At 43.9% G+C, this 72089-nt stretch overlaps 2 protein-coding genes and 1 long non-coding RNA gene across 5 annotated transcripts; 2 read left to right on the forward strand and 1 right to left on the reverse strand.

Moving 5' to 3' along the window:
• Positions 1 to 6916: 6916 nt before the first annotated feature.
• On the reverse strand, positions 6917 to 8117 carry Zfrp8 (Zinc finger protein RP-8). Its single transcript, XM_037427656.2, has one exon. It carries the CDS (start codon positions 8085 to 8087, stop codon positions 7038 to 7040), a length of 1050 nt encoding a protein of 349 aa, XP_037283553.2. The 5' UTR covers positions 8088 to 8117; the 3' UTR covers positions 6917 to 7037.
• Positions 8118 to 8195: 78 nt separating this feature from the next.
• Positions 8196 to 58196, forward strand: LOC119176395 (uncharacterized). 3 transcript variants are annotated; one of them, XR_012886958.1, is made up of 7 exons: positions 8196 to 8362; positions 11846 to 11965; positions 38118 to 38174; positions 52913 to 53035; positions 53128 to 53275; positions 54576 to 54649; positions 55713 to 58196. It is a non-coding gene; the product is annotated as an uncharacterized LOC119176395 (long non-coding RNA). The 3 variants fall into 3 exon arrangements; XR_012886956.1 differs by lacking the exon at positions 38118 to 38174 and having other exon boundaries at positions 8197 to 8362; positions 52916 to 53035; XR_012886957.1 differs by lacking the exons at positions 8196 to 8362; positions 38118 to 38174 and adding an exon at positions 8376 to 8660 and having other exon boundaries at positions 52916 to 53035.
• A 7753-nt stretch (positions 58197 to 65949) lies between these two features.
• LOC119176398 (E3 ubiquitin-protein ligase TRIM71) lies at positions 65950 to 70133 on the forward strand. Its single transcript, XM_037427659.2, has 2 exons — positions 65950 to 66073; positions 66179 to 70133. The coding sequence occupies exon 2, from the start codon at positions 66341 to 66343 to the stop codon at positions 68600 to 68602; it is 2262 nt and encodes a 753-aa protein (XP_037283556.1). The 5' UTR covers positions 65950 to 66073; positions 66179 to 66340; the 3' UTR covers positions 68603 to 70133.
• The last annotated feature ends 1956 nt before the right edge of the window (positions 70134 to 72089 follow it).

The raw sequence follows: 72089 nt of genomic DNA on the forward strand, positions 1-72089 counted from the left end.
TTTATGCCAATGCTTCTGGTAACCAGTCACCCATGCCTAAAATTCAACCTGGAGACATGGTATTGGTACAAAAGAAGCTGGACTCAAAAGGTCCATTCGCGAAGGGTGCATTTATCTGGTCTTGAAATCAGCAAGACAACAAGGAATTCTCACGTCCATATATTATCAAGGACCAAGAAGCAAAGCTGAAGAGGCATTGGTTGAGAACATACTACAATACCATGTATAAAGCAATGAAAATAGACGCCCGGGAGGATGTAGAGATACTGGCTGAAGAGCCGACAAAGGAAAAAAAAAGAAGAATACTGCAAGGGCTGAAAACTGTGAAGATTAAATAGTGAACGTCCATGGCCTGTGTAGAAACTTTATTTATCACGTATTCTCAAGCATTGTTAACTTTAATATGCTTTGTTGTAGGGGGAAGCCTCTTACGCTATGGGTCGTATGTCCCATGACATCGTAGTCGCCAGCTGCATTGCATGTCAATAAAAACTGTGTCACTGCATATCCACGGAGTGAATGATGATGAGTGGGGCGAAACGTCTGTCAGTACTTCCGTGCTTCCATGCGTCTATCCATCCTTATGTCCATCCATCCACTTCACCCCACTCGTCATCATTCTTCTCAAGGATATGCTGTGATTTTTTTGCTTGGAGTTTACATTGCACGCACCTCATTTGAAGATTTAACATGTGTGCATGAAGCAGGGAGAGAGGTGCACCTGTGCAACCTGCGCTGACTTAAGGGGTAGCTAAGGTTATGAGGCGAGCTCCGCAAATTCATCGAAGAAGCAAAGTGCACTTTAAAGTCATGAAAATATTCCCCGTAAAAAGCAGCTGGTGTACCCTCTACACTATCATAACGTCTCGTGCCTCATTAGGAGCCAAGGATGATGACCAGCTGCATAGTTAGGTACTAGCAACTTGTTTAGAGAGTTTCACTGAGCATTTCATAAGACAAGTACACACAACCTCCATTTTACCTTCACCCCTTCTGTCGAAATGTTCAATGACAAGAGTTTGATGTATCCTGACACTCATGTGCCTAGATGCTTTAGTGTGCGAAATGCGCATACAGTCATTCCATACCCTTACTTTGTTTGACATTAGTAGTAGAATACACAGGTGACATTCAATGTTTAATGGTTTGTTGGGGAGTCTGACTCAAAAAATTTGATACTCAAAATCCTAAAAACATTTGATCGTAAATGAGGTGCTGTACATCTGCACCATGGAACTTTACCATGCCACAGGTTTGTGCAGCGACTTTCTTCATGTCGAGTGAAGTGTGTCATGTTATTGAATTATGAACACCCGGAACTAAGAAAGAGACGAGCAGGAGGAACGCCCGATGTAACCAGCATTTAGATGTTACAGCTGAGCCAGATTAGACCAGATAGCATGACAGTGTAATTAGCATCAGCTGAACCACCGGAATCGCCTTACGAGCACTGTACATACCGTAACAGTAGCATAAGAGAGACAAATAAGCCCAAAATCCAGGAAGCTATTTTGGTCACCACTTTAAAGAGAGGTCATGATTAGCTGTGATAAACTTTTGTAGAAAGACAAACCCAGTCGTCGAGCATGCTCTTGTGCAGAGTATGTTGTAGTTATTAATAGACACTGCATTTAAGGTGAGCCTAGTAAAAGGGAATGCACTGGAGAAAATTAATCAAGAGTGGCACAGGACAAAAAAGAACATTTGGTACATTCGCCAGAGATACGGCGCGTTGCTTTTGTTGTGTACATATTTTGGACCTACACGCATGTCATGCCTTATTAAATTATACTTCAGAGTGATTTAGTACATAAGGGTGTGTGCCCAGGACCACACAGTAAGGAACATAGCCAACATCCGAGAGCACTTTATCAAGTTAATAAAATATAAAACTCTATACATGAAGTAACACAAGAGCATAAGACATATTATTCGAGGGTCGCAGGTTCAGTCCCTGCCGGTGGCAAGTTGTCTTTTCGACCATTTTTCTTCACATATACAATTACTTCTATTAACATCACCTATACTTTTTTTGGTATCACTAGCTGTCTGTTACATCTCATTAATTTTATGTCTAGCAAAGAAAGGAGCTCCTAAATTTGCGATTCTTTTTCTTTAAAGAAAGTAGGCAGTTACATGTACTGGTTAGATGAAATGTCTCGACAAATGCAACTATTGTCTCATGTCGGTCTATGTCAGTGTTGTGAGAGCCTGTTCACATACCAAATCTTTTGTGTCAAAGCATTGCCTGGCTCACGGACAATGTCACAATGAATCCAGCAATGGCATAGTATGGCTTCGAGTCAAAGCAGTGGCAGTAAGCGCCTCTGTAGCTGCAGAAGTCACAGAGTAGCTTGATCAACAATGCTGATCGCTGACAGAAAGCCCGCTACAGCAGCAGCCACTCAGAAATGGCAGATTACACAGCAGGAACTTCACCCAATGCCTGGTCCCTTGGTATGGTGGACCACTTTGCCTGTTTCCTGAACCCTCTACACAGCAAGAGTACATGCCCTCAATGCTAAACTATTGTGTTCATGTTGCTTGGCTCTGTGGATTGAATATTTAACAACTGACTAGCCTCGCACACCGAGCAGCACCTAATACTTGTACATGCTTTGCACCACCAAAGCCTTTGTTCTTCCTTTTTTGTCATTTCTCGATGCTAAATTTTTTTTTTGCTCTTCGGCCTATATCAAAACACCAAGTGTCGTTACACAATGTACAATACTTTGGAAATATGGAAAGTATAAGATATATATAGGCTACCTAGAGTCTATTTAAAACCTTTGTGCTCTCCTGAAAGCAGTTTTGTATGGCTATTTCTGGTGCACGTGAGAAAAGCCCAGAGGCATTCCCAGTTGTGTTTCATTGAAGTTGTCACCCTCGTAATGCTGAGAAACCTGGAAAAAACAAACGTGAGTTCATGCCCTGCTATATAAAAAAATAAAAAATGGGCACGTAGTCATGTTCGCACAGCGCAACTTGAACTAGGACAGAGGAGGGGACACAACAAAGGTGCTGTGTCGTACCAGCACCTCTTCTATTTTTTCAATGCCCACCTTATCCAGCCATTCACCACCCTCTTCTCTGGTCCTTTTCTATTCTCTCCCTTCAGCTAGCCTTCACACCTGCTCTGTGCTCATGTGGGGGAGTACTCTAATGAGGTGGTGCCTCACTATGCAAGTTAATAGTGGAGGTAATTTTTTGTTCAGTTGTGTTTACATTCGTGAGGTGACGTCATGCATCCCTCAAGATTATTTCTTGTATTTTTTTCAATGCCAGTGCAAACGCTCGCTTCTCTATAGAAACTGATGATCTGCCTTAGTTTAAGGAGTAGTTGCAGTGCAATGCAATGTATGACTGCTTGCATCAAATGTGCATATGAGTGTATTCCAGTGGAGATGCATTAGAAGTGCTGTCCCTATCCTACATTGTGTGTCTGTCAGAAGAAATGCCACTACCACCTCACAGCGCTTGTGTGGCCCATCTTAAAGCCAGCGTATGCAGCAGCGTCACAGAGATGCATACCCATTGGTAGCCCACATAACACCACAAATAAATACGCGCCATATAAAAATACCGCGTCAAAAGGCTAGTGTGCCAGCCAGCATAGTGATCATGAAGGATGCAAGACACCATGCCACATATAGAAACAACACTAAAAATAAAATTACCTCCTCTAGCTATCGTAGTAAGGCATCATATAAAGGACTCTCTCCCCCAAAAATGCAAAGTAGGCACAAAGGCTAGCCAATAGGGAAGAGTATAAAAGGATGTGAAGAGGGAGTTGTGAACGGCTGGATCTGAACATCTGGCTGGCATTGCAAAAAAATAGGGGAAGTACTGCCTTCCTAATCACTACGTTGGCTGTCATACTGGTTCTCTAATAGACATGGTGTTCCGAGATGGCACATCTGTTCATGGCCATGTTTGTGGCACTATGCGGGTTGCCAACAGGAACCTACATGAAAGTTTTAGGCTTGAAATATTGATAGCCATTTTTTTCATTAAACTGTTGTGAAGACATTGCAGATACACATTGTGTCTACCCATTTCAAATTCAGGCTGTCATTTAACAGTTACATTGCCACACTATGAGAACTTTGTAATCTTTTAAAGCTTTTGCAAGATATATCTAGCAGGGCAGGAAAAGGGACAAACACTGAGCTTTGTGTGAAATGAAACCATTGCATTCAAAAATGTACTTCCATTTCACTTCAACAAGTACATACCCTTAGAGATGCTTACTTTTCTGAAGACATTATCATGTTTGGCCGAGTGTTCAAAGATCTTGCAGCAATTGTGAAAGAATGTTAAGTCATTATGCATACATTTTGAGCCAGTCACTCAACTTTTTTTATACAAAAGCAGTGCATGACTACATGTACAAAGTAAAGATTTGTTAATTACTCCAATGTTACAGCTCACTAGAGAAGGCACAAAGCAACATCCTACGAACTGTTTCTTTGCAAAGCAACATTGAAAACCATGGAATAATGTGTGAATTTGACACATTTATGTACTGTCAACAGCAAAAGCTTGCAGGATATGCAGCACGTGGTGAAGCGGCGGAAAACTGCATTGCTGCGCTGCCTACCATGACGTGCACCATGGTGTTGAGCTTATCAGCCACGGCTTCTGATTAGATCTGGCAGCCGCACGTTGTCTAAGCGCACTGTTGCTAATCACTAAGGCCGCATATGGTAGCCTCAACACCACACTGTGGCACAATAGGCGGCGCAGCAATGCAGTTTTCCGCCACTCCACCACGCGCTGCACATCCCGCAAACTATTGCTCTTGACAGTACATTCCTTCATAATTTTTCAGTTGAAAGAACATGCATTCTCAGATGCATGTGTTGTCCTCCAACCTACTGAGAAGCTTGTAAATAAAAAACTGCTCTGAAACGTAAGGGGGAAAAATAATAATGTCAGTGATCAGTAGGCTCATGTCCAGTGTTGTTTTCACTGAAGCAGAGAAGTGTATTACTATGCCAGTACACATTGCACGAAATAATGCAGCAAGACTAGACAAACAATAATATGGAAAAAAATTTTGTCTTAACTGCCCAAAAGAAAGCACTTCTTATGATGTGATTAGAAATTACTGCGCAAAAGGAACACAATTCGTGCTTTGCTCAGAAATCAGTAACCCTGTGCAACCACTACAATTATCATGCTACAGAATCGTCTTGATCATTGGAAAGCCTTCATATTCATTGTTCTGCCTTTTTTGAGATTTCAAGTGTTTTGATCCCATATATATTTGCATAAAACTACACAACAACTTTTAATAGCCAATTCTCAAATCTAATAGGAATCAAAAAACAGTAACAATTCAATTTGAAATTTTGATTATGCACATGCCTCTAGTAATCTGCGTCAAACATACATTCTACTTTCTCTCAATACTATATATGCACTTTGAAACAACAAATGAGGTTGAGTATATATGAGTAAATGGGACATTGCATAACCATCTAACATAGCCTTATGAACTAGTTATAAAAGTCAGGTAGTGACCAAACTATCTGTATTGTTACTGTCATTCAACACACAGCCAATTATAAAATATCACCTGCAAATCACACCATAGTTCCGTTGATATATGATGGTTGCACAGCAGCTATGATGCTTTATTGCTAACCTCGAGGACACAGTTTCAATTCCCAGCCATGGCAGATGAGTTCTGGGGGGCGAAATGCACAGTAAGCTGTGTATTTAAATTTAGGAGCATGTTAAGGAACCCCAGGTGGTGAAAATTAATCCGAACCCCCCCCCCCACCCCCCCTAGAGCATGCTTCATAATCGTATCATTGTTTCTGCAGGCATATTAAATTCAAGCTTCTTTTCTCATCTCAACTTTGAGAACTTACACACTCATGCCCCCAAAATCAAAGCCATTTAAGTTGCTCCTTGTACCAATTTTGTATGCATTTTTATAGTTGCAAGCAGCCTGGATTAGATAAAATGTAGCTGACAGGAGAAAAGTGCATTGATGAGCATCAACAGACAATCAAGCCAAGGAAAGTATGGGGACATTATTTCCAAGAATAATAATTGTTGGGGTTTAACATCCCAAAACCACCATACGATTATAAGAGATGCCGTAGTGGAGGGCTTCGGTTTCGACCACCTGGGGTTCATGAACATGCACCTATATCTAAGCACTTGGGCCTCAAGCATTTTTGCCTCCATCGAAAATGTAGCTGCCGTGGTTGGAATTTGATGCCGCCAAAGCAGCTACATTTCTGTAAATTATATTTCTATGAATTAGTTCTAACAATTACCACATAAGAAGTACCTAACGAACAAATGTGAATGCTGTGTCTACAACAAAAATGAGAATGTGACATCTCGAGAGAAAAATAGTCCTTAGAATTCCCCTTGTCTTGTTCAAAAGTATGACTCTTATCGCAGGCAACTGGTTGCAGGTGTAAGAGAAAAAAATCTGAAAGATCTAAAATGATCTAAAAGAAAATGATTCGAAAAACCATTTTTTTGTTGTGCAAAGCAAATGTCATGGTATAAATGTATGTGCTCAATGGTCACACACATATCGATGGAGTCCCCTCACACCCACATTCATGACTTTGTGGATATCCATGACAGTAATAATAATATTATCAGGGGTTTTACATCACGATGGTATTATGTCACAATGGCACACTAGGTATTAATAATATCTGGGGTTTTACATCTCAAAAATCATGATATGATTATGAAAGACGCCATAACGGTGGGCTCCAGAAATTTTGGCTACCTTGTGTTCTTTAACGTGTGTGGGCCTCTACCATTTCACCTCCACTGAAATGCGACTGCCATAGCAAGGATGGAACCTACAACTTTTGGATCAGCACGCTAGCCCGTAGCCACTGTTCCACAAAGGCAGATGTGTATCCAGAACAGGGGCTTTGCTGGGTTAGTAGCATTTCTTTTATTAAAAAGGACGAGCTAGGCTCATCATAAAACTGCGACATCCCTCCGCGTGTTTCCAGTTCACACGCACGTGTTTAATTATGCAAGGTTGAAAACTATTCCTCTGAGAAATTTTGCTTCCACAAATATTCTTCTCTGTACGGTTCGTCTTCGCAGGAGGCCTTGCACGTATAAACTAATAATGTTCCCCAGTCCAAGCTATCAACTGAAGGCTCTGTAATGCTGTTGAGCAATTGAGGCAAAACCTGAAATTCGAATTGCCTCTCTGAACCACAGGAGCAACAAGGCACGCTTTGAGGGCCACCTCTACTTGCAACCAGGAGAGGCGTACCACCCAAGCTGTAGCGTAACACTTGATCAGGGGCTTTGGCGATGGTCTTTTTGAACTTCCAGAATGCCTTGTCTTTACAGGTTGCTGCCACCTTGTCCAGGTCCACGATATCTGCCCCGTCATTCGAACTATCCGGATGACTGGTCAAATACTGGCTGTAGTCTGCGAGCCTTTCTTGGTCTGTTTTACAGCTTTCGTCGTCGCCACAAGCGTCGTCTTCCGTTTCTGTAACCAGCTCGTACTCTGGAAACAGTGGAGCTGAAGTCCTCTCGCAGCCGTCGGTGCACTGGGGGTTACAACGAACCTTGTGGCCGTCTCTCCAATCCAATATTTGATGAGACTTGGAACAGTAGTGACGGCTATGGCATTTGGAGCACGTTTTGTCGCCCAATGCGCCGCATACGGCGCAAATTTTACAGAAATCTTCTGCCGACGGACTGCACGAAGTGTCGGGGGATTCCACAGGTGGTTCACTGCTGTAAAACGGATTCTCTTTCGGCAGTTGAGACCGCAGCACTAAAAAACTGCCAGCGTCGTGCTTATTAGCACAATCGGGAGCAACACAGATGAATACGAACAAAGTTCTGTGAAAAGCAGAGTCGACATCGTCACGTGGCGCGTACACTTGCAGAAGGAAAACACACGGCTCACCGCAGTTTTTGCAGGCAATACGTTTGCCACGTGGAACATCACTTAGGTGGAGCCAAGCTGGTTTCCCACCTACTTTGCTTGGAAAGTACTTGCTTTTCAGAGCCCATGCGTCGCGTTTTTCTACAAATCCCAACTCGACAGCACACCGCGGCTCGGAAGCCATCGTAGAGATAGAGGCCGCCGTTTTTATCAAGTTTTTAAGCCATTCGGCGATCCGGCCAATTTACAGCTTTTAGCCAATGCACAAAACCATTGGTGACCATATGCGGATTGAAATTGTACGCGACGCACGCATAAACACGCACAAAAATTTTTTCAACGTTTATTAAACAACAAAAAACGTACTTGTACCAGGTTTTTATAATTTTACTAGAGCAAGGCAATTACGTCAACACTGATTCTAGCCAGAACACTGCTTCCAGTCTTTAAAAAAGCAAGGTGAGCGCTGCTTTGTTTCAGCTTAAATTTAGCAACTAAATTTCATTAGCTGAAGAACGTTTGAAGGAATAATAAGACAGGTGTTGCCAAAGAAGCTCTGTGTTGGAAGCACAGGCGGTTAGTGGATTGGCTAGGTACTCATATTGAGCGTATTTTCGGTATATTGACCACGCTGTGACCACGCCACAGAACACCTACCATGCCTCCCCGACCCAGCGTTTTAGGACGCAGGCTAATCCCGGCATCTCCCCATTTTGTGACTGATTGTTAATCTGTGTCGGACTGTATTATTAAACAAGTGCGAAATTGGTTTTCACAGACGAACTTGGTGGCTATACGGTCGAATTTTCGTGGAAATTTCATCTGTATATGAAGTCGAGGCTGTCGGAGAGACAGAAGTCGTTTCTATGCAAAAAAAAAAAATGGTTTGCATTAGTTCTGAGATTGTGTTAATGTCCAAAAATGATTTGTCTTAGTTCTAAGATTATTACCCTTACTGAACTCTACCTTAGTAAGATAGGCATACCCAATGTCAATGGATCACTTCTGATGGTGACCAAGGCTGATCCGGACCGCCTTCGTGATCAACAATTGTCGTTCTTACAACGATCTAATGGTTGCTACACGATCTAAACACGATCGTATATAGCGCTGACGTCAGTTGAATAGCAATGTAGGATTCAGACCCAGATGGCAAAAAAAAAAAAAGGCGACAGCGGCTAATACCGGTGTCACACGGTCACTCTTTATCGCAATTGGGCATGATTCAAACCAAATTTCTTGATTGTGGTTGGTTCCTTCATAATCGGCCCTGAAAGTGATCAGGATCCGGCGTCTGAAAGCATTTCTTCTTCAAAGTGCGTTTAGAAGCCAATCACTATTGTGACATTCTATCCGTATCATGCCCGGTCGCAATCAAAAGTGACCGTGTGACACCTGCAATTGGAAGACAGCCGATGTGACTATTAAATTATTTTGTTACGTGGATTATTACTTGATGTCTTTGCAGTAGTAACGAATTTGAACCCCTTACATCAGTGTGTGAAAAATCAAATGTTAATGGAGGAGAGTTGAAGTTTACTAAATTATTCTCTCAGAGTGTTGTAGCACTATTTATATGCGTAATAATGAACCATCTGGGCTGACAGCACTTAAGTAGGTCTTCTAAACCATCGCTAAATTTTTCATCCAAGCATCTTAAGGTTGTAATAAATGAAATCACCATCATGTCATCTCGAATGCCTCTTGTAATTCACAAGTTACGGCCCTATTGGTAGTAGATAGTCCTCGCACTCCTGTAACCACTGTCACTGAATGCCTAAATATTTTAATCTTTTCGTCAATGTGAAAGTGGTTGCGGAAGAATTAGTAACAGAAGCGAGTCATAGACATTCCTTATGTCCATTCTTTATCGCACAGGCTAAAGAAAGTGCGAAGTAGTTACAACTCTAACTTTGTTTCTAGCTCCCTATAACCTAGGTAAGATATGCTCTGTTGTAAATAAAAAGAATAAACAGGTAATAAAGGGGGGGGGGAAGGGAGGGCAAACAGAAGTTTCATGAAGCATGGCACCAAGCTTTTCAAATTGGATAATAACAAGCGAAAAACATGAAGCACAGACAAAAAAAATGACTGTACAGGCTGGCACTTCCAGCTGATCAAAAGCATGCGTGAAGCAGCCATGCATGACATAATACAATATCTTAATGAGTCATCACAGGCTTTAACAAGCTCATCTTCTTACCAGACAGGTGCATTGATGTGTTGTATGCCACTAACATAGAATGCTGATAAAATATCCCTTTCGGTTTTTGTATTTACTCGACACCTAAAATCCTAGTGTTGTCATGCACATATTTGCACCCGCACTGCCTGCAATGATTTGATATATGTATGAAGGCAGGCCTTGTATTTCCTGAGACAATCATTACAGCATCAGAAAAAAAAGTCGTAATCATAACGCTTTATTGTGTAGTAAAGTACATATCAGTCAAACAGGACAGTGTACTTTATTTACGACTTGTCACAACTGTTTCAGTCTCATAATAAATAAAGCAGCATTTCTTTCACTTTGGCATATGGGAAGATTATCACTAAACTTAAGTACTTTTTTTTTTTTTTGATGTGGTGGCAGGAATGTGCTTTAGTACTGTAGCTTCCACAGTGCTTTCAAGAAAAGTTGTTGCCGAGTATACTAACACAAATACCTGCAATGTCGCTTCATATTGGCGTTTTATTTTGCATGTAAAGCGACTGAAGATGTACTCACAAATTTATCAGCTTTGATACTGATGCAGTATGCTCAGAAAGCTCGAGGAATCTGTAAGATACTGCATCTGCGTAGAAGCTGATTAAGGTGTAAGGACACCTTCACTGGCTTTGCATGCGAAAGAAAGAGCTATATGAAGTGACATTCCAGTTGTCTGCACCTCTTTGTGGGTTCTGCGTGCATTTGTACATTTCCTCAATATTACGTCAGTAAACTTACAGTTTATAGCTAGCGCAAATCCTGTTTGCATGTCTCTGTCTTCTGTGTTCTGCTGCACTTGCTAAGATGCACAAATATAAAGTTGCTTTCTGCTGTGGCTGCTTCCACATAGGCATGCACACTCGGTCACAACCATAGCAGTTGCATTTTCAATAGAGGCAAAAATGATAGAGACCCGTGTGCTTAAATTTATGTGCATACTGCAAAATTCCAGGTGTCGAAATTTGTGGGGCCCTCCACAACGGCATGCTTCATTATTCTATCATGGTGTTAGCATGTAAAACCCCAGAAATTATTATTATATGTTGAGAGACTGTTTTGTTAATCGAAGATTAGTGGAGCACAAAAGGTTCTTAACCGGAGGTTCTCCTTGTTATCTTTCTTTGCATTGTTGGGAAAGTAGGTGCACACCGATTTTTCATGAATGCGAAGTTTTATACAGACACAAGAATGAAGGAAGACATCTAGTGATTGAGGCCTGACATAGCGGAAGTGCATCTGTAAGCCATCTTGCAGTTATCTTGCATAACAAAAGGAATTAACTCAACAGTTTTCTCTTGCACATACAGGCATGTGTGCCTGACCAATAGGTGGAGGTGGCATTACTGTACCTCATGTTACATAGATACGTTTTTGTGTACTTTGGTTCGCGTCATGGTACACTCAGCTGACAGTTGGTGTTTGTGTTGTACTATTCTCCTGTGTTCATGTTTGTATGCCTTACCTTCTTTCACGATGAATCCCTGTAAAACAGCTCAAGTTCCTGCTTTTTGATCGTTTTTTTTTATCACTTATAGCGAGCATGCACTGGCATCATCTACAGATGCAGCCTTATTGTTGGTCATGATTTATGTGGCCCCAGCATTTTGTGTGATAGTTTGTTTGCTGCTTGAGTGGTGCTTACTTCGACAGCAACGTGTTTATGTGTGTACATACGGCTTATATAAACTCGAAAAATTGCCGCTATAAAGAAAAAGTGCACCTGTTTCATGCAGATATTGTATGCCAACCCGCTCAAACCGAGACGAGGACGTTCAGTGAAATGTAGAAGTGCTGCCTCATGTCATTCTGCAAGACCCCATTGCAAACACAAGCGTTTCGTCCAGAAATCCAAAGTGAGTAATAATTACTTATTTTGTGGCTGTGTGTAACAGCCATGTGTCATAGTTCTAGACGGTGTGGTTATTGTTGGAATGTAGACTTACCCTGTTTTTCCTAAATCACTTTTGTTATGCAGCAAGCTGTGAAAACTTTAGGCAGATTGCTGAACTATGGTAATCTAATGCTATGACAAGAAAAGGAATCCTACTTGCGTGCGGTTGTTTTCTGGTAGTGTATTTGTGCAACTCAAGAAGCACAGCGTGCCATGCATGCGTCTAGCGGAACTAATCCTGCTGGGTTTAATGTGGTGTGGCCATGATGCACTGCTGCCACAAGAAACAAGTTTGTGCTATTTTAACCTTATATGGCACCAAACATAACTGTTGACAAGTCACGGTGCAGTCAATTTGCCAGTTTATGTGGAAACTCACTGCACTGTTCTTAGTACTGCTAGCACATTCTCCTGTCACTCATGCTTGATCACATCTGGACACTGCAAAGAAACCAGCCTGGGCTACGTTATAAGGCTTCATTCTTGTGTTTGTGTGGATGTTAAAGTAAATCATGGCACAGATCATCATAATGGTGCAACTCAACATACTCTGGCCACAGCAAGCAGATGCACTCACTACAGAGACACTGTCTAATAAGAAAGAATTCTCCCCAGCATGCATAAAACAATGCTGCATTCGTGTTGATATGTCAACTGTGAAGTATGTTCATGATGATGCATGACCAACAATATGGCACAGTGGCCCTATCATCCTGTCGCCACCTTGCATTGGAGGCTTAGTGCATACACGTTATAGTTTAGTGTTTGGAACACTTCATAAACAGTGTAAACAAGAAGACAATACATATCTTGTACAGTGGAATAGTGCCTTGGGCCTGTAGCTAGAGAAGGTGCCGTAGGGGCCTGGGCGCCCCCTGAAACGGGATGAGGGGGTATTTACCGAGAATAAATAAAGAAAATATGGGTTTGTCAAGGTCTTCAGCATGTAACCCCCTCCCCTCCACCCCCCCCCCCCCCCGAAAAAATCCTGGCTACGGGTCTGGCCTGTGTATGTGCTGTGAAGTCAGTATGTTTATCTTTAATTAATTATTTCAGTCCCAAGTTCAGTGCCATTCTTATCTTGATCGTGCTACAACAGTGGCTATAACCATCATCACTGTTGCAGTGGATTATGCACATGTTCACATTATGATTAAACTCTGAAAGATCTGTTATGGTTTGGAACAAAAGCAAAGTGATGCAAGTTGGGAAACGGAACTTATCAAAGCAATATTCTGCACAACTGATAACTACACTAGCAACAATAATGGTACTGGCAAAGTGGGAAGTGCATTGCAGTAGGTCAGCTGAGGAAGCAGTTATTGACGAGATTATGGTGAGAAGCCCTGCACTCTGTGGGACAGCACACATGTGGACAAGGACAATTCGTTGATAGTATACATTGAATGTTTAGTTGCACTTTGGGCACTTCTGCTCTATCTGCATTTGATTTATTTAACTTTTTTTATTTAATACATACTGTAGAGAGACAGCCCATGCAGGGTGTGTAGACTACATTAGGTCAGCGAAGGTATAATAATATGGTAAGCTGAATGATATAGTTCTGGGCATACAACTGAAGAAACAGTAAAACAAGCCTTCTTAAAAAAATGCAAGCGTAAAAAGTAAAATAATAAAGTGTTTACAGAGATGAGGTGTTCCAATCTTTAATGGTGCGTGGAAAAAGAGAGTATTTGAATAAATTAGTTTGGGCAAAACAAGGCGTTGGAGCATTTCGGTGATGTTGGCAAGTAGGCCTTGTCATTAGTGAACTTAGATACACTGTCGGGTCGAGTGCAATTGTCTTAGTAACAAACTATAAAAGAAAGTCAATCCGTAATTTTTTTTGACACGGTTCTATTGTTGGAACGTAATTATAGTGCATTAGTTTAGTTAGTGAATCGAACGTTGGAAACTTGTTACAAACAAACCAGATAGCCTGTCTGAATTCTCTCAAGTTTCTTTATGTTACAATGCATGTAGGGGTCCTGTGCAAGGCAGGTGTACTCGACCTTTGGTCAAATTAAATAGTAATAAGTGAGAAGTTTAACAGAGGCTGGAGCATGTTGAAATTTGTATTTAAGAAAGCACTGTTCTCAAATGGTAGGGGATGTTCTGCACATGAAGGTTTTAGGACAAGCTACTAGAAATGGTGACACCTAAATATTTGCGGTTAGTGACTTCTTTAAAGGGCCAGTGAACAGGCTCAGACTTTTTTTTTCTACCCCCCATACAAGCTCTGCAATTCATTGATTAGACAGCAGCGATCATATTTTCTGAATATTACAGCGCCGCGCACTGCGCAGAGCCTCTATTTCGAAAAACGATTCCCGCGCATCATCGCTACACGTGACCAACCCCCTTGCACCCGCAGTGACATCAACTCAGCGATCGGCGACGTGACGTAGCACGCAGCTCGCCGATTCGTCTAAATCAGGTGTGAAAAAACAGTAGTGAAGTCAACGTCAGTTCCTGTTCCCACCCAACAGCTACAAAGCTGCCCCTTGTTTCTTGGCATTGTGGTGAAAGAGCCAGCCTCGAAGTTGTCGCGTTCACGTGTACGCTCCTCGCTCAACTACAGTGCCTGTGCACACGTATGATCGTACTTCGCCCTTGACATGAGCAACACGGGTAAAAAGTGTTGCTCTGGTGTCGGCTGCAAATCGAGCGACTGGGCAGCGGAGAAGCATCGGCACTGGGTGCCTCACGATGGGGCCTTGCGCGCTGCATGGCTAAAGTGAATCGGCCATCCAGCGACATACTCCGGGGACCTGATGGTTTGTGGTCAACACTTTGTACCTGACGCTTACATGGTTGACCAGCGGCTGGTGCGGCAAACTGTAAACAATCAACCACGCTTCGCAGCAAGCAGAAGTGCGTTGCGACTGATCAAGTTCGCCGATGATATCAATCGCTGACGTGGTGTCACGTTGCCGAAGTGGGCGGGGTCATTACGATGGGCTACGCCTTCCCCTTCATTGAAGGGAGAAGAGGGGCGAGGCCACGCGAAAATTTTAAACTAGCTTAGACCGATGTTTTAACCCCTGTAACTTCCTTAATATAGCTCGTATTCATAAAATTCTTGTGGCAACATGTTTGCAAAGAAAAACTGCACATATATCTCTTAAAAATTTTTGGACCTCAGGGCTGTTTACTGGCCCTTTAAGTGCTGAAGAGCCCAGCATATAACTACATATACTATATGTTTCTTTTGGGAAGTTGGTAAAAATGCACTTTTTTGTACATTCAAGGTATCTACTATTAAGTGCACCAATGGGAAATTTGACTGAGGCTTTAGTTCAAATCACTTTGGTCACTAGCATGCTTAATTTCCTGAAGCAACATTATACATTTAAGCAACAGCTTTTACACTGCTGAGCGAAAAGTAGGTTTCTCAGTAATTACTTTTATTGATCATCCTCTTCTATGCTAATTTTGGACAGTTGCTTGATATAGAAAACAAACTTCTGTGTTATTTCTAAACATTGTTGAATGAGATCCGTTATATTGCTAGAATTGAAGTACATGCAAGTGTAAACTTGTTGAATTTAGGTGATATATATTAATGTGTGTGCAGTAGCAATAACATTATTAATGACAGTCTCACTGTCTGCCTAACCCTTTATGTTCTGAGCCAGTGCAGTTAGATCAGAATAGTGTGTGCCATTTATTTTCAAAATGTGAGTCACCAAAGGTACGAATTTTATGATAGTGAGAAATTGAGTGAAAGGTGTGTTGAACAGAGAGAGAGAGAGAGAGAGAGAGAGAAAACTTTATTTGCGCATAACGGGGAGCATTCCAAATGGTCGGGCCCCTATTCTACGGCTCCGCTGGCCCTAGCCATCATCTCTACCCGTTGGACCAGCCAGCGCTGATCAACAATGGCCGAGCTGGACAGCAGCACCTCCCATTGTTCCTCTGTGTTGTTCATGTTGTGGTATTCTTCATTGTGATGCGTGCACTCCCACGTGATGTGAAACAGAGTTGGTGTGGCCCCACACCACGGACATATATCTTTGTATGCTGTGGGGTAGAATGCATGCAGCCTGTGTAAGTTCGTGTATGTGTTTGTTTGGATTCTGCGTGATGCCACCGATTTCATTGCTGTAAGTTTATTATGCGGTGCTGGATACACTTTTCTATTGTCCCTGTAATACTGAAGAATTGCACCAAAGTTAGGGTCTAGGGGCGTTGGATCCTCTATTGCAGTGTGCAAGGAAGCTCGATAATCTGTGAAGCCTCGAGCCGCCACATCCGCAAACTGGTTCCCGGTGACGCCCTCGTGCCCTGGCGCCCAGATAATGGTTTGGGTGTATTCAATTGGGAAGTCCTTGTGAGCTTTGGTTAGAATTTGGAAGGCCTTCATGCATATTCTACCTTTTTCGTAATTTCTACATGCAGCCTTCGAGTCTGTGATTATTGTCATTGGGGCTTTTCGCTCCCTGCCCTCCTTGATTGCCAGCGCGATCGCTATCTCCTCCGCTTCTGTGATAGAGGCTTGGGCTATGGAGGCACAACTTGTGACGTTTCCTTTTCGGTCTGTGTCCACGGTCACCATGTTCTTTGCATTTGCCTGATATGGTGCAGCGTCAGTAAATCTCGCCGTATTCAGATATTTTGTCTGTTTATCTATGTAAACGGCTCTTGCTTTACGTCTTCCAGCATGTAAAACTGGGTCCATGTTCTTCGGTAGGGGGCATATTTTGTACCAGGCTCTGACTGAGCACGACAATTCCTTAGCTCTTCCATGTGCCTGTACTTGTTCGCCGAGGCCGATCCTCTGAAGAAGTTTTCTGCCGGTTGTCGTCTGTAGCAGGCGGTTAATCTGGGTGGTTACTTGTGCCTCAGCCAACTCATCAAATGTATTGTGAAATCCGAGCGCTAATAGCTTCGCAGTTGAAGTGCTTTGTGGTAGTCGCAGAGCCGCTTTATACGCCATCCTTATTATTTTGTCTGCTTTTTCTTTCTCCTCTCTATTCATGTTGTGGTAGGGTAGCGAGTATGTTAGTCTGCTGATGACTAAGCTCTTTACCAAACGAAGCACGTCTTGTTCTTTCAGTCCAGCACGATTGTTCGTTACTCGAACTATCATACGAACAATTTGTTGAGCTTTTCGTTTAAGCATATTCAGTGTGTGGAGACATAGCTGATTGGACTGTAACCACATCCCTAAGATCCGAACAGTTGTTTTCTCTGGAATAATATTGCCGTCTAGCTTGACCTCAAGGCGGAGGCTCGGGTCTGTCCTTTGTTTTTTACTCTTGGAGAACCGAATGAGTTCCGATTTGTCTGCTGAGCACTGAAGCCCCCTTTCTTTAGTGTAATCTTCGATGGTTTTAGCTGCCAGTTGAAGCCGCTCTTCTTTTTCCGCCAAGCTACCCTTGGTTGTCCATACAGTGATGTGATCCGCATAGAAGGAGTGTCGGATGTCGGGAATACCTTCCAGTTTTTGGGCTAGACCAATCATGGCTATGTTGAAAAGCGTAGGCGAGATCACAGCGCCTTGTGGTGTGCCTTTGCTCGGTGGGTGGAAGACATTGGATTCGTGTTCTCCTAATCTGATAACAGCGGTTCTTTTAGTAAGGAAGTTCTGTACATATTTGTACGTCCTTTGACTGCAGTTAGTCGCTGCTAGCCCATCTAATATGGCCTTATGGCTTACGTTGTCAAAAGCGCCTTTTATGTCGATGGCCATGACAATGTTTTCTCCTGCTTTTGGAACATTTGTTAGTACTTCCTCCTTTAAAAGCAGAAGGATGTCCTGTGTCGAAAGGTTCGAGCGGAAACCCAACATGGTGTTTGGCAACAAGTTATTTTGTTCAAGGTGCCGTTGAAGTCTGGCATTTATTAATCTCTCAAACACTTTGCCTAAGCACGAGGTAAGAGAGATTGGCCTGAGGTTTTCTATTGCCAATTTCTTTCCTGGTTTGGGTATCATAATTATTACAGCATGCTTCCATTGCTGTGGTATAGTGCCATTCACCCAGTGTTGGTTAATGAAGTTTAGAAGCGCTGTTATGGCTTCGTCATTCATGTTGCAAATCATGGCATTGGTGATTTGGTCTGCCCCAGGCGCTGTGTTGCGTTTCATGCTGACGATTGCCGCTCTGACCTCGGCATGCGTGAAAGGTGCATCCAGTTCTGAGTTTGGGAGCCCAGTGTATTTAGCCTGGTAAGGGGCTGTGATGGCTCGGGCGCCAAAACACTTAATATAGATGTCTTGAAGCAGGTCATCTCTTGTGCCTAGATATGTGTGCAATAATCTTTCTAGAGATTTTTGTCCTTCGCGTTTAGTTTTCAGAGGGTCAATCATGGCTCTTAGGATATTCCATGTCTTTGCTGTTCCTAGGGTTCCATTTAGTGAATCGCAAAATTGTTCCCAGTTGGCTGTCGCGAGTTGATTAGCGTACTGTTCGGCTTACTGCGTTATTTCTTCAATTTTCGCTTTGAGTTTCTTATTTCGCTTTTGCCTTTTCCATCTTTTAGTGAGGTTTCTTCTTGCTTCCCACAGGTGGAGAAGGTGAGCGTCTACTTCAGGGGTATCATCTGTTCTGGCGACAGTTTTGGTGTACATTTGCTTTTCATTTCGAATTACTTTGCACCACTCGTCCAAGTCGTCTATGGCGGTCACGTGCGCTTTTAGCGCTTTTCTATATGCGTGCCAGTCTGTAATTTTGGCTGTGCCGATGTGTTTGCGGATTCGGCCGGTGCGGATTGTGGTGCTTAGTATGTAATGATCACTGCCCAGGTTTTCAAGGGTGTTGTACCAGTCCACGCTGTGGCAGTTTTGTACTATCGTCAAGTCCGGACTTGTGTCCATGGATACGCTGTTGCCTATCCTCGTTGGTATTGCAGGGTCAGTTAACAGAGTCATTTCCAGTTTCTCTATTTGTCTTGCGATATTCTTGCCTTTGGTGTCTTGCATCTTATATCCCCAGCTTGCATGCCTGGCATTAAAGTCCCCAACTATGATTAATGGATTCCCTTTCGCCAGTTTTGCTGTCTCTTGAAAGAGCTTGTCGAATGTTGCTCTCTTTTGTCTTGGGGGACTATAGATATTAAGTATGAAGGCGCTCTTTCCATGGCTTCCTTTGTAGGTTATTTCTGTTATGATATGCGGGATATCCGCCTCTTCAATGGGCTGATGACATATTGCTGTAATTGAGTTATCGACTAATGTAGAAACTTTCCATTCTGCGTCCCCGGTACTATAGGTTTCGTAGCCCCGTAATTTTGGTTGTGTTCCGGCTTCCTGGACTGCTATGACAGCAGGTGGCTTTTGTTGCGACGCGACCAGCTGCAACAGCTGCCCTCTTTTCCGCCGGAAACCACGGCAGTTCCACTGCCATATTTCGCACTTTTCTGACCGCTGCGTTTGATGATTAGCCATTATGCGTCTCCTGGTTCATGCCCGACAATCCGGGCCTGTTGTAAATTTTCTCAGCTTTTTCTCTGATGTTGATGCCTGTGGCATGCTTTCGCAAGGCTTTCGTGAATTCGACGTGTTGTGCCTGGATTTTTTTGTCCAGAATCTCGAGCTTTCTATCGACATTTATCATTACTTGCTCTATAACTGTCGGTATAACTTCCTTTAATGTTTCTTTCAGCATCGACGACGTAATCATTGAGTCACCTCCTGCATTCGGTTGCGTCTGCGATTTCTGGCCACTCTGGGTGGGTATAGAGTTTTGTTGCGGGTGCTGCGTTTGTTGCTTTTTTAGTTCCCTATTTTCGCGTTCTAGGTCACCTACTCTCACCCGCATTATCTCTAACTCACGTTCTAAGCGCGTGAGTTGTGGTGTTTGGTGTGAGTGTTGGGAGGATTTTGCTGCCCAGCTCACCTGGTTCTTCGCTTCCTTTTTCTGCGCCTTCTTGCCCTTGTGCTGTTGTTGCTTTGCTTGGGCCTGCTTGTGGGCACCATTCCTGGAGTTGGAGCAGTCTCGAGAGCCGGACCTGGATCGGGATGTAGATCGAGATCTGGACCGGGAACTGGAACGGGCCCTGCTTGGTGGTGCTGAGTCCTCGCGGTCCGTGCTGAACCAGCGTCTCTTGAGTATGCCAGTGGTTTTTGGTGTGCTGTGTTGGTGCGACAGCAGCGACCGGCCCTTTTGAGGGACGCGTTTGAGTTTCTTGGTGCACTCCGATGCCGCCGTGGGATGGCGTCCGCCGCACAGGGCACATTCTGGATTGCAAGTGTGGTCCTCAGGTGGGTCTCTTAGGCGACAGTTACTGCACGCCTTTGTCATTGGTGTGGGACAAACATCCGTCCTATGTCCCTGGCTCTTGCAGAGTTTACAGTACTGCCGTGTGGGTTGATAAGGCACGCACGGCATTTCGCTACCGTAATAATACACGAAGCGCGGCAGTATTGGTCCATCGAACGTGATCACTGCAGTTTGTGACTGTCCGAGCATGCGGGCTTGAACAATTGTCACTCCTTGAGTGCGCACTCGGAGATGGCTCAGGAGTTCAGCTTCTGGCGTTTCGCGTTCTAATCCGTGTACCACTCCTTTCAGGTATCCAGCAGGAGTGGATATGTAGGTGTTCACGGGATAGTTGGTGCCATTGAGCTCCAGTGTCTTTATCTTCAAGATCCTTTCTGCTACATCTTCGTACGGAGTGCTTGCAATAATTATGTTTGATCCGTTGCGAAGGCGAAGCAGAAATTTGTGGCTGTTACAGGCCTCCGGGTCACCGCTCGCATGTTCTATCGCTCGCGCAACCTGGTATGCTTTCAGTTCCTTCACAACTAACCCTGGTCTGGGCCGCATGATAATCTTCATATCGTTTTTGGGCAGCGGCACCGCGCGCGTTCGTCGCCGGCCCCTATCAGATGCTCTTCCGCGTTGCTCTTCTGCAAGCGTTCTAGCGCCGGAGCTGTTGCTCTCAGTTTCGCCTCGAGCAACGCTGTCATCACTCGCGGCGCGTTCTTGTTTTCTGATGTGTTTTCGCTGTCGCAATGACATAGCTACCTACCACTGACCATTCTTGGCTTCGTCGTCGCGTTCCTCCGCAGAGTCTTTTTCCTTGTTCTCGGCGTCGCTAGTACATTCTCCTTGTAGCACCTCATCAGGTGAAAGGAAATCTTCGTTGGCGTCCACTGCAGAGCTCACTTGGGTTTCGATGTCTTGGTCATCCATGTCCATAAGTGCCTGGGCTAGTTCCGGGTCGTTGTCTGTTGGGGTTCGGGCAGGTGCAGTGCAAGGCGTCGGCCGAGAGCTGGCTGCCAGGACTCAGCGTTCCGCTTCGCTGCGAGGCTTAGCGTGGCGGGTTGGCATGCTCTGCCGAAGGTCTTCACTTGCCAGAGGAAACTGGGATCGCTTGTCCAAAAAGGTGGTGTCAGCGTGTACCTGACGTCTTCCTGCACAATTCCCGTAGTTTCACTGGTAGTCACATGATTTTAACCGCTGCTAGGTACTATGATTGATGGAGCCGATGTGAATGCGTGTGCACTCCTCGGCGCCACCTGGCGGTCTCTGTGTTGAACAGAAATTATTTTTGCTTTAGGTAGCTCTTTAGCTTATTCCTGGACACCACATGTAGGTTCATTGCCAATACTTTGTGGGGCCCGTATAAAAATGTATTCATATATGTGCTGTGATACATATAATTATAACTTGATTGACAGAGCTTCGAATGCTTATAGTGCAACAATTTGCTTAGATTGCTAACCTCAATGAGCGTGAGTAAAACTAATTTGTAATTATTGCTTTCAACTTTTACACACTGTGCGAGAAAAATGTACATAATTTTTTGCATTGACTACAAGCAGTAGTATACCTATGTCCATGTCAAAAGGAGCTTGCTTTAAAGTATGCAAACTGGCAATTGCTTATTGTACTAGGAGCTTTCTGTAAGGCTCCTTGAAGCAAAAGGGTTTTGGATCTTGAAACAATGGTTGTCAGGCTTACTACTTCGGTATACAACCGTACCACTACCAACTGTTACCTATCATGCTCTATTCTGCCTAATAAGCATTCCCTCAAGCAAGCTGCCCTGGTCGTGCACCTTTAAATGGTGTTGAGGCCCTCATGTTATTTTTACTATACTTTAACAGTACTGTACAACAATATCATTCGTAGAAGTGGTGTTTAAAGAGAAGGCTGCATGGCAGGCTTCTGTGTAATTGTGGTCTACAATGGATTGCATGCTCTTGTTGAAAACTAAGCAGGGTGAAAAGAATTTTCCAAAATGTGCTGCATATACATGGTCAACATCTTACTGTAATAAAGCAAAACACTGTGATGAAAAGTGAAATTACATTTTGTACAAATCCAAATAGAATAAAACTATGTGCTGTCCTGAGCATGTGTCTATCTTCAAGCCCTTTACACCAATGCAAAGCTGTTGGTGTAAAATGTTTGGCTCTTCACTGTTGATCTCGCTAAAACTATTGTATAGGCAAGTTGACAAAAATATAAATTTCACTTTTTGTTTTTATTTGGAAAGGGAGTGCTTTGAAATTGTGTAGCTGGTCTAACAACCGTGAGGCCAGATCACTGTAAAAAAGAAGACGCTACAACAATAAAACCACTTTTGTTTTGGATTTCTCATGTCTGCCTGTCTACGCACAAAGTCAGAAATACAAGCCCAGGCGTACCGCCAGCTGAAACGCCACCATGGAAGCGTTGCCACTGCCCAAGCGTCTGCTGCTCTCCAAAGTTTCTGCAGAAAACTGGACAAAATTCTGTCAACGAATGGAGCTATACTCCAAGGCTACAGCAACAATGCTAAAACAGGCAAAGGTCCAGAAAGCGGCAACCTTCCTTCACGTTCCAGGTCAGGAAGCAGTCATTATTTTAAGACATTTCAGCTGACAAATGAGCAACGTGAGGCCTACGATGTGATTGTGAAGAAGTGTGTGGAGTACTGTTGTCGGAAGTGAAATATAGTGTACGAACACTATGTCTTTATAACACACCTGCAGCTTGAGGACAAACCATTTGAACAATTTTTGAGAGATGGTCAGCTAAAGTCAAAGTACTGCAATTTTGGAAAGCTGAAAAATTTGATGGTTCGAGACCAATTGGTTTGTGGCATGAAAGACAGCTAATTGAAGGCCAGACTTCTGCGAGAGTGGGACCTCACGCTGGAGAAAGCAACTGAGTGCTGCAAAATGGCTGAAGTTGCTGAGAGTCAAAACGAAGCTTGGGAGCATAGCGAATCTCGGATAACGCTGTACGGAAAATACAACGGGAACCAATTGAGCTCGCCAAAAAAGGATTGCCTGTACTGTGGGCGAGGGCATCCACCAAGGACATGCCCAGCATGGGTCAAGACATGCGGCGTTTGCCACAAAAAGAATAATTTTGCAGCTTGTTGCAAGGCGTGAAACAGCGTTTAGCAAGTTGGCTGTCATAACACGCCACAGGAACAAACTGAGAAATCTGATGACGAGTATCAGGTTTTGTGAACGTCAATGACGTATAGAAAAACTCCAGACAGGTAGGCAACAAGAAACTGGCCAACCATGATGTAAAGCTAAAGGTGGACACAGGCACACAGGCCAAACTTCTCCACTCTCTGGTTCTCAAGCTCGGCAAGACAGCAACAACTCGACCTTCTGCAATGGTATTGACAAGCTAGAATGGTGGTGTAATCAAGCATTTTGGAGTCATCACTTTGTCGCTAAGAATTGGTGAAATCGAGGAGTCAACGGACTTTTTCATCGTTAAGAAAGGCAAGCAAGCACTCTTGGGACTGGACACTTGTGAACGCTTCGGGCTGATCTAAAGGGCACAGTGCCTGCAGGTTCAAGAGCATAGGGATTCCACGATTGTCAGCTAATTTCCACAGCGACTTTACGGTTTGGGATGCTTGATGGAAACCTGCAGCCTACGCCTCGAAAAGAGGTCGACGCCAGTTGTGTTGCCAGTGCGTCGGGTTCCACACTTAATTCGAGAGCCAATGCAGGCTGAACTTATGTGCACAAAACACCACACCATTGAAAAGGTAGAGGAGCCTTCAGACTGGATAAGTCCTTTGGTTGTAGCACTAAAAAAGGACGGCGGTTTGTGTGTGCATTTGCATGGACCCTCGGCATGGTAATCGTTGCTTAAAACGGGAACACTATCTGCTTCTATCCCGAGATGAAATAGAGTCGCAGCTAGCGAGAGCCAAAGTGTTCAGCAAATTAGACGCTAACTGTGGATTTTACCGAGTATCGCTGGACAAGACTTCATCAAAAAATTTGCACTTTTGGCACAGTGTACAGACGCTACCATTTTCTTAGGCTCCCGTTTGGAATTCGAACAGCAAGTGAAGTGTTTGAGAAGGCAATGAATAATGTGTTTGATGGCCTAGAAGGAACGTGCATCTACATTGATGATGTGCTTGTGAGGGCAGAACACAGGAAGAGCATGACAGGTGTCTCCGGGGCATTCTAAAAGCAGTACAAGCAGCTGCAGGGTCTCACCTTCAATCGTGAAAAATGCGTTTTTGGCATTGAGCAAGTGAAGCTTTTGGGTAACCTCATTTCTAAAGACGGGGTCAAACCAGATGCACAGTCAAATGCGTTGGTAGCATGCCACTACCTATGTCAAAGCAAGGAGTGCAGAAGCTGCGAGGCTCTGTAAATTATTTCGGCAGGTTCATATCGAACTTGTCAGAAAGGACTCGAAACTTAAGTGCATTGCTAAAACATCATCATTTGTTTGACTGGAACAGTTTGACTGTTTTACTTGGGTGACCTCTTATTCATTGCACTTGTGCTCACAGTATTCAATCCGTAAAGACTGTAGAAAATAACAGCAGACTCGTCTAGCTTCGCGCTAGGTGCAGCCTTTCTACAGCCTTTCGAAATCGACGAGCCGCCATCTAATTGATCAACTTGGACTAATCTTTGTGGGCCATGAAATTCCACTTGAAGTATGTGCAGATGGCGGGCCACAGTTTGTTCCACAAGAACTTCGCTTCTTCACCAGAGAGTGCAAGTTAAGGCACATAATTCCAAGTCCAGGGTTTCCTCATTCAAACGGTCTAGCAGAGAAGAAAGTGCAAGTAATGAAGCATTTGATCAAGAAGACATTGTTTGCCAAAGAAGATTTATGTATTGGTCTTCTGAATTACAGGATATGGTACACATGCTCTGACACTGCTCGGCAATGGCTGGCACAGCTTTTCACGGTGAACAATGGTGGCAGCGAATGCTGCGCAGTGACGCGCTGGCGGACCAACTCAGGGCTCTCCAGAGGGCCCGTGTGGCGGCAGAGCTGCTAGGCCTCTCTGTCCCGACGTGGGAGCAGCCAGCATCAGTCTTGGACTGATCCTCAGGACTTCAATAAAGTTCTCCATACTATACCAATGAAAGATGAGAGAGCACCGTGTTATCTCCTCATGGGCAGAAAGCTGAGGGGATGACTGCCCAATTTTGCTGAATGCCAGGCTCCTGAGGTCGAGAAACATACACAAGCTGGCCAATTAAAGCATCTGCTTCCACCACTGAACGAAGATGATCCAGTTATAATTCTAGAAAGAAACGGCTGGACTACGAAAGCTTGGGTTGAAAAAACGCTCGCACATTCTGTGAGACACATTCTGTGAGCAATCTTATTTAATATACTCACCATGAACAATTAGAAACCATGCAGCATGCTTCATCATGAGATACTAAACACATTCCAGAGTGACTGACGAATGATCGAGTAGCAATATCACTATATTCTTAAAATCTTGTAGAGATCATTTGATCCACTACTTTATTAAAAGAAACAGCTAACATCAATCTATATTGCCTCGTAGGACATTATATCACACCTCATCCTGCCTGCGAAACCATGTCAGCTTCCACTGTCGCTGCACATGAAGTTTAGACTCATCAGCACTTTCTCATGTTGTAATGCTTTGGTAGAGTCATCCTAACAGCAATGTTACAGCCTTCACACTGTTATAGCTGTTCAGGAATATTGAGCTTTTTTCTAATAAAACTTTCACATTTCATAACACATGCAGTTATTTGGCCCATATGATCTCAACTAGCTTATGAATAGGGTCCTTCATTTCTGAGCTTCATATATCTTGAAATCAGGTGACAGAAACTTGGCCTTAAATATTTTCAAGTAGGAAACTGTGATTACTTTGGTGGTTTTGTGTTTGGGTAGCTGAAAGCACAAAATTCTCTTAACTTTCACAAATAAATTCGATGATGATTTTATTTGGTACACAGACATTCTATTTAAGAAACTAGAAACATCTGGAAAACTCACAGAAACAAATGGACTCAAAATAAGAGCTGCTCACAAATCATGTACGAAACTCGCTTCGTTTTTGTTGGCACACAAGTGTATTTAATACATGTATTGAGAAGAATAAATTCAGCAGATCTCATGTACCATGAGAATCGATGTTGTACGAAGCATTTGGAGCGAAGGTGACTGTGATGCAACTTTTTCATTTAGTGAAACATTACAAAATGATGTTAAATGAAGATAGGTACAAATATTGTACACACAATGAACAATCATACATATTTTATATAACCAGTTGTCTTCAGTTGTATAACAATGCCAGCAGCAACATTGATATTAGCTGTTGACAAATTAACAGTCTTTATAGGCATATACCTTTTTTCTATTTGTTTCACAGTAACTGAAGATCTCTCTCTCTCTCTCTCTCTTTATATATATATATATATATATATATATATATATATATTGTCGCGGTTCAATGTAAGCAGATTGTTTCACAGTAACTGAAGATCTCTCTCTCTCTCTCTCTCTTTATATATATATATATATATATATATATATATATATATATATATATATATATATATATATATATATATATATATATATATATATATATATATATATATATATATATATATATAGCGACGCCTTGTACAGTTTGGGATATCCGGGAGGACTTCGTAGGTAACGTCACTTAGTCGTCGCAGCACTTGATAAGGTCCGAAGTATCATCTGAACAACTTTTCGAATAGTGCCCGTCTTCATACAGGCGTCCTTACCCATACCCTGTCCCCGGTTTCGTACGTTACAGGTGTATGACGTAGGTTATAGCGACCTGCATTGTACTCTTGCTGTTGGTACATTTGCAGACGTGTGAGCTGCCTGGCTTCCTCTACGCGTTGAGTAAACGTGTCAGCACTCATTTCGTTGTCATCACATTCGTGTGGCAGCATTGCGTCCAACATCGTCCTTACGTCTCGTCTGTAAACAACGCTGAATGGGGTCATCCGTGTGGTTTCTTGTTTAGAAGTATTGTATGCAAACGTTTTGTAAGGGAGAATCTCGTTCCAGATTTTGTGTTCGATGTCCACATACATTGAAAGCATGTCTTGCAGAGTTTTGTTAAGCCGCTCAGTCAACCCGTTGGTTTGTGGATGGTAAGCTGTCGACTTGCGATGAATAGTACTACTGAGCACCAACACATGATCTAAAAGCGCGGCCCTGAATGTGTTTCTGCGATCTGTTATAACGATTGACGGCGCACCGTGTCTCAGCGCAATGTTCTCTATAAAGAACCAGGCCACCTCCTCTGCTGTGCTTCTCTGGATGGGATGGCTTTTGTCTTGGCGTAGCGAGTAAGGTAGTCGGTCGCCACTATAACCCAGCGGTTACCAACCCTAGAGGTGGGAAGTGGGTCCAAAAGGTCCATATCGATCTGGTCAAATGACGTTGCCGGGATCTGGACAGGGTGTAGCAAACCGGCTGGTTTAGTTGGAGGTAACTTGCGCCGCTGGCAAACGAGGCAGGTCCAAACATGATGCTTCACGACAGCGAGGAGTCTAGGCCAGTAATACCTCCCTCGAACTTTGCCCATTGTGCGTGTGTAGCCTAAATGTCCAGATGTGACCTCGTTGTGGCACTCTTGCAATGCCTCAGAACGAAGAGTGGTAGGGACGACAAGCAGGTAGGTGGACCCGTCTCACGAGAAGTTCATTTTGTGAAGGACATTGTTTCGCAGACAGAATGACAATAGTCCTCTTGCAAAGGCTTTGGGCGCATTCAGGCTTTGTCCTTCTATATAATTAATCAAGCCAAGTAGCTCAGGATTGTCATGCTGGTGGTCTGTGATGGTTGATGTGTCAAGAATTCCGAGGAACGCTGTCTCTTTATCAAAAGAAACAGCCGATTCTATTGGTGACCGAGACAGGCTTTCTGCGTCCGTGCCATTTTCCCGACTTATACACCATCGTTATATCGAATTCCTGTAATCTAAGGCTCCAGCGTGCCAATCGCCCGGAAGGATCTTTCTGACTTGTTAACCAACACAACGAATGGTGGTCACTGATAACCTTGAATGGACAGCCGCACAAGTATGGGCAAAATTTCATAACTGCCCACTCCACGGCGAGGCTTTTCATTTCAGTGGTCGAGTAATTTGCTTCTGTGGGTGACAGAGTTCTGCTTGTGTAAGCGATCACTCTTTCTTTGTTGTCCTGGCACTGCACAAGCACAGCTCCGAGGCCAACATTGCTGGTGTCAGTATGGAGCACTGTAGGGGCTATCTCATCAAAATGGGCAAGCACGGGGGTCGTGTGAAGACGTTGCCGCAAGTCATTAAAAGCAGATTCCTGTTCGTCGCCCCAAACAAATGCAACGTCATCCCTCGTGAGACAAGTTAAAGGTGAAGCAATGCGCAAAATCTGGAATAAACCGCCGATAATATGCACAGAGACCCAGAAAATGTCTGACTGCCTTTTTTTCTGATGGTGTTGGAAACTGTGCGACGACGACAACAACTTTCTCGGGATCTGGACGAACTCCTGCGTAACTGACGACATTGCCAAGAAACTGTAGTTCCTCAAAGCAGAAGTGACATTTTTCCGGATTGAGCATCTGGCCTGCGGACCGTATGCCCTGCAAGAACATTTGCAAACATTCAAGGTGTTCGTCAAACGATGTAGAAAACACAATGACGTCGTCAAGGTATACTAGGCAGGTTCTTTATTTAAGCCCAGAGAGAATGGTATCTATGAGACGCTGGAAAGTAGCAGGCGCGGAGTACAAGCCAAATGATAAGACCTTAAATTCGTGCAGTCTGTCCGGTGTCACAAAAGCGTTTTTTTTTTCACGATCCCTGGGGTCGACTTCACTTTGCCAATATCCGCTCTTTAAGTCCATGGAAGAGAAGTAACGTGCGTTTCGAAGCCTGTCGATCGAATCTTCTATGCGGGGAAGCGGGCACACGTCTTTTTTTGTAACCTGATTTAGCTTTCGATAGTCCACACTGCGACGCAGGCTGCCATCCTTCTTCTTGACTAGAACAACAGGTGATGCCCAAGGGCTTTTCGACGGCTGAATGATATCGTCTTCAAGGATTTTTGTTACCTGCTGTTCTATCGCTTCTCGTTCTTTTGAAACCACACGGTACGGATTTTCATGGATTGGTCTAGCCGTGTCCTCTGTGATGATTCCGTGCTTGGTCAAGGACGTCCAGCCAACTTTCGAGGTCGACGCAAAACAGTCATGGAACTCGGCTAGCAGCACAAGCAGAAGCTGCCGCTGTTGCTGAATTAAAGTAGAGCTGACATCAAGGTTGGGTGCTAGGTCATGTGAGTCTTGTGTAGGTGTTGCTTCGAGTGCTAAAAAGCAGTCACAAACATTACGATCTCGTCAAAATATGCCAAAGTTGTGCCTTTTGGAAGGTGCCGTCGCTCGGAGGCGAAACGGGTCAACAGCAAGTCCGTTCGGCCGTCGGTGACATTGACTAATCCTCGTGCTACTGAAATCCCGTCAGTGAAAAGCAGCGAGGTTAGTTGGTCGGCGACTCCTTCACCGTCGAACGGTACGTCACATGCTACTGAAACGAGGATACATGATCGCGGGGGCACGACTATATTGTGGTCTTTGAGACGAAAGAATTTGTAATCTGGTGATGAAGAATCAGTCAGACGAGCACTCTCGTAAAACAAAACCACATGGTCTGGAATGTTGATTATTGTGCCATACTGCCTGAGAAAGTCCATTCCTATAATTAAATCTTTGCAGCATTGTGGGAGAACGATGAAAGTCGCGACGAAAGAAGAATCGCTTATGCTGATTCTTGCTGTGCATCTTTCAGTAGGGAGCAGCAATTGACCACCCGCTGTTCTTATATGTGGTCTTGTCCATGGCGTTTTTACTTTTCTAAGATCGGCCAGCTTGTGACTTATTATGGAAAAATCAGCACCCGTATCGACTAAGGCCACCACTTGCTCTACATCGATAATTACATTGAGGTCAGCGCTCACCATTTCGTTGTTGTTAATATTCGTCGGCGTTGAGTCGTTCTGTAGCGGCAGTACTGGGGACTTTTTACTGGGGCTGGGGATTAGGAAGCGACTCGTGATGTAGAGACCACGTTGTTGGAGGTCCTCGAAAACCATGGTCGTCATGGCGAACAATGTAGTCGGCGTTGGTACGGCGACCGTCCTACCCTGGCCGAGACGGGTGAAGCGATGTGTTGCGGTACCAACAATAGCGAGCTATATGGCCGGAACCACTACAGTTGAACCAGAGAGGGCGCCGATCGACAGTGCGCCGAGCATCTGTTCTGCGAAATTGTGGGCGTTTTATGTCCTCTCGTGGCGATGAGTAAGGCGCGGCAAGTGGTGGCTGGTGGCATGAAGACGTCGGAGACATGGACCGACGTCTGAAAGCCTCCTGCAAAGGTTGCGACGAAGGTGCGGCTGTAGGTGGCTGGTAGTATGACGTAATAGGCGGGATGGGTTGTGGACGGCAGACAGCGTCAGCGTAACTCATTTGACGCTGCTCGCGACTGAGATTAGCTGCTGAAAAAGTGTGACTAAGTTCGTCACGAACGACTGCGGCAATGGCGGTCACTGGTGTATCAACTGTAGGAGTCCAAAGCTTCTGAATTTCTTCTCGGACAATATCTCTGATCAGGTCACGTAGGGAGCCCTGATTGTTCAGAGTCATTGAGTGGCATTGATTGGGGTGGTAGTGGACGAGCGATCATACTGCCTCGATCTTTGGTGCATAGCACGCTCAATGGCAGTGGCTTTTATGATAAAATCGGCCACGGTAGTTGGGGCATTGCGCACAAGTTCGGCAAACAGTTGTTCTTTCACGCCGCGCATGAGGTAGCGCAACTTCTTTTCGTCGGACATATTGGGATCAGCCCGACGACATAGGCGCGTCAAGTCTTCAGCAAACATTGCCACAGTTTCGTTAGGTTTTTGAAGCCTTATCTCGAGCAACTGCTTAGCCCGCTCTTGACGGTCGACGCTAGCAAAGGTGTCAATCAGCTGCTGACGAAACTCATCCATGTCAATATATGGCCTTCTCGATTCTCAAGCCACGTGTGAGCGCTGTCATCGAGAGTGAAGTACGTGCAGGCGAGCTTCTGTTGAGCATTTCACTGGTTATGTCGGCAACGTGTTTGTAATACTCAAGCCAATCTTCAACATCTTCATGTGGGGCACCACTGAAGCGATCAGGTACAAGTGGCTGAAGAAGTGTTACCTGGGCTGGATTGGAAATGGGGCTGCCTTGTATCCCTTGGACCACCTGTGGCTGGCTGGCGGAGGCCATTGGCAGATGTGCGTAATGCCTGGTATAATGTTCGTCCAAGGAGGTCAGCTCAGGAAAGAGACCTGGCAACCGCCGACTGAAGCGGTGCACTGGTGTCGTAACAGGTGGCTGCGCGTCGGGATTTGATGAACGGCTCCCTGTTACGCCTGCGTGTCTACACTGAACGTCAATGCCTTTGCAAAAGGCAATCTGTGTAAAGGCCAGCAATCGAGCCCACCTGACGCGATCAACTCAGAGACGTTATCAAGCGGCGGCGGCGGTCTGTCACACAACACATTGCAAGCTCCCTCAGCCCGCGAGCCCGTTGAAGCTATCGGCGCCTTCCAGTCTTGTGAGTCTTACGCAATGCATGGGAACGTCACTCGTCCTTGGCTGCAACCACGCGCAGCAATCGGCGCCTTCGAGTCTGGTGAGTCTCACGCAGTGTGTGGCAACATCCCTCGTCCTTGGTGCAACCATGCGCAGCGGCGGGCCCCATGGGAGGATTCTGACATCAAGGCCAGCGGCGCTTCTGGTTGGACATTTGGTTACTCAAAAGATTCACCCGGTGCCTATAAAAAAAGCCCTGTGGCGCGTCGCCAGCAGTAGACTTATGTGTCAAAGAAGAGAGCTCGGCTCTTCGAGTCTCTAAGCTATCGGCCCCAGTGCCGAACAGCTGGACTACGAAAGCTTGTGTAGAAAAAAATGCTCGCACCTCAATCCTGTCAAGTCCGCTTGGAAGATGGAAGCCACCTTTGTCGAAATCGCCAACACTTGCTAAAGGCCCAAGAGGATTTCAGCAAATGTCATAGTAGATATGATGATGGCTGGGATGATGTCGCAGCAGCGCAGCAGGAAAATGTGCGTCTATTTTCGAGCGAGCCACAAAGTAGATGGTGACAAGACAGTGGCCACTCTAAATTATCATCAAGACCAAAGCCAGCCGCTCCATCATCCATATCACCCATCTCAAAAACCGATCAGACGTCAGGGACTACTTTGGAACTCCCCATTGCAACAGGACCCCTAGGCTTAGAAGTTGAGGACGACCAGCTGTCCGTCAGCAAAGAGACTGGTGTTTGTCGTAGTGCAAGGTCTAGAAAGAAGCCTGTTGCGACTCCGGGTTCAGCAGCCAGGTCTCATTTTTGGTAGTGGACTCCTGTTGTAGGAGCCATCGTCCTACATATCAGATCAGGTGCTCGTAAAAAATGACAAAGAATTATTTACATGGTTAGGAACTGAGAAGCCAACATAAGGTGGTCTTGTGATCAAGTTAGTAAAAGCTCCTTTAAGACCTAAAATTATACAAAGGTCCTCCATTTATATATCGCCACTTTGCCAACACTGGGCGCATTTTCCGCATCTTCAGCCAATACGACGCTCCATTCACGAAGGCGGGGGGAAACACCACACAATACATGTGGAGGGGGCACAGCCAACTATGCCCAAATATGGATACGAACTCACAACACCAAGGTTTTGCACACAGCACCGAGAATTTGTGCATGTTCGATGATCCTAGCCGACCTGTGTTCCAAGAACTCTCCCAACAAGGGGTTGATGTTCGAAAAAACCGGCTCCTTGGGACACATGCCAATCTTGCCTGTCTTTGTTCAGATAGAACAATGTAGCAGCCTGACAGGTTTATTTTCACACATGCCACCCATGCAGCAGATACTATGGAGAGAGGGAATGAGGTGTGTTGACTAATTCTTTGTCATTTGCTAGGAGTTACTTCTTAACACTTGCAAATTTCTGGAACTTCGCTTTCCTCCAAAGGTGCAGGTGTAGCTGGTTTAGTTTTAGCTCCCACCCCAAACAGCAAATACCATGGTGGCTTTGTAAATGGCCCCATCACCTCCTTGTTTGCCCAGAAAGCCTTGTATGGAGTCGAGGTCACAATGGTCTTTCCCTTCTTGTGGGTTTTCTTAGCGCCAAACCAATTTGATGACACCCTTGTTTACGCTTGACGGAGAGGAAATCAGCCCGTCTCTACTGCCCACCCTTCCTTGAACTGCATCTAGAACTTTTGATCGGGTTCACAGCTGCCAAAAGAATTTCAATGCTGATGACGGTCATAACAGGCCTTCTCATCTCGACTAGGAAAAGAGCTTTTAGCAAATTCTTTATGTTCACATTATTTTCTTTCTGTGTTCCTTCACAGGAATGGAGGTGTATCGAAGTTGTGTAGCTGGTCTAACAACCCTGAGGCCAGCATCACTATAAAAGAGAAGACGCTACAACAATAAAATGACTTTCGTTCTGGGCCTCTCGTGTCTGCCTGTCAACGCAGTTAGGAGCACTGGAGGGCAGTCTTGACGAACTTTCCTACCAATTTTTTAGGCTTCCTAATGTGCTGAAAATCAACAATTCTAACTAGAAGCTTTGTTCTCTTTGTTTTTATATTATACGATGAGGTGTTATGACATTTTAACAGGCCACGGAAAGGCGTCATTCTAGTTGACAGACTTCCTTAAGAAAAAAGAGCGTTGTGGGTGGGGGGCATGTCATGACATGGCTGGTAATGTTGCGTAGCTGTGCATTTTCATCAGTGATAGAGAGGGTGATAGGCTCGGAATTTTTACTGCTATTGTACTGTTGGCAAGGACAGATGCAACAACAGAGAGACACATTCTGTGACCATTTCAAATTCAATGGGCCTTGGCTCTACCGACATGAATGTCAAGAGCTTTATACTAGCTCAATTACTGGGCCAAGGTACAGTGAAGTAAGGATGATGATGCACGACATATAGGTGGTGTAATACTTTATTCTGTACACGTCATGTGAATGTTTACCATTGCCTTCAAGCTGTTCAGAATAAAGTACAGGTTTCGGGAGAATGAGCAGCCCCCCTTCCTTATGTTGGCAGTCACTTGATGTACAGTCGTCAGCAAAGTAAACACGAATGTGTCCTGAAACAGTTTGACTGACGCTTTAGGTTCAGTTGCCCAGATGTTACCCACACATGCCAACATACTATCCAAGCATACCAAAGTATAACCTTGACAACAGCACTTAGTGCTTTGCGGCTGGCATCAGTCAAATTAGTTTACATCACGCATCGGAGGGTTCGTGTCAAGCTTGCTGACGGCTGTACAGTAGGTGTAAACACAAGAATATTGTGTCAAGCAATGAAGTATGGTGTTTCGATGAACGCATGTCAGCTCTTTGTATCCCAACGTCCAAATATGGGGCAAAACATATTAGTAAAGTGACATTAGGTTAGTGAGCGCATTGTTTTAAATATTTATTTGGAATGTTGTCATATTACTACAGCATTTAGTGAAAACATCTCCATGTGACAACTGCTGTTTACAAAAAGCAATAAGTATACACAGAACAATGGCATACTTCGAAAGTCACCCGGCAAGATGTATGCCTACATTTTTTACCTTAAATGTCCTTAAATGACTAAGAGTTCTTGAATTTTTGGCTTCATTCCAGAAAAGAAAGGGTATAATGAGTTTTTGCATAGCTTTTGTTACATTATTAGCAAACCAAAGTTTCTTGTTAAGTTGAGTGGTCCCTCCAGCATCCACATTTGTGAATGCCAGGCATCCAGAATTCTTGAGCGACATTTACAGAATGCCACCTGGTAGTAGGAGAGTCTTCACTAACATGTAGCTGTGCAGAAAAGTTTATCTGAAACAGGGCTAAATGTGTCTTTTATAAGTTGTGTTTCGAATTGATTTGCTTTATTCGAGATTAATAAAACCGGCTCTACAGCCACTTTTATTCTATATTTTCTAATTTTAAAATTAAGAACTCACCAGACATTTGGTCCCTTCCTTAGGAGTGGGCTAAGTGATGAAGACATGCATATATGCCAAAATTTTGGGTTGCCTAGTGAAAGCAATCGAATGTTCTGATTTAGAGAGCTCCGATGATGAACATGTTGATGCAAAGCTACTGGCAAGCAAAGGCCTCTTGAAAGATGTTGCTGATTGGGATGAGAGTGCTCAATTAAATCATAATGATGAACACATTATTAGTGATAATCAGTAATAATAATGATTATCATATTCCCATTGAAGCAGAGCTGTGGGCAAGCAAAAATGACTTGAATGGTGAGGATGATGGATATGAATAAAGCATATGGATATGATCAAAGCATGGTGCTTATTCCCTTAAGGCCACGTATTGGGTGCATAGCAAGTTCGGAGAGATTTTATGCCTTAAGTGTTTGAAGTAAGCACTAAGGATGGAATATCGCTGTCACCTTCATCTCTTAGAGGCAAAGCTTAAGGATCCACCAATTTTTATATATGGTGGTGATTGTCATGATTAATGCATCAAAACAGAGGTGTGAGCAAGCGAAGACTTGTTGTACGATGAAGTAAGATCATTGACCTGGTATAATTAGTGATTCCAGCACCCACATATGTAGTCACTTCTTTTCTTCTAGAAATAATGCTACGCTTTTCTGCTTTCGGGTTATTCCTTCTTTTGTCTGTTGTTATTATACATACAGAAAAGAATTAATTTGCACAACTCGAGTGGCCATGGGATACAAAGAGCTAACAGCAGTACTCACACTTCAATTACTTGGCTACATACTGAAAGCCAATGACAAAAAACTTTAGAGGTTAAAAGTCACCCATATCGCTTCACCCAATATGTTAACTTTGGAAGATGATCTACTAGAAAGCTGATATGATCAGGCTTTTAGAGAAAATACATAGATAAATAACTTCATTGAGCACCAAGAAAGGAGAACTGGGTGTTATCCCGACCCCCTGCAGGTCGGTCCCACGTTGGAATAGGCAGGGAGTACCCACCCGTGGTATCAGGAGCCCCTTTGATTTTCCAAAGCTGACAGTGATGATCCATGCTTTCGATAGCAGAATAAAGGTCCTGTATTGGGAAGATTTGTCATTTGAGTTCCTGAGGTATGTAGGGGGACAAATTTTTCAATTTAGCTTACAGTACTGTCACATACGCTCCACTTACTATCAATGTTGTATCACCCTGTGGCTGGTGGAACTTAGGCTTAGTCTCTTTTGAGCCACTATACCAAGCTTTACTCCTCTCACACATGGAATGTTGAAGGTCACGTCATTGAGCCCACACATACTACGGCCAGGCAAGAGCAGAGCGTGTGCCTCCTCTAGATCAGGGATCTCATGTCGGGCATCATCTGCAGCATTCAAGTGGAAGCTGCTAAGATGACTGGTGGCTTCGTGTGCACCTAGTGTTTGAGATCGTATTCTCACAGCTATGGAGGCATAGCAATATTGTAATGATATGGTATGGAGTAGTAAAATCTGATTGCTACAAGACATAAGATTTGCCATCACAATTACTATCACTGTTATACATGCCCCATCTTTCATTCAGCGCATCTCGACCACTGTCAGCAGATTCAGGTGCCCAAGAGTAACACAAAATATATTACCCATTCATTGACATTTTTGTCCAAGACTGCTAGAGAATGCATCCAGCTTCCTGACTCTATGACAAACATTCATGACCTTATACATTTTAAAATTGTGATTAATCACCTAGATATAGCCTTTGTGAAATTTTCTCTTTTTATTGTACTACTGCGACTCGCGTTGTATATTTACTGTGTGGGACATGAAAGAGAAACAATGACTTGGTTATTGACAAACTATACTCAGAGAACTCTAACCTCATATGTTTCACTATCATAAGTTCATTATTAGCAGATAAAACTAAGGTTGAAGTTTCATTCTAAAATTTCGCGCTGAATACTCTGCATGTGTCTTAAAAAATTTGAGATGCACTTTTCCTATTTTTGCGACATTACCTCAAGGAAGTTTTCTGGAAATTCGTGTGCTAGGTTTATGGAACCCACAGGTGACAATGTACTTCATTTTTATTAGAAACTACGTAGGACACTGTAGATGCCTTCAAAATCTATGACGTCGTGGTCTTTGGTGCAGGAATCTCAAGGTTGCGTCTCCACCTGCATTTTCTTTTCCCATGTTTTTTCCCTTGCTGAGCATCATGTTATGATGCGAGTGGTCTTTTCAAGATTCTGAAATTGTGCTTTACTAACACGTGAAAAATTGTTTGGCTCCCTTTAATGTACTTAGGTGCTTATTAGCTTATGTACTACTCGTATGTTATGTAACCCTTATCAAGTTCTATTAGAATATTTTTTGCCTGTTATTCGACTAATACAGGCATATATGATAGCCCCTCCACTCTGTAATGTACTGTGTACCTTGAGGGTAAAATGAAATAATATAATAATGACGATACTTCATATTGTTGGTGCTCCTCATCCCTTCAGCATTCTGACAGCGAGTGCTCATTCAGTAACACCTGTGCATGCTCAAATGGATTCGGGAGAAAATTGGCTTAGTTTTCAATTCAATCCAACTTTTTATTTCTCAGAAAAAAAATGAAAGTATGTACACTTTTTGGAGCTGTCTACTGGCTGAAGTCTGCTATTAGCAGCTTGACTGATCCAGAGAACCCTAGCAAAGCAGGTAGCCAAACAAAAATACATTATTACAGGTACCTGTGAAAGTACAATAGCAGAATCATGTAGTGATTGAAGATATCGTACATCATGGCAAGTTAAACTGCCTTTCAAATGTACGACAGCAAGCAGTCGCAGTGATCTCTTCTAAAATGGCATTTTTGTTGTTTTTTTCTGCACAGCTCGTCTGTCACTAGTACAACAGGTGAAGATGCAATAAAAAACAGCTCTTCGCACATGTATGTGTCATCTTGACTACATTCGCTTGTTGCCCTGTTTGTATAAATTCATGATCGATCTGGATTGATTTTGATTTTTAAAAACATTGCACAAGCAAATAAGATGTTAAACAATGTTATTGATTCACTTGAATCTGAGCCAGAAATGAGCACACTTGCACCATGTGCATACATCACAAAGTTCTAGTTAGTTTCCATAATGAACTGTGTTGTTAATGCTAATAACAATATGCTAGTAAGATAATTCATATGAGTATGCTCCTTTGCAGGACACCACTTTATATAAGCAAGAAGAAAAAAGATTATGTGTAATTGCCAAAATAAGTGCACTCAAGTTGCTGACATAATATGTCATCAAAACCAATGATAAATACACTGACACGTCTTTCATGTCAGCAAAGATTGTGCAGTAACGCTTCATGACCATCATGAGACCTTGCCAAAAATAAAACAATAAAAAAAGCTGTACAAGTGATGAAAACAATGAATAAAAAGATAAGTAGAGATGTATCTACAAGAAGGCCTGCTGTAAATGAATTTTGTGATATTTATTACTTCTCTAGTGAAACTGTTTCAAGTGATGTGCCTTTCCGAAGTCTGAACTGTGTATTGGTTACTTATGTTTCTTATATATAAAAAAAATTTAATTTTGCATATGACAAAAACATTATTTTTTCCTGTCTTTTCTAGAAAATGGCAATAATTATTATTGTTCTGTAATTTGCAGCATTTTTTTACATCACTACAACCTTAAATTATGAAGGAATGAATTAATGAATGAAGCTTCATTTCTCATTGGGTATTGGAGGAGGGTGAGAAATATGAGAACTTTCACACTGATAACAAGATGGCACAAGACATTGTCCTATTTTTCTTCAGACAGTATGGAAACACTATGAACACAATTTCCAAACTAAATATGTGAGCTAGCGCAGGACTTACTACCCTAAAAGGTATTTTACTGTAAACTTGAACTGCATTATAGTAAGCTTATTATAGTAAAAAGCAAATGTACTGCTATCCCTATTCACGATTCTTTTTTCAGGGGCGAATCTGAATGTTAGCAGAACATTTCTATTGTCAGTGTACATAAATATTTGTTTAATTTACATAAATATGCATTGTACTGTGTGCAGGTATGAAGCTGAAATTGGCCCATTAAATTCCTAATTCAGCTTTAAAAGTAATGCCACTTTGTGCAATGTGGTCGACCCAGGTGGCTTCGTAGGCTCATATACTGTCAATGTCATGCTTGAATGAGTGCAGTCTTGTGCACTACTTTTTTTCAATGCTGCAATTTGTAGGTCATGACAATATGACGGCACAGTGGGGACAGCAATGTCTACAAAGTGAATATATCACAAAAAAGGAAATAAAAATTGGCAGATTCCAAGTACCTGGGAATCGACGTTAAGCAAAGCATGCAGAAGGAAGGTGACCGTGTTGCAATTTTCTTATCGAGTGACTCATCATAAACAGATATTAATATATGTACAAATGTTGCACGCACAGAGATATGTTGAAGAGTTGCAGATGTGTATATAATCAGTTATTTGCACTTGCGCAACGATGCCAACTAGAAAATGTCTATTAGCAACACAAGAAGCTGATATGAAGCACTGATACTCCCGGGGATGCTGGCCCTGGACGCTGCTATATAAATCATCTTTAACACAAGGAAACTAACCACAACGGACGTTAACCCGACGTGATGGCTGTATCATTGGATTACATATGTGATGTTTATAAAATTCGGTAGACAGTACTGCAACCACTATTGACGTTTCACGAAGATTAGTGTCTATTTGAAAAGAAGTTCCGAGACGTGGCGTAGCTCTGTGGTAAGATGCTTCACTGCCACGCAGAATGCTTGGGTTCGATTCCAGCTGGGACCCTGGCATTTATTCTTTGCATTCGACGGGTCGACGCTACCGATGTTGGGTATTTCTTCTCACGCCTTAAAATTGCCCATGTGTTTTCTCGTCGTTCCTGGGTATATACTAAGTGTCAATCACCTGTGGCACTTACCTGCATAGCAGTGGCACATACCCCCCCATGGATGTGTGCCACTGTCTGGCGGGAAGTGTTCGACGACGTACGCGATGGGATTGTGACATTATTCATGTTTTGACTAGCGCGTCCCATTAGTCAAAGCATCTTACCTTCCCATGCTAATTTTGGTTCACGCCAAGTTAAGAGGGTGCCCACGAGAGCACCCAAACATAAGCGGCTAGAAAGATAGATAGATATGCTCAAAGTCACCAAAGTTCGCTAAGAAATGCTTCGCATTTAAAAAGAAACCACCGATAGCTTGGCAAGCAGTGGCACAGACACTTGAAAATCATTGTACAAATCTGAGTATGGCACCAGATCTTCAATATAGATTGTAGTCGCTATCTGATAGATTGAGTGAAGGTTGGCTGAAACACGACTTGTCTTTTATTTTGATTACGAAGGCTTCTCAATTTTTTATGTTAGCTTGTTATTATGCCTGAAAACAATTGGGACATCCAAAACAACAAGTTCACACCCACATCTATGATAACATGAATGTGGGTGTGAATGTGAATACCCTTCAGAGAGCTATGGTGTTCTGTGAACCTAATGTTTAATCACTGAAACATCTGTTGCTTCATATACTGTCTCATATTTTTGTATGTTCTTGTTTCGTGGTTATATGTGCATATATCATAATGCTATGCTTCCTATGTACTGTAACTTAAATGGACCTCAACTTTATTGCAACTCAATTTGACATAAAAATAACCTTTTGGGACACTTTGTATCATAGCTAGGTCAGCAAACTCATGAGTAATCAACTCAACAGGTTCAGATCGGGCTGCGAGTATGCATATAATTGAGTTCTGTTGTATAGCATTTTGGTGAGTTTATGCTAGTCCGGCTAAAAAAAAAATTTAGTGATTCTGAGTTCGAGTGAGTCAGTTTGCGTTTTTATGGGCACGGTTTTTTAAGGCGCATGCACATTTTAGTTGTGCTTTTTCATGGTAATAAGGGCTGCAGCACGAGCACGAAAGTGCTAGAAGAAAAGTGAAACAAAAGGCGAGGCAAGGAAAGCAAAGAGGACAACACGGGTGCTTTTTCGTTTGTCACATTCCCACCATTCTCTCCCCTAAGATATCATATCAGGCACACGTGTGTCTAGGGTTTCCTTATTGAGTAGATGTTTTCTCATTAAACTGTTGCTAGCTCACAGTGTCTGTGGTTGTCACTACTTCTATTCTTGTGTGCCTGTCTTGTGTTTGAAAGCTGGGTTCGTTATTTTTCAAAACTATGTACCAAAAGAAAGGGAAAGAAGACAACCACCCATTTATAGCACAGAGGCACAAGGAAAGTCATATGGATTTCCTTGTGCCTTTGTGCTTTGTGAAAAAAAGCCTCTTAGGTGCCAAAAAATTCTTCTTGGTCTGGGGTTCGAAGCTAGGACCAACGCCCATCCGGGGCGGTCGCTCTGCCAATTTAGCTAACCAGGAAGCTAGCAATTGACAGCGCGAGGGCAAATTCATCAACAACTCGAAGCATATGGACACAAATTTTGCATCTGAGTTCTGAAAACACACAAGGTGGCGAAAGAGTTATGAATTCGCCCTCGCGCTGTCAATTGCAAGCTTCTTGGTTAGCTCAATTGGCAGAGCGACCGCCCCGGATAATAATTGGTGCTGGGTTCGAATCCCCCGACCAGGACGAATTTCGGCAATTAAGAGACTTTTTTTCTGAGAAATCCGTATGAATTTCCTTGTGACTTCGTGCCATAAACGGGTGGTTGCCTTCTTTCCCTTTTTTAACCCTTCCGCCACCTTGCGTGTTTCATAAGCAACGGTGCCCCGCAGAGTCACTCGCTGACGTATGGCTTAATGCGCACTACGTGCACAAGTTCAGGTCGGTGCTAGCGACGTCTTGTACAGTTTGGGCTATTCGGGACGACTTCGTAAGTAACGTCACTTAGTCGTCGCAGAACTTGATAAGGTCCGAAGTATCATCTGAACAACTTTTTGAATAGTGCCCGTCTTCGTACAGGCGTCCACACCCATACCCTGTCCCCGGTTTCGTACGTTACAGGTGTAAGACGTAGGTTATAGCGACCTGCATTGTACTCTTGCTGTTGGTACATTTGCAGACGTGCGAGCTGCCTGGCTTCCTCTGCGCGTTGAGTAAATGCGTCAGCACTCACTTCGTTGTCATCGCATTCGTGTGGCAGCATTGCGTCCAACATCGTCCTTACGTCTCGTCTGTGAACAAGGCTGAATGGGGTCATCCGTGTGGTTTCTTGTTTAGCAGTATTGTATGCAAACGTTATGTAAGGGAGAATCTCGTTCCAGATTTTGTGTTCGATGTCCACATACATTGAAAGCATGTCTTGCAGAGTTTTGTTAAGCCGCTCGGTCAACCCTTTGGTTTCTGGATGGTAAGCTGTCGACTTGCGATGAATAGTACCGCTGAGCACCAACACCTGATCTAAAAGCCCGGCCGTGAATGCAGTTCCGCGATCTGTTATAACGATCAAGGGTGCACCGAGTCTCAGCACAATGTTCTCTATAAAGAATCGGGCCACCTCCTCTGCTGTGCTTCTCTGGATGGCTTTTGTCTCGGCGTAGAGAGTAAGTTAGTCGGTCGCCTCTATAACCCAGCGGTTACCAACACTAGAGGTGGGACGTGGGCCCAAAAGGTCCATATCGATCTGGTCAAATGGCGTTGTCAGGATGTGGACAGGGTGTAGCAAACCGGCTGGTTTCTTTGGAGGTAACTTGCGCCGCTGGCAATCGAGGCAGGTCTGAACATGATGCTTCTCGACAGCGATGAGTCTAGGCTAGTAATACCTCCCACGAACACTGCCTAGTGTGCGCGTGTAGCCTAAATGTCCAGATGTGACCTCGTTGTGGCACTCTTGCAATACTTCAGAACGAAAAGTGGTAGGAACGACAAGCGGGTAGGTGGACCCGTCTGACGAGAAGTTTATTTTGTGAAGGACATTGTTTTGCAGACACAATGATGATAGTCCTCTTGCAAAGGCTTTGGGCGCATTCTGGCTTCGTCCTTCTAAATAATTAATCAAGCCAAGTAGCTCAGGATCGTCGTGCTAGTGATCTGCGATGGTTGACGTAGTCGAGCATTTCGAGGAATGCTGTCTCTTCATCAAAAGAAGCAGTCGACTCTATTGGTGATTGAGACAGGCAGTCGGCGTCCGTGTGTCGTTTTCCCGACTTATACACCATCGTTATATTGAATTCCGGTAATCTAAGGCTCCAGCGTGCCAATCGCCCGGAAGGATCTTTCTGACTTGTTAACCAACACAACGAATGGTGGTCACTGATAACCTTGAATGGGCAGCCGCACAAGTATGGGCAAAATTTCATAACTGCCCACTCCACGGCGAGGCTTTTCGTTTCAGTGGTTGAGTAATTTGCTTCTGTGGGTGACAGAGTTCTGCTTGCATAAGCGATCGCTTTTTTCTCGTCATCCTGGCGCTGCACAAGCACAGCTTCGAGGCCAACATTGCTGGCGTCAGTATGGAGCACTGTAGGGGCTGTCGCATCAAAATGGGCAAGCACGAGGGTTGTGTGTAGACGTTGCCGCAAGTCATTAAAAGCAGCTTTCTGTAAGTCACCCCAAACCAATGCAACGACATCTCTCGTGAGACGAGTTAAAGGTGAAGCAATGCGCAAAATCTGGAATAAACCGTCGATAATATGCACAGAGACCCAGAAAATGTCTGACTGCCTTTTTTTCTGATGGTGTTGGAAACTGTGCGATGGCGGCAACTTTCTCGGGTTCTGGACGAACTCCTGCATAACTAACAACATGGCCAAGAAACTGTAGTTCCTCAAAGCAGAAGTGACATTTCTCCATGTTGAGCATCAGGCCTGCGGATCGTATGCCCTGCAAGACAATTTACAATCATTCAAGGTGTTCGTCAAGCGTTGTAGAAAACACAATGACGTCGTCAAGGTATACTAGGCAGGTTCTCTATTTAAGCCCAGAGAGAATGGTATCCATGAGACGCTGGAAAGTAGCAAGCGCGGAGCACAAGCAAAATGGCAAGACTTTAAATTCGTATAGTCCGTCCGGTGTCACGAAAGCGGCTTTTTCACGATCCCTGGGGTCGACTTCACTTTGCTAATATTCGCTTTTTATGTCCATGGAAGAGAAGTAACGTGCGTTTCGAAGCCTGTCAATCAAATTATCTATGCGGGAAAGCGGGTAGACGTCTTTTTTTGTAACCTGATTCAGCTTTTGATAGTCCACACAACAACGCAGGCTGCCGTCTTTCTTCTTGACTAGAACAACAAGTGATGCCCAAGGGCTTTTCGACGGTTGAATGACGTCGTCTTCAAGCATTTTGGTTACCTGCTGTTCTATCCCTTCTCGTTCTTTTGAAGCCACATGGTACGGATTTTGATGGATTGGTCTAGCCGTATCCTCTGTGATATTCGGTGCTTGGTCAAGGACGTCCGGCCAACTTTCGAGGTCGACGCAAAACAGTCATGGAGCTCGGCTAGCAGCACAAGCAGGCGTTCCCGCTGTTCTGAGTAAAAGTAGGGCTGTTGTAAAGGTTAGGTGCTAGGTCTTGTGGGTCTTGTGTAGGTGTTGTTTCGAGTGCTAAAAAGCATTCACAAACATTACGATCTCGTCAAAATATGCCAAAGTTGTGCCTTTTGGAAGGTGCCGTCGCTCGGAGGCGAAACGGGTCAACAGCAAGTCCGTTCGGCCGTCGGTGACATTGACTAATCCTCGTGCTACTGAAATCCCGTCAGTGAAAAGCAGCGAGGTTAGTTGGTCGGCGACTCCTTCACCGTCGAACGGTACGTCACATGCTACTGAAACGAGGATACATGATCGCGGGGGCACGACTATATTGTGGTCTTTGAGACGAAAGAATTTGTACTCTGGTGATGAAGAATCAGTCAGACGAGCACTCTCGTAAAACAAAACCACATGGTCTGGAATGTTGATTATTGTGCCATACTGCCTGAGAAAGTTCATTCCTATAATTAAATTTTTGCAGCACTCTGGGAGAACGATGAAAGTCGCGACGAAAGAAGAATCGCCTATGCTGATTCTTGCTGTGCATCTTTCAGTAGGGAGCAGCAATTGACCACCCGCTGTTCTTATGTGTGGTCTTGTCTGTGGCGTTTTTACTTTTCTTAGTTGATCAGCCAGCTTGTGACTTATTATGGAAAAATCAGCACCCGTATCCACTAAGGTCTTGTCTGTGGCGTTTTTACTTTTCTAAGTTGATCAGCCAGCTTGTGACTTATTATGGAAAAATCAGCACCCGTATCAACTAAGACCGTCACTTGCTCTACATTGATAATTACATTGAGGTCAGCGCTTACCATTTCGTCGTTGTTAATATTCGTCGGTGTCGAGTCAATCTGTAGCGGCAGTACTGGGAACTTTTTATTGTCTTCTAGTGGAGCTGCGACCTTACCCTGAGAGGTCGCCCCCTTTAGTTTCCCCGGTAAGGGCTGGGCGACCTTGTTCCTTGAATGTCTGCAAATGTACGTTGATTCGGTGACGATGTCTGAGCAGGGGATGGAGAGCGTGACCTGTGGGCGGAATCGGGCTGGGGATTAGGAAGCGACTCGTGATAGAGAGACCACGTTGTTGGAGGTCCTCGAAAACCATGGTCGTCATGGCGAACAATGTACGGCGATCGTCGTATCCTGGCCGAGACCGGTAAAGCAATGTGTTGCGGTACTTACAATAGCGAGCTATATGGCCGGAACCACTACAGTTGAACCAGAGAGGGCGCCGATCGACAGTGCGCCTAGCATCCGTTCTGCGAAATTGTGGGCGTTTCATGTCCTTGTGGTGGTGAATAAGGCGCGGCAAGTGGTGGCTGGTGGCACGAAGACGTCGGAGAAATGGGCCGACATCTGAAAGCCTCCTGCAAAGGTTCCGACGAAGGTGCGGCTGTAGGTGGCTCTTAGTATGACGTAATAGGCGGGACGGGTTGTGGACGGTGGACAGCGTCGGCGTAACTCATTCGACGGTGCTCGGGACCGAGATCAGCTGCTGAAAAAGCGTGTCTAAGTTCATCATGAACGACTGTGGCAACGACTGTCACTGGTGTATCCACTGTAGGAGTCCGAAGCTAAATTTATTCTTGGACAATAACTCTGATCAAGTCACGTGGGGAGCCCTTATTGTCCAGAGTCACTGAAGCGGCGTTGATTGGAGTGGTAGTGGACGAGCGATCATACTGCCTCGATCTTTGGTTCAGAGCACGCTCAATGGCAGTGGCTTCTCTGATAAAATCGGCCACGATAGTTGGGGCATTGCGCACAAGTCCGGCGAACAGTTGTTCTTTCACGCCGCGCATAAGGTAGCGCAACTTCTTTTTCTCGGACATATTGGGATCAGCCCGGCGACATAGGCGCTTCACTTTTTTAGCAAACATTGCCGCAGTTTCATTAGGTTTTTAAAGCCTTAACTCGAGCAACTCCTGAGCCCACTCTTGACGGTCGACGCTGGCAAAGGTGTCAAGCAGCTGCTGACGAAACTCATCCATGTCAATATATGGCCTTCTTGGTTCTCTAGCCACGTGTGAACGCTGTCATCGAGAGTGAAGTACGTGCAGGCGAGCTTCTGTTGAGCATTTCACTGGTTGATGTCAGCAACTTGTTCGTAATGCTCAAGCCAATCTTCAACATCTTCATGTGGGGCACCACTGAAGCGATCAGGTAGAAGTGGCTGAAGAAGTGTTACCTGGGCTGGATTGGAAACGAGGCTGCCTTGTATCCCTTGGACCACCTGTGGCTGGCTGGGGGAGGCCATTGGAAGATGTGCGTAATGCCTGGTAGGATGTTCGTCCAAGGAGGTCAGCTCAGGAAAGAGACCTAGCAACCGCTGACTGAAGCGGTGCACTGGTGTCGTAACAGGTGGTTGCGTGTCGGGACTTGATGAACGGCTCCCTGTTACGCCTGCGAGTCCACATCGAACACCACTGCCTCTGCAAAAGGCAATCTGTGTCAAGGCCAGCAATCGAACCCACTTGACGCATTCAACTCAACGACATCATCAAGCGGTGGCGCCGGTCTGTCACGCAACGCACCACGAACTCTCTCAGCCCACGAGCCTGTTGAAGCTATCAGCGCCTTCCAGTCTTGCGAGTCTCACGCAATGCGTGGGAACGTCACTCGTCCTTGGCTGCAACCACGTGCAGCAATCGGCGCCTTCGAATCTGGCGAGTCTTAGGCAACGCGTGGCAACATCCCTCGTCCTTGATGCAACCACCTGCAGCGGCGGGCCCCATTGGAGGATTCCGACATCACGGACAGTGGTGCTTCTGGTTGGACATTTGGTTATTCAAAGGATCCACCCGGTGCCTATAAAAAATGCCCTGTGGCGCGTCGCCAGCAGTAGACCTATGTCTACTGCTGGCGACGCGAAGAGACTCGAAGAGCTCGGCTCTTCGAGTCTCTAAGCTGTCGGCCCCAGTGCCGAATTGGTAACGCCTCTATTTCTATGCTGTACATAAACCTTGCTTTAGCTCACCGTCGTCTCGTCCGCTCGTCTATCAGCTCTACGCAGAAGCAGTCGCGAACTGAGTAACACACGCTACAAAACGGCTGGTGACCGTATCGGCGGAGTTCGGAGCGATGGCGCCTTCGGGACCGTGTTGGCGTCGCCATCTTCGTAACATCCCAGATGGGGTGTTGAGCATCGGCACGCTTGCAACCCAGTACCTCCACCAGTGTCGCGGTTCAATTTAAGCAAATCACCGAGACCTTGAGTCCGAAAACCCACGGCGTGTGTTTTTCGTGCAGGAGCCAAGAACAAGAGACCTAAACAAAAGCACGTCGTCTTCTTCAGTGTCCCTTTTCACAAGACTGTTAGCGCGCACATCATCTTCGTTCTCTGTCTGTTTTGAGCATGGCAATATATATATATATACGAATGTTAATAAATGTAATATTAAATTTTAATATTAAGGGCTCGTTTCCTCTTTTGTTAGACACAATAATAATGAAAATAACACACATTGATGCCAAGAAGTATATCGGGGATGTTATTAGTTATAACTGTAATATAAATGTGAAGAAAGAAAAGTGGACAAAATGATAAAACTTGATGCTAATAGGGACCCAATTGAACCTTCGGCCTTGCAACAACATGTCCTAAGCTCTACTAGTTGAGCTATGGTGGCAGTCATCCCTTGGGCGACTTCGTAGAGTGTATATATGTGCATTTTAAACGTGGCAGTGTCAGTCAACACTGCCAGTAGCCATTAGAGCGACTGTGGAACACTTCTGCCTATCGGCGTCATGTAGCACATGATCTTATTATGAGCCGGCAGCTGACCATTAATCTCTAGCATACAATCTGAAGGCATCAAGTCTGGGAAAATGGGACCCTTGCAATGAATGAAGAAAAAAAAGTAATTTTGAAGGGCTCGTTTACTTTGTTATACACAATATCAAAGGAGTACTGGCGTGATTCACGATTTGTAGACATCGCGAAAGGGCCAGTATTCATTCTCTTGGTATGCAGTGTCGACACTCTGCACACACTACTGCAGTTTGGCAAAACATATAAAAAATATTTATTTTCATTTTAAAGTTTTCGTCGCTGAGCATCTGCAAGCAAGCTTCACTGCAATGGACATCCCAATGAGCCAATACAGTTCCTGAATTTGCGAGCTGTGCATCCTACATGCAGTCAATACTGTAGGAATCACTTTCGGCATTAGTGGACGACATTAACTCTTCGTTGTTTATGTGCACCATGAGCCGATGACAGATTTCTCGCTAGTACATCGTCAGTTGTCGTCTTCCCATGATTTCACACTGCTATAACACGTTCCTGAGAAGTCAACACTCGATATTGAAACTGAAAATGTCTTTTAGGGCAGCAGTAAAAAAAATTTTCAATATAATCCCAGCCACTGAAGTACTCGTTTTAGGTTTCTCGACACCAGTACATCTATTTCCAGCAAATATCTGAAAATTCTTGAAATTCGTGTCAGTACCTATTTATGAAAACTAACAAACTGATACGAAGGAAATTATAGGGGATTTTATTTGTTATTTGTTGTAATTGTAGTGTAAAGTGAAGAATAAAATGTGGACGAAAAGATAACTTGTTGCGGGCAGAAACCGAAGCTGCAACCTTTGAATAATGTGTCCTATGCTCTCTGTCTCTCTCTTTGTATGTGTGTGTACACAGAGAGAGAGAGAAAGAAAGAGAGTGGCAAATCCTTCTCATCCGATTCATATTTAGGAAGTGAATACTATATTTAAGAATGCTGTACTGACTGACAAACTTTCTTGTTTGTTGATTCACACGCTTGTTTTCTCGCTGGATAGTGTGACATCTCAAAAGGAGTACGTAAAGTTCTTTTTTTTTGAATGTTACTTTTTTTAGTTCTGGATCTGTGTGGACGGAAGGTGGCTAAAGGTTTCAGACAACAACGGGATAAAGAGCACGTAATGCAAACCGTGTCAAAAAAAAAAAAAGAAGGTTCTTGGGCTATACGAGGATTCTTTGCATATACTAAACTGATTTATATGTTTATTTTTAGAAAGAAACAAGAATGAAAAAGTGTTCAGTCTATGACCTCAAATTGAACTGGAGAAATATGCACGAAATGTATGTATTATGCATTAAGCCTTTAGATTACCCAGAATACTTTGAGTGGTCATGTGTCCACCTTTGTGCAGTTTTGTCATACTTTCTCATGGATGCAAAGCTAGAGTATCTATAGTGTCAATACAAGGTATTTTCTTCAGCATAAATGTACTTGTAATGGCGATGTTATCTTCTCATTAAACTACCATACCTGGAGACAGAACTTGGCAAAACATTTTGGATAAAACGTGATCTTACAAGCATCTGGGACACCGCAACTTGTCAATGTTAGCAGTGCTAATTTGATCAGCTCAAACTAAAGCCTACTCCTCATAATAGTGTTGTAATTTTTGGTGTTCAACATATCTTGTGATTTCGTGCATAACTTTAAACATTTCATGCTTGCAGTAGGAAACAAGTGCTTTTTATTCATGGTTGGGCATCTGCTTCCATCACAGAAGAAAGGGGACATTTGTATATGTGTCACATACAATGTAAGGAACAGCCAGTACCAAAGACATGGGACAGCAGTTGAGCGGTCCACCAAGCTTCTTAAACAAACCTCGCTCCACTCTAGAAGATAATGCGAAAGGAGCCAGGCACTTGGAGGGACAAGAGCATGTATGATCTGCCAGACAGAATTTTTGTAGGCACAGAGTAGACTGCAGGATAAGGGTAGCAATGGAGAGAAATTTGGTGTCCCGACTTCTCGTAGAGAAGCTTCCTTTGTGGAACTTCCCAAAATTTGCAAACTGCGGCATCTGTTGCCTCATAGGACAGTATTACTCACCAAATGAACTTCCTACAGATGCACTGGTGAGAGTGTCTGTTCTCTGTCAATGAAGGAAAGAAGTGTACATTTAAAGGCTCGTAATAACTTCATGTGCTGCGTGATGCCCAACAGGCAAATGAAGGGTGTTTCACACTCTCCATCATAGCTACTGGCGGCGCTGACTGACGCTTTCACGTTTAATGCACATATATACCCCATAAAGTGGACGAAGGGATCACCGCCATAGTAGTTGATAATAGTAGAGGATCAGACGTGTTATTTGAAGGTCTCAGGCGCAGTCCCTGCCCATGGCAAGTTATGCTTTCGTCCACCTTTCTTTCTTCACACATATATTACATTTACTTCTAATAATGTTCCCAATAATTTCCTTGGCATGGTTGTTTGTTATATCTTACCAATATTGTTCTCTGTGAAGTAATAGATAGAATAAAAAGTAGCTGAATCTTCTCTTTGTAAAAAATAGGTGCCTTAAAACAGACTCATCCTCCACTAAGACTTTTCCTATTGTAAAATAGAAGAGAATTGTACCGAACTTACCAATAGCCTCTGTTGCTCATTTTGTATAGTTTTCTGTTTTTTTTTTGAATAAGACAATACCGTTCTTTCAATTCAATGCAGTTAGTTTATTTAACTTATTGCATAAAGAATAATTGAAAAATGGCTTTACTGTATGATAATACAATGAAAGGTGGCTGTAAAATGAAAGCCAAGACACAAATCGCACGACATGGACAAGTGTGGTCTTGTAGCATCAAGAAACACAACTACGGAGAGTGTAGCTGCCATTGGTTTCATGTGGGACCCATTTTTGTTCATGACAAATATAATTGTCATGAGTCATTTTGGTACAAAATCTCATGACTACTATACTCATCAACAGGAGAGAAAGGATTAAAGTAAACCTCTCTATGCCTCCTTTATCAGGTTTTTGCATGATCTCAAGATTCAGTATGTCTGCTCAGTGTGCTTTATGCCAAGGTGAACGCGTCTTGGAGATAGCCCAATAACAGACTGAGCGGATCTTGGAGATGGCACGAGGTTCACCCATCCCATATACAGTGTAATATACTGCTGCATGGATCGATCACATGTGTCATGTGGTATGCTGCAAAGCCTGAAGTTAAATATTTTCAAGTATTTAATAAAGCATTTATTTGATTGCTTTCCAAAAAGTTTGCTTTTTTAATACCAACATTATATTTGCATAACTATCTGTAACTGTCAATTCCGTAGCTACAATTTTAGATCACAGATCCTTAACAGAGTGCCAAGAATTATTCATCCCCGAAAATTTTTATATGGCCCTCTGAAAAGCCCTACCAACTGTAGCATGAACTTAGAAGTAAAAAAGGAAGACTATTGTTAGCACTGCTGATGTGCCTGGAGCTGCCCGATTTGCCTTTGTAATGGTGTGCTTCTCTTGAAAATGCAGGGAGTCCTCTGTACCCCTTTATCTTATGAAGGGCTGAATGAAATCTGGTTTGGTAACCTTATAGATGCACAATTGTACCTACCTGCGGTGTCTAGTACCACAGGATCATCACATCATTTTATGGTGACGTAAACAGGCTCCTTCATAAAGTCTGCCTACTAAGCTTTACAGGTAATAAGTAGAACAAACAAATACGTTTGGTCATGCGCAACATCACAAAACATATTGCCTAACTAGGTAAGTCTATGGCTATGTAGCTAAGCAGCAGTGAATCATGTGCACCCAAATCGTGCACCCAAATCTGAGTACACGGGCCTACAACATTTCCGCCTCCATCGGAAATGCAGCCGCCACAGCCGGGATTTGATCCCGCGACCTGCGGGTCAGCAGCCGAGTACCTTAGCCACTAGACCACCGTGGCGGGGGGTTTCGACTTGCACAGCTAATGGGATGCCCACCTTGTGAATTTTTGAGATTGTTTACTTCGTTGTCGCATTCACTGAAAATATATGTACTGCTAAAATTTGTAGCGCAGATCACAGCATAAGTTCTACCTGTTTCTGCTCAAAATGAGTCTGCTGCAATATATGCTCTTAAATTCAATGCATAGTAGACCCGAGTGAACCTTTAGTACATATACACATTTTTCATAAGTTTGCAATGAAGCATATTACATTCGCATGAACTATATAGCCCATCCAGTTGGGGAATTACCTAACTTTGTCCTCTGAAGAACGTCACTAAAACAAATTCACGATAATGCCATCCACAAGATAAAGTCACAAAATCAGCAATGTTATGTCCACATTACCTTTCTTGTATGCAGTGTTCCCATATACATTCTTCTTAGTCATGCATCACAAATTCGTTCACGCTTCTACCAGAGTAACCAGGACTGTTTTTTTTTTCCTTGCAACCCAACAGCAGCCTCCAAGGAACTGCTCATATCAGTGTATGCTTGGATGCCTCATCACTCTGAACCTACCTAAAGTCAGCGGAGAATGTGTCATCACTGAAAGCAAGCTCATGGGCCAAAATCCTCGCAAGGTATGGTTGAAGATACTTTATTTATTGAACATAATTTGTTCAACCATTTCTGTCTTACCCTGCTCATGAGTCTGTTTTTTTTTTCTTCTCAGAAAACTGGACTAAAAAGAGACCATTGATTTCCAACGTACCCACATCCAGTCGTAAGCTCTACAGTTGCCATAGTGATAACCCCATGCGCCACCAATATGCCAGGCGGACAAATGGAAGTCTTATACTGAAAAGCAGTGATAGCATATGGTATGTTCAAGCTGTATGAAATTGGGTGCACAGATTGTTGTTTTTTGCTTTATGAATTACCCAGTTTACAGGAAATGTGCAGGCGTCAAAATTCTTGGACAATGCATGTCATGGGGTGCACATACTGTACTTCACTCTACGTGTTAAACTTTGCATATAGTATCACATACAACTAGGTAACAAATGGGTTTGTAGTAGTGCATATTTAGCAGCACTTCATTTTCACATTGTGTGTAGATTGCTGTGAATGTAAAGACTGTTGCAAGGCAGTGGTAGGTACAGCTATAGTAGTGTTGAAACAGTTACTGATACCACGTGCATGTTGGGAGTGACACTATCAAAGTACTAAAAAAAACTGTGCAAGAGCTCGTGCCTTCATTAAGCAAGACTTGTCCTGCAGAGGTAGCAATTGCGGAGCCGAACCATGAGAATAAAATACCTAGAAGAATAAGAATGGGTTGATCACATTCGGCAAGCATTCTCAAATCATGAATGATAATCTGTCACTAACCCTCAAGAGGAAGGTATGTAACAGCTGCGTCTTGCCCGTACTTACCTACGAAGCAGAAAGTGTGCCGCCCATGAAATTTGATTATTCTGTTTCGCCTGCCTCAGCAACAAAAACAAAGCAAGATGCTTCGGGTGGGGTTGAAAGCACTGTCGTACAACATACGTGGGTTAGAAAAAAAGCGCCGCGAATAGCCACAACCCAAGCATTAATCGGTGTACGTTACGGTGAAAACTTTTATTATTCCGTTGAGCATTCCGTTGAGTATTCCGTTCGGTATTCCGTTGAGCATGAAACAGGCTGTACCTTGCCATTTTTTCCTGCATTGCGAGCTGCACTTCCGTACTTCAAAATTTTATTGTATTTTTGCCAAACTATCAAACACTCAAAATTCATGCACAGCGGCGATAAACTGTGTGTCTGATGCAAGTGATCAAGCAGTGTTCTTAACTGAATTTCAGCCCACTATAATTATGGCGCTCCTAAATAATGAAACGTTACCGAAAGCAACCAAATTTTTTGTTGTAAACAAAACCGCTGTAGTAGGAATACCTAAAATCAGTTTGCAGATTTTATGCTTTTATAACTGACCCAATTAAAGCATTTTTAGGTAAACTTTGGGTGGTTATGGTGCATGTGAGGATATGGTGGACCAAGTGTGACAGTTGCCAGCTGGAAGCAGCTTTCCTTTCTGAGCCTAGGTGACTAACGCAGTAGTGCAATCTTTATTTGGAAGAAGTGTTACCATGTTCTCAAAGGTAGCTTATGTGAATAACCTACTTTCTTCTGCAGGGCCACTGCTCCTGCAAGGCTGGAAACTCTGAGCGTTGCAGACATATGATTGCAATGTTGCTACATGTGAACAGGCAAGGAGCAGTATTCAATTGTATAAAACACCAGCCAAGCATACAGATAGCAAAACAATGTGATCCAAACTTCCATCAATGTTTTCTACAGTGATGAAACTTGTAGCTGGGCGCTTTGGTTCACACTTGAAGGTAATACTGGTATGTGCTTATAAACTCGGCAGGGACATGGAAAGAATTAATATGAACAGGCGCCAACTTTCAGCTTTTATTTATCATCACCTTGCAATATATATTCATGATACAGACATTTGCAAGTGCACGTAGTCACATGGTCATAATCAAACAGGTTACAAAAAGGCATGCAAAAATTTGCACTCACTATCAAATGATGATACTGATCTGTCGCTATCACAAGCATTGCCTCTTACAGCAACTGGCCTTCTCACACTCTCAGGCATAGCATACACACTATTTGAATCCATAGTGTCCAAAACTCAGAAACAAACAAACATTAAAGGTGGTTCTAATTTTCCCTTTGCCACTTTCGGCTTTTAATGCTGCAGCAGCCAGCATTCAAATGCACTGATGCTTCTGGTGCCTCTAGTACGATTCAATGGGGCTACTGTCTCAACAAAAATTGTTCGTAAACTCTGATGGTAGTACCAGAAGCTGCACCACCAAAAATATTTGTGCGAAAACCTTTTACAGCATTTTTTTTCTTCAATTTGCCTCTCCTCAATCAAGTAGCTCAAGACTGACTGCACATAAATATTTTGTATAAGTAGCTAAAGTTACAAATGAGTAATTTTATGGTTCACTATGGTCTCTTCATGCTGTTTGGTTCATGCTAGAATCACTGCTAAAGACTTATTGATACAGAGCAAAATAAATTCTCAAAACCGGGAACATTGACGTGCACAACAAAATGTTCAAGTTAACTGTGTAACAGGCATGTCTCAGAAAGTGAGCCAACATCACAGGTTACTAACCAATAAACCTTTATGTGCGACTTTGCAAAACATGCTCGACACGTGCTTCCCAAGTAATCTATTTCGCAGCACTGCAATGTAGCAGAAGCTATTTTGAGTGTTATTTGTGGTTCCTTTCATTTTATTAATAGGACTGGCATCCAGAACTTGGACCTGCTGACGTCTACTGATGTTACACAAGCCTGGGGCAAGTTAAAGACGAATGCACTATATGAGGCCTGTAAACTCAAAGAACTGTGCCATGTACAGTGCAAACCGCTGCCAATTCTGGGCACCAAACAACAAGAAATACGCCAGCGACTGATTGCGACAGCACACCAGAGTGCATTGGCGCTGCATCAGCGTGCCAGAATGCACTATATTGAAAGCAATCAAGTTTGCGAATGTGCCACTATTCAGGAGCAAATTTTAATCAAGCACATCATGAAGAATGAAATGGAACAATACAGTGAACTTATGTTCCATGACATGGCATTCAGTGATGCAACAGCAATGAGAATTTATAAGTTTTCCAAAAATGACCTTGCGAAAAATGAGCTTCAATTCTACATCACACACATTAAACTCACTGAAGAGGAGGCACTTCTAATGTGCACCGAGACAAGGCATCAGGACAACACAAAGTGGCGAAGAGCTCGAAAAGTGAGGATAACAGGGAGCATATGTCACGCTTATTTTACATACATTCCAAAAGATCCAACATCTTGTGAAAGCAAGGGGTCCAAAATGCTCTCCGAAAGCTTTTGGGGAAATAACGCTACTCGTTATGGTAAACACTGCAAACAATTAGCCATTGAGAAATACAGCAGCATAACCATAAACGACGTTTCAAAGATCGGTTTCGTTGTTCACCCAAAGGATCCATGGCTTGGATACAGCCCAGATGGTGTTGTTTTCAAGAATTCCAACCCTGCAATTTTGTTGGAAGTCAAGAGCCCTGTACTGGGAAAAACTTCAACTGCTGCCCAACTTGCTATGCAAAAGAAGCTTGCCTACATAAAGAAGAACGGCGAAAACTTCACTGTGAACCCTAGGCATGCATACTTCTTGCAGGTGCAGCTTGGCATGTTTCTTTTGAACTTGGCTGTTACACACTTCGTAGTGTATTCAGAACTGGAGTTGATATGAACTGTGCATAGAAATGATGACCACATCGACAAACTTGTCCGCAAGCTGCAATTTGTGTATTTCAAGCATGTTTTGCCGAAACTTGCCGAGCTTGCTTAAGGATGAGCAGGCTATGCATTTCTGTTCAGTAACATTTGGCCTCAATTACCTGCTCTGCCATGTTAAGTTCTTAAGGACTGAGGATAGGGCAAAATTTAATAAAATCAGATTTAGATTTTTTGGTTGTTTGTGATGATAGAGCTTTCCTTAACAATATTCGATTCCCCACACATTTTTGTGTGTTTTGATTAAGCTGAACGACCTGGCTTTTGAAGACCAACTGACGAGCAGCGAAGTCCCTTTTTTTCTCAGAGCGTGCACAACCTGGGGTTCCTGGCTCAAGTGAATATAAGGATACTTGCTTGAGAAAGTTAGTATCTATTCATTGTAACGTTATTGCGCGCCACTTAGATGACGAAGACTTTTGCAGGACCACTGTGATACCGTACTTTCACAATGTTTCCCATAGTCTGAAAACGACTGGGAGCCGTGTCTGAGTGCAAGCGGTTCTTCTGGCACCCCGTAAGTTCTCATCACTTTGCAGGGTAACAAAGAAAAATGTGACTGGAACAAATGTTTGCACAACTAACCACAAAAACAAGTTTGTGGATTGTGTCCAAAAAGTGGTGGTGTGATACCGCTCTCGTGCGGAAGGACACCTAGGCTTGCATTGTCAAGATTGCAGATGTCAGCCGAAGTCTCATGAAACCAAGGTGGTCGCTATACACAGTTATTAGATGCGCGAAACCATTGAGGTGTCAGAGATTATTCGACTGCGTAATGGCTGCATCAGTATCCCATATGTGGGACTAACGCAAAACGATGTAATGTATCTGTATTCGTAATGTAGGGTTGTGCGATAGGTATGTGATTTCTCGGCATGTGTGGTTATCAGCAGTGTACTGTTTACATGTTTGTAAATCAATCTTTGTCAACATTTTCTTTCTAACCATGAAACACGATTGTACAAAAGCATCATGTGTCCGTCTAATAAACCCAGCTAAAAGTTTGTGCTTGTGTCCGTGTGGTTCAGTCTTCGTCGTCTAAGCGGTGTGCCATAACTTAAAAATCAAGTGAATGGTTTTTAAAATTGAAACCAGTAGTTCTTATTAGCGTAACAGACTTCCAGAAAAGTATTATGGCTACTTAAAGGTACTTGATGCTGCTTTTCTTAAACATGTGTTGCATTCACCTAGGCCTATTGCCTTCTGTGTCCAGGACGTGCATGTAGGCGCTGTTCTGTGCATCCATTTTCAGTTTAGTTGCACTATTATTGATTTTGTTGCGGTGGTAAATGATATTCTCCATTTATTTATGTGGAGCTTCCACAAACTGTGATTTAGAGTAATTGTATCTGCACAGAATGCAAAGGAACCATGGAACACATAGAGAGCACAATGTATCATGTTTATTTAAATAAAAAGCCCCCAAAACTGCCACCTTTGAAATTGTTCTGACTATTTGAAAGGCCTACATGGCCGCACTAAACACTATCAAGGCCGTTTGGGCGTAACGCTGCGATATGATTTGGTGCAATCGACCGCCATTATCAGTATTTGGCCAATAGAGACGGAAGTTACAGCAAAGTAAACCAGGAACAAAGAAAGGGAGATGATCCATGTCATGATTTCATGGCAGATGATCTATTCGAACAAAACAAGAAATGAACTTTTTTTTCCCTTCAGCTCTCTATAAGTCGAAGCTATTTTTTTGTTACCTTTGACCAATTATCAGAACAACCTAGAAAAATTTGGCAGATCCGACATACCATGAGAATCTTATAGTATACGAAACATGCGGAAGGGAAGTGACTGTGCTGTAATTGATTCATTCAGTAAAACATTACAAAATGATGCTAAATATATGCACAAATGTACGTACGCACAGTCACATGCGTTTTATATAACCAGTTGTTAAGAGTTCCGTAACAATTCCAACAGCAACGTGGATATTACCAACATCAGAAGTGGTTAACTGATATGTATCCCTTATGCGTGCGAGGACAGTAGTCCTAGCTAGTGCAACCTAAACTAACTTTGGAGGATGGCACCCAACTCCAAATGATGTTAACTCGACATGACGCCTGCATCATTGGAGTACATGGGTAATATTTAGGTATATATAATTAGGTAGCAAGCACCACAATTGACACTGCACTAGCATTATGGCTACACAGGGCCTTTTTCCAAAACTGTTTCGAGACCTGGTGTGGTACTATGGTAGAATGTTTGAATGCCCTAAAGAATCAGCAATGTTTGTTCTCGCCATTCCTAGGTAGATAAAAACTGTCAATCACCTTTCTCGCATTACCTGTCTACCATGACCCATGATAACAGGTATGGGCCACACGTGTCTTGAAGAAAGGTTTAGACGATGTATGTGACATGATTGTCCCGTTATTCATATCATGATCAGCCACATATATTCTCAAAACCCTCTTATCCTTCCATACTAATTTTGGTCTACCCCAAGTCAAGGAGGCGATCATGAGGCATATCATCCAGGCTTAGGCGGCGAGACAGATAGCCTGCAGTTCGCTAAGAAATACTTCCAATTTAAGACAGAAGATCAATTCTTCCTCAAATAAACCAAACATCAATACGAAGCTACCGAACTATAATGAGGTAACGACGAAATATACATGCTTCGCTAAACAAATGTGAAAAATATCAACAGTGGATAGATTATTATCATTTAGTTCCACTGCAAGAACATGCTAATGCACAAAATGAAACAAACCCAAACACTTTACATGCAGTAAAAAAAAATGCATGCTACTGAAGCTTTAGAATACATGGGAGATATGGGCCTACCCTCTGCCCTTAAGATATGTGTAATGTCACTCGTCATGTGCTCTATACACAGCGATGGTGTGAGCAGTCGGAAGCATCAATGGGTTTTTGAATAATAATGTGGTAGCATTAAAGAGCTCGTTTCACTGAAATTCCGGCGCCGGGATTGTTGGTTGTGAGTGAACAATAATCTTGTCCATGATTGAAAAATCGAGACATATGCGAATAAAATAAGTAATGAATTTCCGGGCCCAGATGAGGATTGAGCTCAGGCCATTTGCGTGGCTAGCAGGTGTTCTACCACACAGCTATGCATATGCTTAGGAGTACACCGAAAATAACTTCCTCAGCTCGGAGATGCAGTTAAAACAACTCTTTTCACAAACACACGTGTCCTGGGTGGGGGGGGGTACAACTGTGCATCGACATAGAAGAAAAAGAAGATTGCTTTCGTTTTCAAGTCTTCTTAGATGATTGCTTAAGGGACCCTGTGTGTCGGTTCGTTAACTCAATAGTCTTTACACAGCACAATGGTGTGTTATCCCTCATGTTGTGGTGCTCAGCTTCTTCACTGACCTCAGTTTCTGACTACCTGCACAAGTTCTACTACATTTCATTGCAAACACAAGTTCCATAATATCACTCGAACCTTTTCTCAGAGAGAATAGGGGAGGAGAGATTTACAATTCCACCAATCACCAATATTTCATCAAGGGCGCCAACAACTTCCCAAGGTACAGGTTCCTTCAGAACTTTAAAAACTTTCATCCTCTGGAGAGCACGCACGACGTGCACACGTGCCCTGGCTATTTTTAGAGTCTTTTCCGAGTCTTTCGCCGTGAACTGCAGCTGTCCACAAAGAAATGGAGGCTGCACAACCCCCAGCCCAAGGTTTTCGCATAGCGAGCCCAAGTTGAAACCTTTGTCAACCATGACATCATCTTCAAAACTGCCGAGTTTTTCTAGAACTCCCGATTTCTCTACGCAAGTCCTGTCCGACGTTCGGCCTCCGAAACCGCAGCTCACAAAAGTAATTAAGCCAGCAGGTGAGACGCCAACAAGAAGCTTTGCTGTGTGTGTACCTTTGTAATGAGAGTATGTTAAAATTCTACAAGATGCACAGTGCGATTTTTCTACGGCAACCTCTGTGCAGTCTAGCACAACACGTACCTCTTTATATTCTTCAAAGCATTGAGGCAGATTGCTTGCAATTTCTTGTTTGTTTGGCCATGGAATTGCACATTTCAGTGCCGTTGCAAGGTTACACAGTGTGCTGTAGAAGTGGCGAGAGATGGTTGTGCGGCTCACAGAAAATAGTGGTGCCATACACACAAAGGGTAAGCAAGTTTTCAATCGCACAAGAACGAGAATGACTCGTTCAAGAGTAGACATTTCAGCTACTGCGTCTTCAATCCTACTCACTTCATTACTAATGGCTACAAGCAAAGTCATTGATGACACACCAGTAAAAGCAAGCAGAGTATTATCTGATGTCAGCATATCTACAAGCCAGAACTGCTTCCCTACATCGACCTGGATGCCTTTGTCTTGTGTGCACATGATGTCTGGTACATCCTTCATGCACTGCGAAAGCTGAAGAAGGGCTTCTGTAACCTCCACTGTTGATAAAGCTGTAGCAGTTGCACCACTAGCACATGGATGTGATGCAGTTTCCTGGCCCTGCTCATGTACCTGCGCGCAAGAAAGATTTCCCATAAAGACAGATTCAAGCAAATGCAAGTGTGCCGAGAATCTTCTAATTCTTAGAAGAAATGACGTCAAAATGATTGAACTTGTTTTGGCTTAATTGCTATAAAAAGCAATTACATAGCTCGTTTGGCTTTGTAATTGTTTTTAAATGCTTCATAGCATCACATATATACACAGTTGCCTAACAACTGATGATGCGTGCCATAGTGTGATGCCATGATCTTATACTGTTTATATCAATTTGTGCATACGGTTGAACCCTTTTATAAGAGGCATACACCGGGGAGCAATTCTTGTCATGTACATGAGATGTATCTTATGAGCAGGGTACCACGTAAGCATTTTCTTATGAACTTCTATTTAAATCTACGCACACTAGTGTCTCTTATATCCAATTGTTTCTTACATTAGTGTCTCTAATAAATGGGTTTGACTGTATCAGTGTTCTGGCATTTCACTCCCTGCTTATCTTGTCAGCTGCTTAACTAATTGTTTCTGTGATAAAGTGGCATGTTGAGATTTTCGACTACGGAGCAAAATATGAGAAAATCTAAGGTACATGCTGCAACAACCCTATTTTGAAACAAGAGTATGAATGCTTGCAATAGGTGAAATGTGGCATATTTTTTTCCTGAAGCGTCTCTAAAAATCGGTAGAAGTTTTCACTTTATATTCGATGATAATGCATAAGTTGATATGCATTCCTTGAGCCGTTTTGTGATTTTACCCTGTGCATACCTTGCATACTAGCTCGTGCTGCTCACTTCATTCTCCGCTGTCGTCCTGCCAGCTATTAATGGTGCCAATATCGAAGGTTAGATCAGTGTACGGCTTATGGTTGTAAAAAAGTTGCCAGAGGGCGTAACAACGCTTTGAGGGATACGTGTTTCAAGCTATTGACATAAAGTTGTTCTCTCTGGTTAGTATAAATCTTTATTTTAGTTTCCAAGCTTTCACCCTGGATACATATAACTACAATAGCACTACATATTACAGCATATGATTGAGCCCTTACATCACAAAGGGCTCCATCGGGGTTCTCTTCATAAGGTGACACATGCACAGGTTGAGCAGGCTCCCAACATGTTCCTTGAGAAGCTGATCCTGCGCAAAAGTAAAATGAAAGAATTCGTAAACATTCTGCATTACAAAAGAGTATACAGGCACAGCACAGCTCAGAGTGTACTTACGATATGTTGAACATGCAACCCTGAGGCAGTTTATATTAAAGAGTGATTGAAAACTGCTTTATCTTGGCCATAGCACGACATGGGCATACTTTGAATAGTTGTAGATTGGTTTACATTTTCTAGCCCCAGATGAGTGCAAGCAGCTCTACTGAGCAGCACATTTTTATTCTTGTTTGCAGTGATGTAGTCTAGCCATGTGAGTAATGCTTTAAGTTAGCCCTGTTATGTCCTGAATTTCAAGATATTATCTGGCATCAAAGGTTGGCAAACTCACAAGTGAACTCCCTCAAACTCGAAGTGGTGAGTCTGTGTATGAGTGAGTCGGGGTAAGTAATTTAGTCAATTTGAGCCCGATTGAGAAAATGTTTTGTAAGCCTGAGGTCGAATGAGCCCTAAGGGCAAAATGTATTTGCCGAGCGTGAGTTAGCTCCACATGTTTTGCCGACATATGTCAGGCATTAATACATCTTGTGACCACCTGAAATCACTGCAAAGAAGCCAATTCTTGGAGAGTAAAGGAGTGTAACTGAAAGCTCTCACTTCCTGTCCTGTCATTTCTTCACTGCTTGAGCTGGAGCACGAGAAAATGCTGTTTGGATGATGTCACAAGCCACATTCTATGCCTTGTTAGTTTTTTTTTTTTTTGCTGCAGACTTTTTACAACATGCACTCGAAACTGCACAGCAGCTTTTTCATGTGAAATAGTCGGAGCGATAAGTTTTGGCAGCCAATCAGTCTGGCTCATTTATGGTTCGTCAACCATGCATTTCTGCAGCCAGCTGTTGCATTTTTTTTTAAAGACTTAGGCACTTTCAAGTTTCTTTCAAATGTGATTGCAAGGCACAGACTCAACACAAAAGACAAACAGAGACACAAAGGCAGTGTGAACTCTACATAAGGACAAACAACGACACAAAAACGCGCTCTGTGTGTGTCTTCTTCGTGCCTTTGTTTCTCGAAGTGGTGAGTGCACGTTTCAACCAATTGCTAATATTGGTGTCATGCACTTATCGACACTTTGCACGAGTTTCGTTGTGTGCATTCTTAGCAGTTCCATGACGCACAATTCAGTGGTAGCCTTAATGTCGGGTAGCATTGTTTTGCAGTGTCTGCAACATCATGGTGGTTGCAGAAGAAATTAGAATTCTAAGAAATCTAGGAGAGATGAAACCTTTGCCTATGGACAGTGTAGAGATCGCTGACAGCCAGTAGTGCTTAAATAGCTTGCAGCACTTTCAGAACAGAATTGGTTTGACATTACACAACTGACTATTTTCTTACAACTGACTATCTTACATTTTAGTTACATTTCTAGTGCATCGGGCATCTATGCCTCCTCTTTTACGAGCCGTTCCTGTCAGTTTAATCAGAGTGGTGGTTTGCTTCGATGCTCTCTGGCGTATTGCATCCGGCTAAAGATACTTCCCGAATCAAGGCACTGTTTGGTGGCCTCACTCCCTCTGTTGGCAATGGTTTAAAAGTATCCAAGATTCTATGCTCGGAATGGCTTCGGCAGGCTCGCCTGTACCATCAAGCCCTGCAAATACAACTTCTCGGGAACGATCGCACAGCAGCTAAACAAAAGAGGTGTCGTGAACTCTTCAGCCTCGTGGACCCTGTCCAGTCCCTTTTTTGCTGTGTGTCGCGTGCTGAAAAAAACTTGCAAATATGACTATCTACGGGCTTACTATCTTTTCTAATCTAGCAGAACAAATGCCGACTAATAAACAATATACCACAGTGCCACCCACTTATGGTCGATTCCACAGCCTTCCAAGGTTTCTTTGTTGTATGCCCTGTGTGGCGTATCATAATAAATGTTAACGATAACAAACATACCATGCTCATGTCTAGCAGAGGCACAGGCATCTCCAGCTGCTGCTTCCTGAATCCTTGCCAGGTCTTCTTTTTCATGTGTTCTTATGGGCAAGCTCCGCGAAGGCACAGCAGTCTTCTTCAGTCGTCTTCGATTAGGTGTCCACAATTTGGGATTTACATAGTGAGGATTGAAATGAAATCCTGCAAATTCATGTGCCACAACAACAATCTAATTTAGTGCATTACAGAAAAGCACATTTCGAATACCTTACTGTTACACGAGCATTCAATGCATGCATGGTAGCCAAGCATTTTACGTAATTCTGCATTCATAACGATGCACCGGCCATCGGTGGAATTAAAAATTAAAATGTTTTGTTGGTTAAACCAGATTGCTAATGCACACTAATGAGACTTAAAAACCAGTCGCAAAGCTATCGCGTTAAAAAGCAAAGCCTGTGTCACAATGAAATTTATCTCGCGATCAGGGCTGATTTGCATCGGGCTTGGTCCAGATCAATGGCCCCTACAATGCCACTTGCGATTAAGTGTAATTGGGATTGATATGATCGCGGTTTCATTGACGTCTGCACCAAACATGATCCGGACAGGTTTTTGCCGTGAAACAGCGGTCAGCGTTGATTACGAAATTCGATCCGGATCGGCCCTGATCGCAATGAAAGAGCCCGCGAGGAAAGACACCAAAGTGCAGTCGCGCATTCCGGTCTGTTAAAAAGACCGACAGAATGTCAAAATTAACGCTCCCTTCATTTTATGCGGGCGACAGACGCCCAGGCACTAGCTCCCTAACTCTCCAAAAGCAACAATCAAGTGTTGCGGTGTTTACGTCCATCGTCCCGCATCGACGGCGCCGTTCATTTCAACAATATCATTAGAGCGTAATCCTTATGCTTTCCTGAACAATGTCAACAATTAGCATTTGGCTTACCGATGCTGCTCCAGAAGAAGTCTTCGGTGACAAAATGTGCGCTGCAATCCTTCATTGGCGGCGTCACAGGCTTGCCTATACGGAGCTTCACCACCCACTCCTTCTTGAGTCGCACGTCCAGCGGAAACGAATGAAGGCTTATCTCATCCTTCACCGCTCTGTTCGTGCACTGAGGCACGCAACACATCCTGTTGCTTTTCGATTTTTTGCCATCGCGTGCATGAAAGTTGGTAAGAAACGAAAACCCCGCCTGGCTCCACTCCTCAACGAATCATCTCTGAGATTTTGCTCTCGCCGGCCGCTACGTGGCGCGACCATCTGTGTGCATTGCGATCACGATGGGAAGGTTTTTTTCTATGACAGCCACGACCTGTTGTCGTGACCAGAGTTATTGTGGCCATGGCTACGGCATGTTTGATACTACAATTCAAATATGTAACAAAACGCCATTTTTGCAGTTCACATTTATAACATGGTGGCCATGATGTGTTTTCGGCTTCCAAAATTTGGTTTTTTGTGTTTGCAGCTCGTTTGTGTCAAAGACTCAGAGATGGCTGTCAGTCCATGTGCAAGTTTCAGCACCATGTGTTTCGAAATGTCATTCCACTAATTTTATACATTTAAAAATAAAGTTTATTTTAATATTATCTTCTAATTTTAAAGATACAAAGAAGCGTGGTAAAGCATGCATTGATTATCTGCTACGCAGAGGACATCTATGCTACGTCGCTAGGCGACGCGCCAATCGTGCCAATAGTTATCTTTGTTGCTTTTTTTTTTAGGAAAGGACACTCACAACCTGAGCAAGAAGGAAAGGCCGGAAAAGGCACTGCTGCCCTTGTTGGAGCGCTGGGTGACTACGAAAGGTGTGTAACGGCTGTGAGTTATTCGTACCGCTGTTGCTGGCGCTGTGCTGTCGGTGGTCATGTGAAGAGTTACTAACACAAGGCATCCACCCCCCTCTATCCTAGGAGCTGGCCGCACCGCTGTTCAGCGTCCATGCACTGTGAACGAAGTTCCTGCCTCCAACGAATCGAGCCCGAAACGCCCGCCGTGAGAAATTGTTGGGTTTAAGACTAACGCTACGCTACTTTTTGAGCCCTGAGCTGCAAGGCCTGCTTACGACGGTCGACATGCAAGAGGTGCAGCAACGTGAGCCACGCTTTAGCCCCGTTGCGTCTTCTTTCTCCCGCGCAGAAATGCCAGCGGCGCAGTGTGTCCGCTGTCACAGTAGCAACAGTCGGCGCGACTTTACCGTCCTGCCATGCTTCCACGCAGTTTGCCTGAAGTGCCTCGACGAAGTTCCCGACAAGGGTTGCGATGCGGTCGGCTACAAGTGCCCGCTTTGCCAGGAGAATCTTTACGCGTTATCTCAGTCGATTCTCATTAGCAACATTCTGAATGTCGTTCACGAAGACTTCGATTACAGCGCCTGTAGCAACTGCAATGAGGGCAAACGGGCTTCGGGGCGCTGCCGAGACTGCAACAATGAGCTGCTCTGCGACAACTGTGTTTGGGCCCATCAACGGGTGCGTCTCACCAAAGACCACGAGATCGTCAGCGTCTCTTCCAACAGCACCACGGCGTCGGCCATGCCACCTGCTGACACAAGCCTCACTCAGTCCTGGTCCGACCGTCATGACTGTCAGGTGTTGCGGCTTTACTGCGAGACATGCTGCGAGGCGCTCTGCAGTGATTGCACTGTCAAAGAACACGGATCCCACAGCCTGGTGTACCTGCAGGACGCACTCGACAGTGCGCGCACAGCTGTGCCGTCTACACTGGCTGATATGCGTTCCGTGGTCACTGTCCTCCAAGAGAGCATGGAGCGCTCACGCCGAATGTCTGAACGTTTGCGCGTGCGCACCCAGAATGTAGCCGCTGAAGTACGAAGCACGGCCGGACGCCACCGCGTCGCCCTGAACCAGCGCGAGCGAGACCTGTTGCAGCGGCTTGACCAGGCGCAGCAAGTGAAAGAGCAGGCGCTCAAACGGCAACGTGACCAGCTGAGCGCGAAGCTCGAGCGTCTGGAGCGGGCCGCTAGCGCCCTGCAGCAGGCAGGTGACGACCTTGATTTGCTGCGAGCCCGTCGTGAAGCCCAAGCACAGCTGCAAGAGGCTCGAGACGCGCCAACCGAACCTGCCGAGGACGATCAAATTGAGTTCACCGCACCCGACGGCGCATTGCTGGGAGCCATCGGCACCCTAGGATTTTTGAGCAGCGCCGGCTACGGACCCAATTCGAACGCCACAGGTGAGGCGCTAGTGCGTGCTGTTCGCGGTCGAAACGCCATATTTACTGTGCACGCACGCGACCATTTGGGCGAGTCTCGGCTCTTGGGCGGAGACCCGGTCCAGGTGACGGTGCGAGCTCCGGACGGAAGCCTCTGTCGCGCGGATGTAGTCGATCGTCACGACGGCACCTATCAGGTGACCTTTCAGCCGCAACAGGAGGGTGTACACATCGTGCGCGTCCTGCTGCGTGGTGCAGACATCCAGAGGAGCCCATTTGCAGTTTCAGTGCGCGCAAGTCGCAACTATGCGGCCATCAGCGGTGCTAGCCTCGTGATTGGAACCGAAGGCAGCGGTGACGGCCAGCTTTGCCGCCCCTGGGGTGTATGCACAGACTCCCAAGGTCACATTATTGTCGCAGACAGGAGCAACAACCGTATCCAAGTGTTCAACGCAGATGGAAGCTTTCGCCTTAAGTTTGGCACTCGTGGAGATCTGCCAGGTCAATTTGATCGGCCTGCTGGTGTAGCCTGGGACGAAACTCATGGAGGACGAATCGTCGTTGCAGATAAGGACAACCATCGTGTGCAAGCTTTTGACTCTCGTGGCACTTTTCTTCTAACATTCGGCGAATGGGGCAGCAAGAGTGGCCAGTTCAACTACCCATGGGATGTTGCAGTCAACTCGGAAGGACACATTTTGGTGTCTGATACTCGTAACCATCGAGTGCAGCTGTTTCAGGCAGATGGAACTTTCCTCAACAAGTATGGCTTTGAGGGGCCCCTGTGGAAGCAGTTTGATTCGCCCCGTGGTGTGGCCTTTATTGGTGACGGACATGTAGTAGTCACAGACTTCAATAACCATCGAGTGCTTGTGATCCGGCCCGATTTTCAGTCGGCGAGCTATCTGGGTGGTGAAGGGAAAGAGCCAGGCCTGTTTCAGCGACCACAGGGTGTGGCTGTTGATCTGGAGGGCCACATTGTGGTCGCAGACTCTCGCAACCACCGGCTGCAGGTGTTCCGGCCTGATGGCAAGCTGCTTGTCTGCTTTGGCTCTCAGGGTCAGGAGCCTGGCCAGCTAGACCTTCCCTCGGGGCTCTGCATATCACCTGAAGGTCGAATCGTCGTCGTCGACTTTGGCAACAACAGGGTGCAGCTCTTCTAATCAGGTCCATGCAGCTGATTCAACACCTTTTGTGTTCCTTTGTTTTTGTTGCTCTTTGTTTTTTTGTAATGGATGAAATTGTGTTCTTAATGTGCTCGATGGTTAGCCTGTTTTAGAGAGGCCTTGTCACTGCTGGTTTAACTTGTTCATAACTGTGGGCCTTATGGTGAATCAAGCACACTAGTCAGTTGTCAAAAGCATCCTGGGTCTTTGTCCCACATGCATAAGCCAATATGAAGTGTGCAATAATGTAAGTCGATGCAGCTGCCCGTATTACTCAAGTCTTTTTATGCCAATTTATTGCCTCAAAGTACCTGCCCAGCAGAAGTACGGCACTTTTAACAGCCTGAGTGTTTTTAATTGTGTAGTCACAGGTTTGCAAAGCATGTCTAGACTAAACATTTGAGGTTCTAGAGCAACCAAAAAAAAAGTTCCTATTTTTTATATACTATCGTCAATTTTATACTCTGGTTTCTGTGCACCAGCCTGGTCGTCTGTTTTCGCAGAAGTTCCTATGTGCCATACTACAAGGTTCCTTCTAAATGTACAAAAATTGTGCTGCAGAAACTACAAAGGGTGACAGAAGACCTATGCCAAGTGTGAGAAATTAGCTTATCATTGCCACTGGCAGCAAGTAAGAGCTTTTACTATTTTTTCTTCCTTTTATTTGTGTCAGCACCATTGCCAATGGAGGTGCATTTGAATGTGCTTAAAATCATTTTGATGCGTTTTTGTATTTGTTATAGTCAAGATTTTTTTGTTTAATTTTTCTTTTTTATGCCCTTTAGGCTGTTACTTTGGGACTAGCTGCTTTACAAGTGCAGTACTGTAGACTTGCAGCACCAAAGAAAGCTTTGCATGCTTTAGAGGCCTTTGTCAGTCTGCATTTGCATTGCCTGATGCTCATTGTGAAAGATCTGAGTTGTGCTGCATAGTCCTGTTAGTTCAAGCACGGTTTTTTGAATTTTAATTCGCCTGCAAAGGTTTTTGTTTGTTTTTAAGTGCAAATGCATGTATGTGTTCACTCGTTTGCAATTTGCATAACTCCCTTTTTAAATGCTTTCAGCTTTAAAAGGAGCGTTCTGTGATATGACGGGCATTTTTGCAATCATTTTCTTTCCCTGGCTTTGAGGCAAAGCAGCACGTTATGTACTCGCTGATAGCCAAAAAAAAAAAAAAATTCTGGCTTTGCATAATTGGTGCAGTTAATGCAGGCCTGGGGAAGGCATTATATTTTACATCATTTTCCTGTTTGCCACAAGCTGCACTTAACACATACAACTACTTCGTGCAGCTTTTTTAAGAACCAGTGAACATTCCAAACTTTTCATATTTTCAAGAGCGGTAAACTGGGCACATAATCTTGGAAGGTTTTTAAGATTTTTCTTTTTGCCAGCGGTGTTGGCAGACAGTGCTGCTTTGGCAAAGTTTCAGAGGCAGATCTCAGGAATTGCATTTCTGCCTTGTTTTATGCTATACTATTTTTATGAAGTTTGTGATACGAGAATAAAGTTCCTGAGTTTTTATCCAATCGCATGACTGTTTTTCATTTGGTTCCATTTTTATTTTAGTGGATGCACTATTGTAACTGCATGCTTTTTTGTACAGGTGTTTCATTATTTTTCAGTTCAGGTTTAGTGTCTCCAACATCAATGGCTGGTACTTCCATGAAGCTGAAAACAGAGCATCGCCTTTCTCTTTCTTGCTCTTCGAGGTCTATTTAAATTATCTTGCATGTGTTCTTTCACACAACTCTCCTCTTTTTGTTTTTTTACAATCTGCAGTATGGTGACATATTGACTCCTTAAACAGTGAGCTCGGACTTTCGCTTTTGTTTGCTGCTATCCTAAGACTAACCTGTCATAAGTAAGGCAAGTGTTATCTGTTGCCTGGATTTTATAGAGGGTGCATGGACAGTCTCATCTGATTAAGGGATGTCTCTAATTTACTGTACCAACCAAGGCAGTATGCTTGCCTTGATCGGTGCTGTCATTTAATTGCTTAGTACATGGGGCACGGCAGCTGCTATCCTATGCCCACATCATGGAATTCATTGGTGGTGTCTGCATAAGTGTGACCTGCCACTGCTGTGTACCTCTATTTCAGGCTGCATTGCGAGGCTGTGAGGAAGCAGAGTTTTCAGTTCCTATGCTGTGTAAAGTTTTGTAAATGTGTGGACGTGGAATTATCTGTTTGTGCCACTTGAATTTCATAGTTCCTAAGGATAACTCTCGCAACTGCTTTGCTGTGTGTGTGGTTGATGTTCCTACCATTAACTTTTCCACTCAAGGCTGCTGCATAGCTGTTTGTGGTTTGACTTGATTTGATACATCTTCACTGAGCCGTCCAACGGCAGCAACTACCTCACCACACCTGTTGGAGATGCTCGTGTCTGTGAGCTTAGCGACTCTTAAGCTATCGACTGTCTGGTATAAATTACTAAACACAGAGCAGCACTGACACCATCTCAAATGGTTCTGAAAGTTCCTAATGCCAGAATGTAGCCGCCTGGTGCACAATGGGACATTTCGGGCATTTACGTGATGAAAACCTTGCAGAAGAGACCTGGTGCATATAGGTAGCGCCAACGCTTCTGCTATTTTGAATCTAAAGGAGACGTATCACAGTTCCTAAGTCGCATTTGCGATGTTTCCAAGCAAAAGTTCCTAGGCTTCAAGAAGCACTTAACTTTTTTAATGGGCAATGTTCCTGTACTGCGTGTGTGTTATGGGGCCTGTATACCTCTCTTTGGGAGCCGTACAGCAACAATTTTACCTCACCTTGTCAGTTGGTCATGACACCTGCTTGGAGCTACAAAACGAATTTTGTTGCATGCCTACATGCAAATAATATACTGCATTGTGGTCGTTGGCTAGATGCAAACATGTCTAGTGGCGTTATTTGTACCCTCGCGTGCGTAAGCATGCATTTCCCGCGTTGCTCTGGCGTCGGGGCTCAACCAATGTGCACCACAAGGTGCAGCAGCGCACACTCAGGGGGACTAAGTCCCTATAAAGCTCTCCTAAGAGGCGTCTTTGTGTTTTCATTGTGCCGTTTATCGCTGTAAATTCAATGTAATATGCTCGCATGGGTTTGACCCTATCTCGTATTTTCGCAACTTCATATCGATACGCGCGGCGTATAATGCAGCTGTGTCAAAGTTCCTGAGCCGAGTGAGTGGCTCTTGTGTGTGAACGCCGTTGCAATTTTTCGCTCGTTTTCCTCGAAAATCATTCCTTTTCGCGATCTCCCTATGGTGTTGGGCTCAGCAACACAGGCTAGCAAGCAAAGCAAAAAAGCTGACTTATCTGTTCAAAAAAAAAAAAGTCGGTCTGCTGCAAGAAGCAGCATGCAGTTTTCAGTGCGAACGTTTTGGTTATTGGCGTACGCTGAATTCCAATGGCAGATTCGTTACAACGCGCCTGCCAATGGGTAGCCAGAAGGTTTTTTTTTTTTTTTTTTTTTCGGGGGCGGTGGTTGGGAGGGG

This window comes from Rhipicephalus microplus, chromosome X (assembly GCF_043290135.1).
Source record: "Rhipicephalus microplus isolate Deutch F79 chromosome X, USDA_Rmic, whole genome shotgun sequence".
Classification (NCBI taxonomy): Eukaryota; Metazoa; Arthropoda; class Arachnida; order Ixodida; family Ixodidae; genus Rhipicephalus; species Rhipicephalus microplus.

What these genes read in the sequence shown, in the direction of transcription:
- LOC119176398 (XM_037427659.2), top strand. Translation starts at nt 66,341, where the DNA reads ATGCAAGAGGTGCAGCAACGTGAGCCACGCTTTAGCCCCGTTGCGTCT.
- Zfrp8 (XM_037427656.2), bottom strand. Translation starts at nt 8,087, where the DNA reads ATGGCTTCCGAGCCGCGGTGTGCTGTCGAGTTGGGATTTGTAGAAAAA.